Source organism: Ranitomeya variabilis, chromosome 1, assembly GCF_051348905.1.
Source record: "Ranitomeya variabilis isolate aRanVar5 chromosome 1, aRanVar5.hap1, whole genome shotgun sequence".
Classification (NCBI taxonomy): Eukaryota; Metazoa; Chordata; class Amphibia; order Anura; family Dendrobatidae; genus Ranitomeya; species Ranitomeya variabilis.
This window is the reverse complement of record NC_135232.1, coordinates 464,519,447-464,591,535: the sequence shown is the minus strand read 5'-3', so window position 1 is coordinate 464,591,535 and position 72,089 is coordinate 464,519,447.

The window sequence follows — 72,089 nt, the reverse complement described above, 5'->3', positions numbered from 1 at the left end:
AATTAAACACGAACCAGGACCAGCAAACAGGAGCAAACAGAATGTGTCTGATAACACCGATGCCAGGCACTGGACTAAGGTTCCAGGAGGTTTATCTAGCAACACCCCTGAAGTAACGACCCAGCTGGGTGCAGACAGAGGGAAGGAAATCCCAGAGTCATATCACTAGTAACCACTAGAGGGAGCCAAAAAAGTCTAATTCACAACAGTACCCCCCCCTTAAGGAGGGGTCACCGAACCCTCACCAAGACCACCAGGGCGATCAGGATGAGCAGCGTGAAAGGCACGAACAAAATCGGCCGCATGCACATCAGAGGCAACCACCCAGGAATTTTCCTCCTGACCATAACCCTTCCACTTGACCAAATACTGAAGCCTCCGCCTGGAGAGACGAGAATCCAAGATCTTCTCCACCACGTACTCCAACTCGCCCTCAACCAACACCGGAGCAGGAGGCTCAGCAGAAGGAACCACAGGCACAACGTAGCGTCGTAACAAAGACCTATGGAACACGTTGTGAATGGCAAACGAAACCGGAAGATCCAAGCGAAAGGACACAGGATTAAGGATTTCCAATATCTTGTAAGGACCGATGAAGCGAGGCTTAAATTTAGGAGAGGAGACCTTCATAGGAACAAATCGAGAAGACAGCCACACCAAATCCCCAACACGAAGTCGGGGACCCACACCGCGGCGGCGGTTGGCAAAACGCTGAGCCTTCTCCTGTGACAACTTCAAGTTGTCCACCACATGATTCCAGATCTGCTGCAACCTATCCACCACAGAATCTACTCCAGGACAGTCAGAAGGCTCCACATGTCCTGAGGAAAAACGAGGATGGAAACCAGAGTTGCAGAAAAATGGCGAAACCAAAGTAGCGGAACTAGCCCGATTATTTAGGGCAAACTCAGCCAACGGCAAGAAGGTCACCCAATCATCCTGATCTGCCGAAACAAAACACCTCAAGTAAGCTTCCAGAGTCTGATTAGTTCGCTCAGTTTGTCCATTAGTCTGAGGATGAAAGGCAGACGAGAACGATAAATCAATGCCCATCCTAGCACAAAAGGATCGCCAGAACCTGGAAACAAACTGGGATCCTCTGTCAGACACAATATTCTCAGGAATACCGTGTAAACGAACCACATTCTGAAGGAACACAGGAACCAGATCGGAAGAGGAAGGCAGCTTAGGCAAAGGCACCAAATGGACCATTTTTGAAAAGCGATCACATACCACCCAGATGACAGACATACCCCGAGACACCAGGAGATCAGAAATGAAATCCATGGAAATATGTGTCCAAGGCCTCTTCGGGACAGGCAAGGGCAAGAGCAACCCACTGGCATGGGAACAGCAAGGCTTAGCTCGAGCACAAGTCCCACAGGACTGCACAAATGACCGTACATCCCGTGACAAGGAAGGCCACCAAAATGACCTAGCCACCAGATCTCTGGTGCCAAAAATTCCCGGATGACCTGCCAACACCGAGGAATGAACCTCGGAAATGACTCTGCTGGTCCACTTATCAGGAACAAACAGTCTGTCAGGTGGACAAGAGTCAGGTCTACCAGCTTGAAATCTCTGCAACACACGTCGCAAATCAGGAGAAATGGCTGACAAAATAACTCCTTCTTTAAGAATACCAACAGGTTCTGTGACTCCAGGAGAGTCAGGCACAAAGCTCCTTGAAAGAGCATCAGCTTTCACATTCTTTGAACCTGGTAAATACGAGACCACAAAGTCAAAACGGGAGAAAAACAATGACCAGCGGGCCTGTCTAGGATTCAAGCGTTTAGCAGACTCGAGATACATCAAATTTTTGTGATCAGTCAAGACCACCACACGATGCTTAGCACCCTCGAGCCAATGATGCCACTCCTCAAATGCCCACTTCATGGCCAGTAATTCCCGATTGCCCACATCATAATTCCGCTCAGCAGGCGAAAACTTCCTAGAGAAGAAAGCACATGGTCTCATTACCGAGCAACCAGGGCCTCTCTGTGACAAAACGGCCCCTGCCCCAATCTCAGAAGCATCCACCTCGACCTGAAAGGGAAGTGAGACATCAGGCTGGCACAAAACAGGCGCCGAAGTAAACCGGCGCTTCAACTCCTGGAACGCCTCCACGGCTGCAGGAGCCCAGTTAGCAACATCAGAACCTTTCTTGGTCATATCCGTCAAAGGTTTAACAACGCTAGAAAAATTAGCGATAAAACGACGGTAGAAGTTAGCAAAACCCAAGAACTTCTGAAGACTCTTAACTGACGTGGGTTGAGTCCACTCATGAATAGCTCGGACCTTGACTGGGTCCATCTCCACAGCAGAAGGGGAAAAAATAAACCCCAAAAAGGGAACTTTCTGTACTCCAAAGAGACACTTTGAGCCTTTAACAAACAAGGCATTATCACGCAAAACCTGAAACACCATCCTGACCTGCTCCACATGTGAGTCCCAATCTTCAGAGAAAACCAGAATATCGTCCAGATAAACAATCATAAATTTATCCAGATACTTCCGGAAAATATCATGCATAAGGGTACCTTTACACAGTGCAATTTTGATCGCTACGACGGCACGATTCGTGACGTTGCAGCGTCGTATGATTATCGCTCCAGCGTTGTAGACTGCGGTCACACGTTGCAATACACAGCGCTGGAGCGATAATTTCATGACGTATTTGCGATGTAGAAGCCGTTGGTTACTGTGCGCACTTCGTATACAACCTGTGTCACACGATGCAATCATGCCGCCACAGCGGGACACTAGACGACGAAAGAAAGTTTCAAACGATCTGCTACGACGTACGATTCTCAGCGGGGATCCGGATCGCAGTAGCATGTCAGACACAACGATATCGTAAATGCATCGCTGGAACGTCACAAATCGTACCGTCGTAGCGATCAAAATTGCACTGTGTAAAGGTACCCTAAAGGACTGAAATACTGAGGGAGCATTAGAAAGCCCAAAAGGCATCACCAAGTACTCAAAATGACCTTTGGGCGTATTAAATGCAGTCTTCCATTCATCACCTTGCTTAATGCGCACAAGGTTGTATGCACCACGAAGATCTATCTTGGTGAACCACTTGGCACCCTTAATCCGGGCAAACAAGTCTGACAAGAGAGGCAAAGGATACTGAAATTTTACAGTGATTTTATTCAGTAGCCGATAGTCAATACAAGGTCTCAAAGATCCGTCCTTCTTAGCCACAAAAAAGAATCCCGCACCAAGAGGGGAAGAGGATGGACGAATATGCCCCTTCTCCAGAGACTCCTTGATATATGAATGCATTGCGGCATGCTCAGGTACTGACAGATTAAATAATCTTCCCTTAGGAAATTTACTACCTGGAATCAAATCTATGGCGCAGTCACAGTCCCTATGAGGAGGCAGAGCACTGGATCTGGACTCACTGAATACATCCTGATAATCAGACAAATACTCAGGAACTTCCGAAGGAGTAGAGGAAGCAATAGACACCGGCAGGGAATCAGCATGAATTCCCTGACAGCCCCAACTTGACACAGACATTGCCTTCCAATCCAGGACTGGATTGTGGGTCTGTAACCATGGCAGACCCAAAATGACCAAATCATGCATTTTATGCAGAACAAGAAAACGAATCACCTCCTGATGTTCAGGAGTCATGCACATGGTCACCTACGTCCAAAACTGCGGTTTATTTTCCGCCAATGGCGTAGCATCAATACCTCTAAGAGGAATAGGATTTACTAACGGTTCAAGAACAAAACCACAGCGCTTGGCAAATGACAGATCCATAAGACTCAGGGCGGCACCTGAATCCACAAACGCCATAACAGGGTAAGAAGACAAAGAGCAAATTAAAGTCACAGACAAAATAAATTTAGGTTGCAAATTACCAATGGCGACAGGACTAACAACCCTTGTTAGGCGTTTAGAGCATGCTGATATAACATGTGTAGAATCACCACAGTAAAAACACAACCCATTCTGACGTCTATGATTTTTCCGTTCATTTCTAGTCTGAATTCTATCACATTGCATTAAATCAGGTGTTTGTTCAGACAACACCATCAGAGGATTAGCGGTTTTGCGCTCCCGCAAACGCCGGTCAATTTGAATAGCAAGCGCGATAGAATCATTCAGACTTGTAGGAATGGGGAAACCCACCATCACATTCTTAATGGCTTCAGAAAGGCCATTTCTGAAATTTGCGGCCAGAGCACACTCATTCCACTGAGTAAGCACGGACCATTTCCGAAATTTTTGGCAATACACTTCAGCTTCATCCTGACCCTGAGAAATAGCCAGCAAGGCTTTTTCTGCCTGAATTTCAAGATTGGGTTCCTCGTAAAGCAATCCGAGCGCCGGAAAAAACGCATCAATATTCGCCAATGCCGGATCTCCTGGCGCTAGCGAGAAAGCCCAATCCTGAGGGTCGCCCCGTAAAAAAGAAATAACAATTTTAACTTGCTGAGCAGAATCTCCAGATGAACGTGGTCTCAGAGAAAGAAACAATTTACAATTATTCTTGAAATTCCTAAACCTAAATCGATCTCCAGAAAACAATTCCGGAATAGGTATTTTAGGTTCAGACATAGGACTACTGGTAACAAAATCTTGCATACCCTGCACACGAGCTGCCAGCTGGTCAACACTTGTAATCAAGGTCTGCACATTCATGTCTGCAGCAAGCACACGCCACTCAAAGGTAAAGGGGAGGAAGAGAAGGAAGGAAAAAAAAACTCAGAATTTCCTTTCTTATTATCCCACTTCTGCAATGCTTTAAACATTCAATATTGGCCTGGCATACTGTTATGACCCCAATGGCAGAGGGTCTCAGGAATAATGCTAAGTCAGTAAATACAGAAAACCAGCTCATAGGGCAGTGGTAACTGGGCTGACCATATAACTAATCCTAGCACCACAAATACCAGCAGCCGGGGAACGTTCCTACGTTGATCCTAGACGTCTCGCGCCAGCCGGAGAGCTAACTACCCCTAGAAGGGAAAAGAAAGACCTTTCCTGCCTCCAGAGGAAATACCCCAAAAAGTTGGATAGAAGCCCCCCACAAATAATAACAGTGAGGTAAGAGGAAAAGACAAACATAAGAATGAGCTAGGAATTTAGCAAAGAGAGGCCCACTAGCTAATAGCAGAATATAGAAAGAAAACTTATATGGTCAGCAAAAAATCCTATCAAAAATATCCACACTGGAAATTCAAGAACCCCCGAACTGTCTAACGGCCCGGGAGGAGAACACCAGCCCCCTAGAGCTTCCAACAAGGTCAGGAATCACATTTAGTACAAGCTGGACAAAAAATGATAGCAAACAAATAACCCAAAAAACAAAGAAGCAAGACTTAGCTTAATTAAACACGAACCAGGACCAGCAAACAGGAGCAAACAGAATGTGTCTGATAACACCGATGCCAGGCACTGGACTAAGGTTCCAGGAGGTTTATATAGCAACACCCCTGAAGTAACGACCCAGCTGGGTGCAGACAGAGGGAAGGAAATCCCAGAGTCATATCACTAGTAACCACTAGAGGGAGCCAAAAAAGTCTAATTCACAACACAGCTGATCCCTAATAGCATGCCACGGCCGTGACACCGCACAGTCTGAAGAAGCCGGAGGGAGGGGAGTGAGAGGCGAGGATATGCACTGCGCATGGCCACGGATCCCTGGCCCGCGGTGAGATTACATTAGACGACACTGCGAGGCGGGATCTAGGCCAGCGCGGCCGCACAGGCGCAGCCAGCCTGACACCAAATGATGTCAGAAGATGGGCAGCGCTAAGTGTGCCTGGCCAAGGGATAACATAAGAGCGCAGGCTCCAGGACAGAATCAAACAATGCTGAGGAGGCGGCGCACGGTGCCAAGGGGGTAGGAATGACGGCTGTGCTGTGTCACATTACAAAGGAAAGTCCCACCTCCGGGACGGTTTAACGGTGTGAGGGGACACATTTCATAAGTGTGTAGTTCAGCCTTTGAAAGGAGCATAATTAAAAGAGCCACCTTTGCCTTTTGTATCATTAGTGCTGTACAAGATGGCTCTTTCAGCAACAAATGCCTGAGGTGGGGGTTAAAGGTTCCCTTTCAACTTGCTCCAGTGCAGGCTTCGGCCTACACTCTACTCCTCCTGCTGACCCTGGGCTCTAACACCACTAGTTGGCACCCGGAAGTGCTAGCTGCACAGAGAAAAACACCAGCCAATGTGTCAGTGGGGTTCAGCAACGCCAGCTGTTCCCCTGCTGTGTAGCCGGCATCGTGTCCCGCAAACGCCATGCAGACACAACAGACCTAAAACTGCCTCCAGTGCAGGCTTCGGCCTACACTCTGCTCCCTCTGCTCCTCCTGCTGACCCTGGGCTCTAACACTGCCAGTTGGCACCCGGAAGTGCTAGCTGCAAGGAGAAAAACACCAGCCAATGTGTCAGTGGGGTTCAGCAACGCCAGCTGCTCCCCTGCTGTGTAGCCGGCAACGTATCCTGCAAAAGCCACACAGCACAATAACTGAAATTGAAGGGAACCTTGCCCCCCCAGGTGTTTGTATGTATAACAGCCACCTTGTACAGCAGTAATGCTGCATTTGTACAAGGTGGCTCATTCAGTTATTGTCCTTGCACACATCGAACTCAACACGTATAAAATGTGTCCTCTGAGACCATTAAACCGTCCCTGAGGTGTGACTTTCCTTTGTAATGACACGCAGCAGCCCCCTTGGTAGCGCTGCCTGTCTTCTGACATCATTGGTTGGCTGGCTGTGCCTCTGCGGCCTCCCTGCCTGACACAACGCCCCTCGGTGTCTTATTTATTTTGTCTGCGAGGGTGTGATTGATGGGCATGAGCAGTGCATATGTTCGCCTCTCACTCATCTCCTTCCTCCTTCTTCAGACTGTGCGGCTTCATGGCCGTGGCTTGCGATAAGGGATCAGCTGACGCCGCACAGTCTTAAGCAGGTGTAAGGACCCGAGTGAGAGGCGAACATATGTACTGCACAAGGCCATGAATCCAAGCCCCACAGTGTGAATTAAGGAAAAGACACTGCGAGGCTTGGATTCATGGGCATCGCGAACTGCACCGGCCGACATGAAATGATGTCAGAAGACGGGCAGCGCTAACAGCGCAAGGCCAAGGGATAACACAACAGCGCAGACTCCTTTACAGCAAAATGCGACGCTCAGGAGGCCGCGCCAAGCACCAAGGTGGTTTTTTGGATAGCTGTGCTGCGTCTCATTAAGAAGGGAACTCACGCCTCCAAGACAGTTTTGACTGTATAAGGGGCTAAATTTTATATGTGTTTCATTCAGCGTGTGCAAGGAACAAAATTAAAAGAGCAACCTTTGACTTGTGCAGCATTACTGCTGCACAAGGTGGCTCTTCTAGTTTGTAACACCTGAGGGGGGGGTTAAAGGTTACCTTTAAAATTGGTTCAATTAGGCTTCGGCCTACACTCTGCTCCCTCTCCTCCTGCTGACCCTGGGCTCTAATACCGCAAGTTGGTGCCTGGAAGTGCTTGGCTGCACAGAGAAAAAAAACCGCCAAGGTGTCAGTGGGGTTCAGCAACACCAGCTGTTCCCCTGCTGTGTAGCCGGCAATGTGTCCTGCAAACGCCACGCAGACACAAAGCTGCCGCCAGTGCAGGCTTTGGCCTACACTCTGCTCCCTCTCCTCCTGCTGACCCTGGGCTCTAACACTGCCAGTTGGCGCCCGGAAGTGCTAGCTGCACAGAGAAAAACACCCGCCAATGTGTCAGTGGGGTTAAGTAACGGCAGCTGTTCCCCTGCTGTGTAGCCGGCATCGTGTCCTGCAAACGCCACTCAGACACAAGAACTGAAATTAAAGGAACCTGTCCCCCCCAGGTGTTTGTATGTATAACAGCCACCTTGAACAGCAGTAATGCTGCATTTGTACAAGGTGGCACATTCAGTTATTGTACTTGCACACGTCGAACTCATCACGTATAAAATGTGTCCTCTGAGACCATTAAACCATCCCTGAAGTGTGACTTTCCTTTGTAATGACCCGCTGCAACCCCCTTGGTAGCGCTGCCCATCTTCTGACATCATTGTTTGGCTGGCTGCGCCTCTGCGTCCACCCTACCCCACACAACGCCCCTCGTTGTCTTACTTATTTTGACTGTGAGGGTGTGATTGACGGGCATGAGCAGTGCATATCTTCGCCTGTCACTCATCTCCTTCCGCCTTCTTCAGACTGTACGGCTTCATGGCCGTGGCATGCGATAAGGGATCAGCTGACGCCGCACAGTCTGTAACAGGTGTAAGGACACGAGTGAGAGGCGAACATATTAACTGCGCAAGGCCATGAATCCCAGCCTCATAGTGTGAATTAAGGAAAAGACACTGCAGGGCTGGGATTCATGGTCAATGCGAACCGCACCGGCCGACATGAAATGATGTCAGAAGACGGGCAGTGCTAACAGCGCATGGCCAAGGAATAACACGACAGCGCAGACTCCTGTACAGCTAATAACGATGCTCAGGAGCCTGCGCCCAGCACCAAGGTGGGATTTTTGACAGCTGTGCTGCGTCTCATTAAGAAGGAAAGTCACGCCTCCAAGACAGTTTGACTGTATAAGGGGCTAAATGTTATACTTGTTTCATTCAGCATCTGCAAGATTCAAAACTTAAAGAGCAACCTTTGACTTGTGCAGCATTACAGCTGCACAAGGTGTGGCTCTTCTACTTTGTAACACCTGAGGGGGGGTTAAAGGTTACCTTTAAAATTGGTTCAATTAGGCTTCGGCCTACACTCTGCTCCCTCTCCTCCTGCTGTCCCTGGGCTCTAATACCGTCAGTTGGTGCCCGGAAGTGCTGGCTGCACAGAGAAAAACACCAGCCAATGTGTCAGTGGGGTTAAGTAATGCCAGCTGTTCCCCTGCTGTGTAGCCGGCATCGTGTCCTGCAAATGCCATGCAGACACAACAGACCTCCAAATGCCTCCAGTGCAGGCTTCGGCCTACACTCTGCTCCCCCTGCTGACCCTTTGCTCCAACCCCACTAGTTGGGGCTCTAAGAAGACAAGTTTGAATAGGTCCCCATCCTGGTTCCAGTACCGTCAGCTGGTTCCGGGCAGAGCCTTTGGCTTAGGTGCCTCCCTCTGGGTATCCGAGTTCCACCAACGACAGGTGGTCCTTGGTAGTGCTTTCAGGCACGGGTACCTCCTGCTTAGTAACCGGGTTCCAGTAACGTCAGCTGGTCCTCGGTAGTTCCATTGGCTCTTGGACCTTCAGCTACCCATCCGGGTTCCAGTACCGTCAGCTGGTTCTCGGCAGTGTCTTTTGCTCTTGTACCTTCTGCTCCCCATCCTGGTTCCAGTACCGTCAGCTGGTTCCGGGCAGAGCCTTTGGCTTAGGTGCCTCCCTCTGGGTGTCCGAGTTCCACCAACGTCAGGTGGTCCTTGGTAGTGCTTTCATGCACGGGTACCTCCTGCTTAGTAACCGGGTTCCAGTAACGTCAGCTGGTCCTCGGTAGTTCCATTGGCTCTTGGACCTTCGGCTACCCATCCGGGTTCCAGTACCATCAGCTGGTTCTCGGCAGTGTCTTTTGCTCTTGTACCTTCTGCTCCCCATCCTGGTTCCAGTACCGTCAGCTGGTTCCGGGCAGAGCCTTTGGCTTAGGTGCCTCCCTCTGGGTGTCCGAGTTCCACCAACGTCAGGTGGTCCTTGGTAGTGCTTTCAGGCACGGGTACCTCCTGCTTAGTAACCGGGTTCCAGTAACGTCAGCTGGTCCTCGGTAGTTCCATTGGCTCTTGGACCTTCGGCTACCCATCCGGGTTCCAGTACCATCAGCTGGATCTCGGCAGTGTCTTTTGCTCTTGTACCTTCTGCTCCCCATCCTGGTTCCAGTACCGTCAGCTGGTTCCGGGCAGAGCCTTTGGCTTAGGTGTCTCCTTCTGGGTGTCCGAGTTCCACCAACGTCAGGTGGTCCTTGGTAGTGCTTTCAGGCACGGGTACCTCCTGCTTAGTAACCGGGTTCCAGTAACGTCAGCTGGTCCTCGGTAGTTCCATTGGCTCTTGGACCTTCGGCTACCCATCCGGGTTCCAGTACCATCAGCTGGATCTCGGCAGTGTCTTTTGCTCTTGTACCTTCTGCTCCCCATCCTGGTTCCAGTACCGTCAGCTGGTTCCGGGCAGAGCCTTTGGCTTAGGTGTCTCCTTCTGGGTATCCGAGTTCCACCAACGTCAGGTGGTCCTTGGTAGTGCTTTCAGGTACGGGTACCTCCTGCTTAGTAACCGGGTTCCAGTAACGTCAGCTGGTCCTCCGTAGTTCCATTGGCTCTTGGACCTTCGGGTAGCCATCCGAGTTCCAGTTCCATCAGCTGTTTCTTGGCATTTTCTCCGACTTCTTGTACCTTCTGCTACATTTCCAAGTTCAAGACCCTAAAGACGATGACCCGGAAGACCACCCCTAAGATGACGACGACACCAGAGACGACAACCACTGAGATGACGACGACCCTGGAGACGACGACGACATGGGAGACTGAGAAGCAGAAGAACAAGAGGCTGCAGAACAAAGAGCAGAAGAACATTAAGCATAACACTAAATATCAGAGCAAAAGATATTATCTAAATTATAAGCAGAAGAAGACTAAGCACTGTATGGGGGTGTCCGTTCCTCCTCGTGGTGCCCCTGGATAAAGCCTGATGCTGCAGGCCAAACTTAACGCTGACAAATCTAACTCTTTTGTGACAGGCAGAACGGAAGGTGTAATCTTCAAACTTTTATAGATAACAACTACGGGAATGCCTGTCACAAATAAGAATATGATGGAGAACTTGAATATGAAGAAGAATAATAGTTAAATAAAAAGAATATGAACAATGTAACAAAACAAAATTATAGGTAGAAGATGAAGAAGAAGATGAATAAGGTGAAGAAGAACTTGATGTCAAAGATGCTGATGGTGATGAAGAAGAAAGTGTGGGAGAAGTAAAAAAGAGGGTGAAGGGCGTGGAAGTAGTGAAACATCAATATCTGACAAAATAAAAAAAATCTTAACATAGGCAATATCTTTGTAACTCCGAACGTCTTAAAAAAATTCAAAATTCCTGCTATTCTATTTGATTGGGCTAAACCTCTATGCCTTTAATGTCTCCGCCACCTCCCCCAATACATCCTACATTATTCTTAGTTGTTTTCCTTCATGTAGAGTGAACCTACAAGGAAAGAAAGGGTTTATTTTAATTCTATTTTCGTCCCATTGACTTGCATTGGTATCGGGTATCGGTTTCGGCGAGATCCGATACTTTCTGATATCGGAAGGTATCGCTCAACACTACCAACAATTCTTAAATGGACTGTAGTGTCTGTTTTCTGAAACAATGTAACATGAATCCTGAATATAGCCATGTGCATTAGCCATTTTAGAGTTATCAGTCCTAATGGCTGAACTTTAACACTACTGTCAGATTGATATCTGACTGCAAATAGTGCATTTGCAACTTTGTGATCTGAACATTATTTTGAACAGTTGAAAAAACTGAAAACTGACTTATATTTCCTTGAGTAAGTAAGATAAGAAAAAAACTTGGCACTCAAGAAGAATTTTGGTGTAAAGAAGAAGATCCTTTAATGTGCATCCACAAAGATATAAGTTTGAACGTTTTCGGTCCACATTCGGACCTTCATCAGAACAATTTTACTGGTATGGAAAAAATTGAAAAGATATACATAAGTGAATCAGCACACAAAAACAGGAAAATAAAATATCATAACAACTATGCACATTTCAGTACATGGAAAATAAAGTAAAAAACAAAAAATAAAACACAGACGAAAACGTAGTATGTCTCATTCGAAGAGTGGAGAAAATAATTGCAAAAAAAGTTCCCAAAGGTAGTGAGGCACAAGTAGTACCCTGTGTGCTGGAGGCTAGAGCTGGATTCTCGTCAAGGAGACAAAATTGTATAAAAGTAGAATTACACAGACGGAGATAAAACAATGAGTGCTATGGTGATACAATGAACATAGAAAAAGGTAGTCCATAGAGACCTGGTATAGTAGGTAAAGCGCATATAGGGTCAGTGTTGGTTCCAACTGGATTAGTTTTTTGTTGCTTCTTTTTCATTGTTATATCTCCTTGAGTGCAGATTTAAAAAACTATATCTGACATATGAACTATTTATAATTGAGAAAAACATTTTTTACGCAAATCCTGGACTTAACAGAAGGACGTGCATTCAGTAGTGGGCACAGCAGTAAATGATGATCAATACTGAAAAACGCTATGTTCACATTTAGTACTTCCTGATATCACAGATGTGCCTTACAATTTTTTTTTTACATTTCGCTAGACTTTAAGATATTTTTGCATAAAATATTGTTTCACCTTTGGCTATGTAAAGTTCCTTAAATACTCAAAATAATAGTAATGCACTAGAATTCAGAAAAATGGACAGTCTAAACATGATCACTCTAAAAGGAACAATTGAAAATCCATTTTCTTGGCATAACAGAGCAAATACTGACACTTCATAAGTATGCTCTTGGAAAATCATTCCTGACACCTCCAAGACTTGATTTGATGGTTTGATATTGAACCTGCAATGCCTGTAGGTGAGTAATGATATTTTTCAATCATCAGAATCCTGGTAACCTGCCATTTCTTTTCGTGCTTGACCCTCAGAGATCAAATCATTTCAATGTGATGTACAACATTTTGTACAGTTTCATCTGTCATATTCTATTCTTAGAAAAACACAGACACCATCTTTCATGTCATTTTTAATTATCAACAATTCATATTTTCTAAATAGTTTGTTTAGGTCATTAAAGTATTTATTTATTTATTACTAATATGTTTAAGAAAGTTTTTCATGCATTACTTTATTTAAATATTAATTGTAAAACTAATTAACAACATAAATCAGTATTATATCTGGACAGATAATTAATTCTAATAAAACCTTTTAGTGGAAATTTGCATTTTCCTTACATTGCCGCATCCAGTTAATCTGCTTCAAACCCTCTGAAAATATTCAGAAACCTTTTCAGTTATCAAAGAAATGCAACTAGATTCAAAAGAGTAAAGCAAAGACAATTCTAGAATCACTGATGGCATAGGATAATGAAAGAGCAAATGCATTTATGCCTGTTGTTTAAGAACGTAACATGGTTATGTAAAGTTATACCTGGTTTTTAATTGAGCACTGAGTGATTATGACATTGTTTTTTCATGATACATAGTACTTAATATATGCACATCTAATCCCTTTAAAACTTTACTTTTATTTCTACTCAATATAAAACCCAGGTCTGGATTTAAAATATTGAGTAGAAATAAAAGTAAAGTTTTAAAGGGATTACATGTGCATATATTCGAGTTTTTGATTCCTAAGTATTTTGTTTTTTGAGTATTCTTTTACATAGTACTTAATATCAGTGGTACATTTATTTGTGAAAATATCAGAATTTTGGTGAACATTTAGACCAATTTGCAATTTTCAAACTTTTCATTTTTATGCCCTTAAACCAAAGAGTTATATCACGCATCAGTATCATCAGTATTATTTTTGAAAAATCATTTTTTGGGGTTTTGTTTGTTTTTCTAACAAAATTTAGGCAAAACATTTTTTAGGGACTACATCACATTTAAAGTGACTTTGAGGGGGCCAATCTCACAGTAAATGTCCAAAAATGACACCATTTTAAAACCGCTCTTCTCAAATTGCTCAAAACAACATTCAGGAAGTTTATTAACCCTTTAAGTGCTTCACAGGAAGTAAAGCAATGTGGAAGGAAAAAATTAAAATGTTACTTTTTTCATAGAAATATTGTTTTAGCCCCCAGTTTTTTTTATTACAAGGGTAACAGAATTAAATGGACCACAAAATTTGATATGTGATGGAAAATGACTATGTGGGCAAACGTTAATGCCATTATTAACTTTGAATCCCTGAAAATAATTAACCCCTTTCTGACCTCGGACAGGATAGTACGTCCGAGGTCAGATACCCCTCTTTGATGCAGGGCTCCGGCGGTGAGCCTGCATCAAAGCCGGGACATGTCAGCTGTTTTGAACAGCTGACATGTGCCCACAATAGCGACGGGTGAAATCGCGATTCACCCGCCGCTATTAACTAGTTAAATGTGGGTGGCCGGAAATGAGTGCATCACCGACCCCCGTCACATGATCGGGGGTCAGCGATGCTTCTGCAGAGTAACCATAGAGGTCCTTGAGACCTCTATGGTTACTGATCCCCGGTAGCTGTGAGCACCACCCTATGGTCGGCGCTCATAGCACACCTGCATTTCTGCTGCATAGCAGCGACCTGATGATCGCTGCTATGTAGCAGATGCGATCACGTTGTGCCAGCTTCTAGCCTCCTATGGAGGCTATTGAAGCATGGCAAAAGTAAAAAAAAGGAAAAAAAAGTGAAAAAAATAAAAAAAAATAAAAGTTTAAATCACCCCCCTTTCGCCCCATTCAAAATAAATCAATAAAAAAAATCAAACCTACACATATTTGGTATCACCGCATTCAGAATCACCCTATCTATCAATAAAAAAGCATTAACCTGATCGCTAAACAGCATAGTGAGAAAAAAATTTGAAACGCCAGAATTACGTTTTTTTGGTCGCCGCAACATTGCATTAAAATGCAATAATGGGCGATCAAAAGAATGTATCTGCACCAAAATGGTATCACTAAAAACGCCAGCTCGGCATGCAAAAAATAAGCCCTCAACTGACCCCAGATCAGGAAAAATGGAGACGCTACGGGTATCGGAAAATGGCACAATTTTTTTTTTAGCAAAGTTTGGAATTTTTTTTCACCACTTAGATAAAAAATAACATAGACATGTTAGGTGTCTATGAACTCGTACTGACCTTGAGAATCATAATGGTAGGTCAGTTTTAGCATTTAGTGAACCTAGCAAAAAAGCCAAACAAAAAACAAGTGTGGGACTGCACTTTTTTTGCAATTTCACCGCACTTTAAATTTTTTTCTTGTTTTCTAGTACACAACATGCTAAAACCAATGATGTCGTTCAAAGTACAACTTGTTTTGCAAAAAATAAGCCCTCACATGGCCATATTGATGGAAAAGTAAAAAAGTTATGGCTCTGGGAAGGAGGGGAGCGAAAAACGAACACGGAAAAATGGAAAATTCCAAGGTCATGAAAAAGTGAAAAAGAAAAAATTCCCTCAAAAAATGTTATTTTAGCCCCAAATCTTTTATCTTCACATGGATATCAAATGAAAATGGAGCCCAAAATTTGTAGTGAATTTTTTTCCTGAGCACGCTGATACCCCATATGTGGTGGGAAACTACTGTTTGTGCACATTGCTGAACTCCGAAGGGAAGGAATAACGTTTTGCACTTGGAGCCCTCCTGATGTGCTTAGTGGGAACCACTACAAGTGACGCTATTTTCTAAACAAGACCCCTGAAATAATTTATCTAGATGTGTGGAGAGCACCTTGAATCCCCATGTGCTTCTCAGAATTTTACAACGTTGAACCGTGAAAGTGAAAAAAAAAGATATTTCCCATAAAAATGTTGTTTTAGCCCCAAACATTTTTATTTTCCCAAGGGTAGCAGAAGAAAATGGACAACAAAATTTGTTGTGCAATTTCTCCTGAGTACAACTTTACCCCATATGTGGTGGAAAATTACTGCCGAGCTCCTGATGGAAGGAGTAATGTTTTGTAGCACAAACAATCATGGAATTGTTTGAGAGTGCAATGATGCATTTGCAGAGCCTTTGAGGTGCTAACATAATAGAAACCCCCTACAAATAGTGATGGGTGGACCCGTGGATGTTTGCGACCTTCGGGTTCAGCCAAACTTTTTAAAAAATGTTTGTTTCGGGTACCAGAGTGATGCCTGAACTCCAACCCAGACCCCATTTAAATGAATGGGAGGTCCAGACATCCAGCATTTCCCATGCAGCCATCTCTATGACAGCACATGATCACGAGCTCTGATCAGCGGTAACCTTACATGTTACAGCTGGTCACAGTGCTGCAGTTTCCACTTTGTCATACAGTTGACAGCATTTGAGAGAGCAGATGTGACTGGCGGTATAAAGGTTAATTGAAATAAACACTTTGCAACCGTCTTTTACCAATTTATTAATGGAAAAATAAAAATCAGAGATCAAAGGGATACTCCCCTTTCCACCAACAATGCATGTTGCTCGTGCCCTAGGAGAGCAAGAGAAAGTACCATGCATATAGAGTGCACTCCCAAAATTATATTTTGGGAGTGCACTCTATATGCATGGTTCTTTCTCTTGCTCTCCTAGTACATTTTGCTGCTGTGCATCGGGTTGCACCCATCCTCATATTTACCGCGTAGGTTGTGATTGGTTTCTTGCCCATTGGTAGTGCCCCCTGGCTCTCTTTTTTCCCTTTGTGATTACATCTTGCTCATGTCCCACGACGATGCCCAACTCAGCTACATCCAGATGGTGTGGTGAGCGGTGATATCAGTGATGCGACCGCTCACCACACCATTTGGATACAGCACAGTTGGAGCTCGTTGTCAAATATATGGATTATCAGTGGAGAGGTGAGCATAACTTTTATTTTTATTTTCATCTTAATAAATGGGTAAAATTGAGTCGGAGACTGTTTATGTCAATTAACTTTTTTATTGCAGTCACAGCTGTCAATTTGTTGTATTACTGTGCGGTTGGCTGGCACGTCAAAACAATGCATCCGCATACATCCACATACATCTGCATGTCCTCCATAACCAATGTTAAAGATAGGTATGCAGGGCACATGCAGAAGTATGCGGAAGTAGATGGGGCTTAATGGAGGACGTATGCAGCCCTCCACAAAGCCCCCGAACGCTAATGTGAACCCAACCTAGGTACTGCAAGAATTTTCCACAAAAGTTCTGAAACTACTATTATGAAAGTGAAAACAAATTACTGAGCACCCACAACTATCTTACACTAATTTTTATTATATTTTTTGTAAAAAATACTGTATCATAAGCTAGTTACTACAGTATATTTTTACTGTAGATTACACTGTTCCTAATCTAGCTCTGTTAACTACTCTAATTTAAATTATGTTTCTTTGATTCTTCTTTTTTAACACTTTACTGATGCTAATTCTGATTATATTTTAATAAAAAATACTCCAGTAGAAGTTGATTACTACAGCATTTTTACTGCCCATAACCTATAGCCCTCTCAACTAATCTAAATATGTGTTTAATTTTTTCAAACTTTACCATATGACGCTAATTCTGATTATATTTTAGTAAAAAAAAAGTCCTGTCCAAAATTGAGCACGGATGACAGTAACGTGTTTTATTGATCGGCGGCTCGACCACCACAAATATTGCTATCAAGAACTGATCAGTGCTTAACAGCAGAAGGGGGTTGGGGAATGGTTTAGGGAGAGCATGTAGAGTAGCTGCGGAGACACGATCACGTGTTTCTCAAGGCAAGCAGTGAATAGCCAGGCCTTTCCCCGGGAAGGAACAACCAAGGGTAGGGCAGCATCCGATAAAGGAAAACATCCAATAAAGGAAAACCACCTATGCCAAGCATGGTATCCATCCACAGACAGCTGTTTCGGGGTTTTTGCCCCTCATCAGTGTGGAGTAGGAATGGAGTGGAGTCCTAATAGCCAGTTTCCTACTCCACACTGATGAGGGGCAAAAACCCCGAAACAGCTGTCTGTGGATGGATACCATGCTTGGCATAGGTGGTTTTCCTTTATTGGATGTCTTCCTTTATCGGATGCTGCCCTTCCCGTGGTTGGTCCTTCCCAGGGAAAGGCCTGGCTATTCACTGCTTGCATTGAGAAACACGTGATGGTGTCTCCGCAGCTACTCTACATGCATTTGCATATTGGGGCAGTGTTCTGGATCACTGCATTGAGAAACACGTGATGGTGTCTCTGCGGTGTTGGATGTTTTGGTCTCCACGAGGTCAATCATTTGTACCTTCATAATATGGTTTAGGGAGAGGACATGAGGGTGTAAAGGGGAAAAGGTTGACGACTGGGATTGGAGTAGTCTAGAAAAAAGCAACCGACAGGAACAGGTCAGGAACAGATCTTCTTTCTTGTTTCCATCAGGTCTTTAGTCAGCTGCAGCAGAAATGGTGACACAGCCTAAATTCGTATGTGGCACCACAAGGCACAGCAGATCTGCAGCAGAATGACACGTGACCACTCTGCACACTTCTCCAAGCTGGATTGAAGTGGTGCTCCTGCTGACTGATTGGTCATCATCTGATCATGCCAGTAAGTGCTGGGGCTGCTGACCCTGCTGTTTCCCAGCACCAGCCTAAGATCGGTGCTGTTATACCACCAATCATAGCTGGATGGTAATGTTTCAGGCAATTCTATCTGCAGAAAAATTATATTGCTACATACAGTTGTGTCAGTTGAAAAGTTAAAAACAGTTATGTCAATTATACCATGTTAGGGAAAAGTTATGCCATGACATACTGTGACTGCACATACTGTGAGGCACTATAGCGAACATGCTCTGTGATACTCGGATACCACTCAAGTACCTGGGTTCTCGGATGTGCTCGGCACTTGGCCTACATTGTCATCCCTAGAGTATTGCATGCTTTGTGGTATAATTTTGTTTTATATAACACTCCCAAAAATGTTCAAACATTTTTCTGTATTGAATGACTCAGTCATATACTATTACGCGTTCTATTGTACATTTTGGTAGTAAATAACAGTAAAAAATGTGCTGAAAAATGTTTCTGTATTCAAGTACTCATCTTTATAGTATTACATGCATTCTGTTATATTTCTGCAGTATATAACACTCCAAAAAAGAGTTCAAAATTTTATAGGTATTCAATTTCTCATCCATAGAGTGTTATGTGCTCTGGGGTACAATTCTGTGATTTATAACACTCCAAAAAAAGAGTTCAAAAATGTTTCTGGATTGAATTTGTAATCCATACAGTGTAATGTGCTTAGTGGAGACAGAGATGGCAGAATCCCACAAAAGTCCAGAGGGAGCGACCAGATGAATATCGGAGCCAGACCAAGCTTGCATGACAGCAGAGGTATCAGGATCCTGTGGTCCACAACCAGCCTCTTTCCCAGAACCATCAAGGCCCAAACCCAGATGGCAGTCTTCACTGCTGGTGTTCTTGCATAGTGCAGATTGGAGAGCCAAGATCCAGCAACTAGTCAGGGGACTGTGAAGCCTAGGCTGTTCAGATGAAAGAACAAGGCGAGCCAGGAGCAGTGCTGGAGAAATGCTAGAGGGCTCACTAGCCGCAATGTATTAACAGTTTGCATCCCGGGGAAATCATTATGAACAGCAGCGGAGATGGGGATCCATAGAAGAGTTTAGGACCTGTTATCACATCTCATTCAACCAGCGAGCAGAAAGTACAGAACACGTGCCTCAAAGCCTGCAACAGCGAACAACTGGAACTAAAGTGACATACCTAAAAATGGAGAGTCAACATCGCTGGTATACGTTGGATGTGATCCGAGAAGGAAGGGAGCAGGTTAAACCCTTCTTGAATGGGCCTTCGAGTGGCTCGCCGAGGTAGCTTGACATTGGGCTACAACTCCTAAGAGATCATGCTGTCCTTGGGTTTCCCCACCTCCGATGATGGAGCAGGAAATGTTGCAGGTGACACAAGGGGATGTCGCCTATTTCTACAAGTTGAGATCTTAGTCACTTACAGTCCAGGCACCTAGGAATTGGGATTCAGAAAGCATGTGGAGATAGTCCCTCCAGCTTCCCGAGGAAGGAGAAGAAGAAGCAGACACCTGAAGATTACTGTATTACCCTTCTTATAATATTTTCCTGGCTTTGCACTTTCTGCAAAGCATTTATGGGTGTAGAAGTACATCAACTACACTTTCAAAATATTTACTTTTCAAATTTTTTCCTAGATTCAATTAGTCTTCCTTAGTTAAACACAATAATTATTACATTGCGTGCTATATAAATCTACAAAAAAAGTTAATTTTCATTCTGAATTCAATATTAGTCATCCATACAGTTTAACGTGCTCTGAAAAAATTAACTATTGTAATATATACTCTAGAATTTGGTTTATGTGAAATTTTGTTGTTATGAATTAAAAAACAAAATTGGCCTACTACAATTGTACAAGTTTGGCTGTTCAAAAATCGACAATTGTCATGTATATTGTTCACCATGGTTTGTGTGAAATTTTGTTGCTTTGAAATAAAAAAAAATATTATCTTGCTAGAGGTGTGCAAATTTGGTCCCTCAGTACTGGGCCCCCAGCCACCATTATTTCAGTTATGTGGCGTCCCAGCTTTTTACCAGCATGTATCCTAGAATATGATCCCTTAACAAAGCAGTTACTGGGATTGTCCACTTAACTACTGACTTGTGAACAAGAGCTTTTGGCCATAGATGCTACATTTCCCTGAGGTCACACTGGGTGAACATTGTGGAGGCCGGGGCAGCATATGTGCTACTGACACCGAGGATCGTTTAGCCTATTTCTGTCAGGGTTTCCTCCTCCTACATCAGATCCCGCACCCCCTACTTCTCCTCCACATCCTCCATCTCCAATGCTCTGTCTCAGAGCACGTCATTCACATCACCTGGAAGCTAGAAGCTCTCAGCACTACCTCATCAAATCTGCAATAGGCTTTGTTGAGGCTAATTTGGGTAGGAGACAAACAGCACACCATGGCAAAGTTATTGAAAGGAAGAACAGACCAGACAGATTTGTGGCTCTTACTGCTGAACCTACAACCAGGCATGGTTTTACTCAACTTGGTAGTTCAATGGTTTCTAGAAACCTACCCAGATTTGCCAAAGCTTCTGGTCAAGGTACTCCGTCATCAGCGACCATTTCCACAAGTCAGCTATAGCTACCACAGCTCTGGTGGTGCTGCAGCAGCTAGAACTCCACACTAAACATGCTGGCAAGGCTTTGTGAGCAGCAGACGCCAGTAGTGGATTACCAGTTCAAACACACCAGTCGCTACTCTGGTCAGCATCCACACATAACACCTGACCAGTGAGCATGCATGCCTGAAATTCTCCAAACTTTGGGGATTCCGCAAAGATGGTGGGCAGCGATTACTCCATCATCACCACAATGATCCTGCTTCTGTGCTTACTTATACATTCGCTGCTGACAATTAAAGCTGAAGCTTTCAATGTGGATAGGTGGAGACAGAGGAAGACATGAGACAAGGAGATACCACCCAGCCTCACCTCATCTCATTTGCTTACCGCAGATTGGGTAACAATAAGCAAGTAGAGGCTGAGGAGGTGGATGAGGAACAGTAGTTGTCTAGCCTCTTTTAGCCTTGAAAAAGAGGCTAGTACCCACACAAGATTTGTCCTGCCTTTCCTACGTGGATGGACTGAGGAAGGGAGTGAGGAGGAAGAGATGGAGGAGGAGGATATAGAGAGTAGTCATGATGTTGAAGACAGAGTATTTTTGACAAGGAGGGAAAAGTTTTTAAAGCTGGTCAAGCAAAAACTTGGTGACAAAACGTGCGTACTCTCTAATTCCACTACGACCTTCAGCTATTGGGTCTCAAAGCTGGACACCTTGCATTAGCTGTCCCTCTATGCCTTGGATGTGTTGGGCTGCACTGCCACTAGTGTCTTGTCTGAGTAGGTTTTTAGTGCATCCAAGGGGTTCTTAATAGACTGGAGATTTCACTTGTCAGCAGAAAATGCTGACAGACATTCTCTGATAACAATGAACAAAGCCTGGATTGAACCTGACTTCTCCACCCCACCAGATGACAGCAGCACATAAAGTGTTTTTAATGTTCAATATTTGAAGGAGGACCACCAGTTGTTGCCTTCTTTGTGCAATGCCTTTATGAGTAAAAAAAAAACAAACAAAAAAAACACAAGAATACGGAGAAAAAACGTCCACTTGAACATATTTAGATAAAAATATTCAAAACTTTATTAGAGTATAACAATCACATACATGCATAAATGCATAAAGTACAGAATGGGTGTGTTGTCGACACAGCCATATAGCAGGAGACACAAAAAGGAGAAACATGGCAATGACCAAGTTAGAGGGGGAATACTCAAATATACCCTTCGGGTAGCAGCATCAATCTAAATCTAGAGAATCATGTGTGACCATGTACAATCATTGTATCCAATATGCATTACAAGATCACCCTGTATACATAATCACATACTCATATGTGTTTGCTGCTTACCCATTAGTGGTCAGGGCTGGTATCCCCTCCTCGCTTGGTCCCCCCGGACGCGCGTTTCGCGTGGCTTTTTCAACAGGGTGTCAATGCCTTTATGAGTGTAGCAGTACCACAACTATACTTTCTTAAATATTTTATGAGGCACTCTAGATTTTGCCTTCAAGGGTGTATGGAGACCCTGCTTGTAATTACTGACAGGCTTTGCACTGTGTGTAGAGCTTTTCTGAGTGTAGGAGTAACACAATGCAATGAATGAGGCATACGGTGGCTCAAAGTCCCAAGGTTCCAAAAATGCAATCACACATGAGATAAACAATGAACGTGGTTTATTTGCTCATGCATTTCAAGGTTTACAAACCTCTTCATGAGGATGAAACCACAATGATTAGAAGAGCATAAAAATATCCAAAAGACATATAAACAAAGTTATAGGGGTTTTCCCATCATATAAAGATCAATAACAGGTGGGTTCTTCTAATATATGCAACTAAAGTCAAGGTAAAAAGTATCCAGAAAAACACCACTCAAAAGAGTATAAAATATATAAAAAAATTTTTATTGAAGATTAAATGTAAAAAAGACATGAACCAGAGAGTAAATAGGACATATAAGATGATTCAAAAGGGGATAAAATCAAGTAGATAAAAGGTGGGATGGGGTTTCCACAAAAGTAAAGGGTAGCAAGGTCGTCTATATCAGACAACGCAGGGAATTCTTGCTTCCTTCATAAATTACATCAAAATCTCCAATTTTTTAAAAAATACATTTTTATTTTCTTAAATTATAATTTTTTATGTATTTTGCTGTGTTCCGGGACATGGTGTGCCGGCGCATGAGCACTAATGCTTTTTGGCTTTGCCCGCAGTTGGGCAAAGCATACTGCGCATGCGCAAGGCAAGATTGCCTTGCGCAGGCGTGTTCTACGGAGGACAGCGAATCAACTTCAAGCCAATATTGCGGCCAGCGTGCAGCCAGCAGGAAAGGAAGGGGTGAACAAAACTCCACAAAACACCGCCCATCGGACCAAAAAAAGGTCCCGTCAAATTCAGGTGACAGGTTCCCTTTAACATTTTTTTCTTATGAACTCCAATTTATCATCAATTTTAACTGTTTTATTGTCAGTCCTTAAAGTGGAGTAAAAGTGTGACACCATTGTGCTCAGCAGCAATCTGGAAGTCACATATTCTTCCATGGGTCTTCCCCATGCTATTTTCATTCCATACACCATACACAAATCGGATTAGAAAAATATTTTAACACAGGTTTTAATGTAACAAAATAGTCAAACATCTACGGGGGGTTGAATACTTCCACAATCCACTGTATTTTATTATCTACATTTTGGTGTCTATTTCATTAGCAGTACTAAAGTATTGGAACACACATCTTAATTATTCAATTCAGGTTATTTATTCTGTTTGTGGAAATGTTTACGAATCACAGCAATTCAGCCACAAAGTTTCCGTCCATTTTAAGATACAGATCAGGGATACCAAATGCAGAGCCGCATACTGCAAACAAATCTCAATGCTCTGCTGGTTCAATAAAAATTGTTCCTTTGGCATGAACATCAGCACAGAAAATGTTTGCTGGGACCTTCATGACATCTTAAAGCCCATGTTACTTTTAATATATTTTTTAAAAATTTTCAAAAACTTTTTTGATGGTATTAAAATGTTGCTTTATGTATTTCATAATTTTGCTATAGTTAATTGATCTTTAGTTGTTTTATAGAATGCATTGTACTTAAAGTGAAAATTCTTTTTTTTCTTGTTATGTGAGGCTGGATGAATGTTTGTAAATGTATATTGGCATTTCAATTCTAATCTTGTTTAGTAATGATTTATACAGTATTTATAAGCTGCAAATGTATTCTCTTTTCACATGGTTACAAAATGATATTAAAATTGATCACTATTCCAGTAAATAATAAAACAAGCAAACAAAAGTGACCTCAGCAAATGTGACCTCCTTGTGAATTTTACAATTTAATTATAAATAAACAAATGAAACATTTTGGCATTGTAAATAAACAGTGTACTGCAAAGTAAATTTATGACAATTGTTGATGTTCTATTACAATTCTTATTATATTAGAGAAAATACAGATGCAGCAAGCAACAAGTTAATTGGCACATCAAGTTCCAGCATTAGCTTTACTCCAACTACTCTATTTGTATGTAATACCTAGGAAAAATGGAAGTAAATGCAACTAAACATAAATATATAAGAAGTAAATTTTATTGAGAAAGTAATTCAATGTAAAATCATAAAACGATAACAGGGAGAAAGTGCCAAAAAACACCTAACCACTACATAGAGCATATAATTATAGTTATAATATACAATACAAGTGTAATAAAATTGAGGGTTTTAACAGAAAAGAATACTTATAATGATGGTCCAATAGGATAAACACACCAAGCAGAGAAGCTAACGCAAAATGCGCATTGGGGTAACCTTTCTCACTACTGTCAGATATATTTTTCTTTGTATTTCCTGTGGCATTACTTTTTAGGGATTAAGGTCTATAGCAAAGATGACCTTTTATAGGTATTTTCTTATGTCATAATACTGTCTTTTAGTATCTTTCATGACTTTATTTCACACTATAACTCTACATGTAGTTATAAGTGTAAGGTTTTTCCTATATATCCCATTATGCTCATCTTATTTATAGTCTGTTTTTTGACCATTTTTTGTTGGAGTAATTTTTATCCTATTGGGCGGTCACAATAAGTTTCTTTTTCTGTTATAACCCTCAATCTTATTACACTTGTATTGTATATTACAACTAGTAATACTGTGTCCCAGTATATCCTATTATGCCATCTTGATCATCTGTACATTGGTATTTAATAGCGATGAGCGAGCGTTAAAATGCTTGGAGGCTCGTTTCTCGAAACGAACAAGTCTCAATGCTCGGAAAGTCATTTTGAGTAATGAGTAAAATGGGAGTCAATGGGAAATCAGATTTTTTTTTATGACAGACCCTACAAGGAGGTCTCAAAGACAGTGAAAGAGTTGAAATGGATAAAAAAAAGTGCTGGGTGGAAGGAAAACAGCATATTGAAAACCCCTGGAAGCATCTCTGACATAATATCATCACACTTTTACTCCACTTTAAAAAATGCCAAAAAAGCATACAAAATCGATGAGAAATTAGAGTTTACAAGATAAAACAAGTTAAGAAACATTCTTTCCTGTATAACGACTTGTATATAAGGCAAAATTTATAAAGGATATAAAAAAAATAATAAATGAAGAAAACTAAAATGTAATTTTTATTAAAAATATTGCACTAAAATGCTCGGGTGCTAGTTGCTCGGGTCGAGCAGATTGGAATACTTGGGTACTCGGCCAGAACAACGAGCCCAATGTAAGTCTATGGGAGACCTGAATATTTTTACCTTGATCCCCCCTGGGGGTCCTTTTCAGGTCAAAAAATGTCTGAAAATGATGGAAACACTTCTCAAATAACACAGGAACATCATAGGGATCGCCCCTGGAAGCATTCCTGACTCCAAGTTCACAGCTTTAAACCATTTTTTTCTGAGATTCATGCCATTTTTCCCGGTGCCACCAAAAACACACTAAAACGAAATCAAAACGGATTTTGCTGGGAAATATGTTAAGGTACATCCTTTGCAGGTTAATGACTTGCCTGTAAGGCCAAATTATTAACCCCAGAATGAATATTTCTTCCCCCACTTAGGCTTAGTTCAGATGCGGCGTTTTTGAAGCATTTTTCAACTTTAACATTGCTTTCAACCACTACAAATGCGTTCACTGGGAAATGTCACTGTAACATTTTACAACCCTAGCTGGCCATGTGGTGTGTGCCCAATTCCCAATTCATGCCCAATTCCCCAATGTGGGTTCCTTTTTTAACAAAATAAAAGAGTGCCATCACAGTCCCCTTGCCCAAAATGCACAGTAGAGAGCACGCTCACCCTGATGATCTAGAGGCAGTTAAAAGACACATTGCAGGAGACAGAATGAAGAAGTAGGCCTAATGTAATGTCATGCCCAATTGCTCAATGTGGGGTCCTTTTTTACAAATAAAAATAGTGCCATCACAGCCCCCTTGACCAAAATGCACCGTACAGAGCATGTTCACCCTGGTTATCTAGTGGCAGTTAAAGGACACATTGCAGGAGACAGAATGAAGAAGTTGGCCAAATGTAATGTCATGCCCAATTCCCCAATGTGGGATCCTTTTTTTACAACTAAAAATAGTGCCATCACAGCCCCCTTGCCCAAAATGCACCAGCCCAAAACAGTACAGACCATGTTCACCCTGGTCATCTAGTGGTTCTGGATGATGAGGATGAGGATAAGGAGGAGGATAACAATAAACAGACCAAATCTGGAAGTGTTTACCCATGTGTGGTTGTGAAGAGGTGCATGAGAATACACCTCCCCAAAAGAGAGAATGTATTTGAGGTTATGTTTCGCTGTTTTCAGTTGGTGGTCTACAGAAGTTTTTCCTAATCCAGCCCTTGTTCATTTTTATAAGAGTCAGCCTCTCAGCATTTTTAGTTTACAGGTGGATGCGCTTATCTGTTATAATTCCACCAGTGGCACTAAAAACCTGCTCAGACAGAACACTAGCAGCAGGGCCAGCCAGGACCTCCAAAGCATAGAGAGCAAGTTCATGCCACGTGTCCAGCTTGGATACCCAATAATTATTAGGCACAGAGGAAAAATGGAGGACGTTTGTACGATCTGAAAGGTACTCCCTCACCATTTTCCCAAACATTGCACTTCTTGTGACAGCACCCCTTGCCTCTGTGCCGTCATGATGGGAGGGTCTGAGAAAACTGTCCCAGAACTTTGCCATTGTTCCCCTGCCTGAGCTGGATTGTACCTCTGTCTCTCTCGCTTGGACTCCTTGGTTGTACAACAACTCTGACATCTGCTGCCAGCGTTCTCACATGGGAATTTTCTAAGTAATTCCACTATAAGGACCCTGTGGTACTGCAACATTTTAGTACACCTCTCTGCCTCAGGCAAAAGAGATTGAAATTTCTCCTTGTAGCATGGGTCTAGAAGTGTCACCAACCAGTAATGAGAGTCACCCAAAATATTGATAATCCGAGGGTCACGTGAAATGCAGCACAACATAAAGTCAGCCATGCATGCCAAACTGCTAACAGGCAAGACTTCCGTGTCCTCACCAACAGGACGATTGATCATGCTGTCCTCCTCCTCCTCATCCTCCTCCGTGTCCTCAGGCCATCCCTGCTGAACAGTAGCTAATACAGATGTGTTTGTAGTACCGCCTATAGCGCATGAAAGAAGCTCCTGTTCTTCCTCCTCATTGCCTACCAATCCACGTTGAGAAGATATGAGGCTAGGCTGAGTGTAATCCCCCTGCATGTTTCCTTGCTCCATGTCCTCATGCTCTGCCTGCAATGCATCCTCTTTGATTGTGAGCAGAGAGTTCTTCAGAATGCTGAGAAGCGGGATGGGGATACTAATTATGGCTTCATCGCCGCTCACCATCTTGGTGCAGTCCTCAAAGTTTTGGAGGATGTTTCGTATGTCTGACTTCCATGTCCACTCCTGAGGTCTTATGTGTGGAGTCTGACCTGAAATTCGATGACCGTTTTGATGTTGGTAATCAACAATGACCCTCTTCTGCTCACAAATCCTTTCCAACATATGCAGCGTAGAGTTCCAGTGCGTGGGGACATCACACAACAGTCAGTGAGCTGGAAGCTGAAACCGTTGCTGAATTTTCTAAGTAATTCCGCTACAAGGGCCCTCTGGTACAGCAACATTTTAGTACACCCGTGATGGATAAGCTGAGTTTCGGGAGCACGGAGCCGCTGTGTCCAGGCGAGTAGAATCCAAAAGAAAAAAATGTCCAGCTTCACTGAATCCGTGATGGTGATTCGTAATCATATGGTTTGGGCTGAAGTTTGTATCCTCCATGTTTGTGAAGTTTGTGAATAAAGAAAACTTTTTTCACTGATTAGGTGAAGCAGGACATTTTTTTCTTTAACATTTTAGTACACCTCTCTGCCTCTGGCAGAAGAGATTGAAACTTCTCCTTGTAGCGTGGGTCTAGAAGTGTCACCTACCAGTAATGAGTGCCACCCAAAATTTTTAAAATGCGAGGGTCACATGAAACACAGCGCAACATAAATTCAGCCATGTGTTAGGTGTCGAGTTCCCGCCTCTGCACAAGGGGAACTCCAGCTGTAGCGGAGCCTGCTTTGTGGAGTCCCAGTCAGTCAGTCCCAGCATCTGGCTCAGGCTGATACTGGGCGATAGGTTACTACTGTTCTTCCAGGCTCTGCCTTTGTAGCCAGTACTGGTCAGCAGCAAACAGACATCTCTGGGACTAAGTCCTGCTTTTCCCCTTCTGAGCATGCCCAGGGTAAGACATCTCATTGGAGGTCGGGGGTCACATGCTAAGATACTGCAGCAGCTCCCATTGGTCATCTAGGAAGGTCCTGAAGTTGCTTGGGTACTTTAGCAGCTCCCATTGGTCCTGTAGGAAGGTCCTGAAGTTGCTGCAGCTATAAAAGGTTCACATGGCTGCATGGCCATGCGCTAGTATCAAACCAATGTCTATGAGCTCAGCGCCAGTGTGGTCATGTCTGGATGCGGTTTGGATGTGGCTGAAATAAGCCCCTAGAATACCAGCACCTCTGGTGAGGAGTTGTTTGTCTGTTTTCTCTGACTGCATGACCACAGTTTGCTCTGGTTGGTAGCTGTGTACCTCTGTGTGGTTAACAGGGCACAGCATCTTATTCCTAGTGACTCTGTGGAGTTAACAGAGTTCGCGTATACCGCCATATAGCGCAGCCATTTCCCAGCAGCAGGTTCCTCTCATGCACGGTGGACAGGCGAACGCACCTAATAATACATATATATATACTTGGTGCGTTCCTCCAACCCTAACACCATGCGTGCCAAACTGCTAACAGGCAAGACTTACGTGTCCTCACCAACAGGATGACTGACCATGCTGTCCTCCTCATCCTCCTCCTCCTCCCTGTCCTCAGGCCTTCCCCACTGAACAGACGGTATGACAGCTGTGTTTGTAGTACCATCTGTAGTGCATGAAAGTAGCTCCTGTTCTTCCTCCACCACATTGCCTACCAATCCACGTTAAGAAGACATGAGGCTGGGCTGACTGTAATCCCCCTGTATCCCTGCATAGTTCCTTGCTCCATGTCCTCATGCTCTGCCTGTAATGCATCCTCTTTAATTGTGAGCAAAGAGGTTTTCAGAATGCTGAGGAGTGGGATGGTGATGCTAAGTATGGTGCCATCGCCGATCACCATCTTGGTGCAGTCCTCATAGTTTTGGAGGATGGTACATTTGTCGGACATCCATATCGACTCCTGGGGTCTTATGTGTGGAGTCTGAACTGAATATAGATAGCCTTGTTGATGTTGGTAGTCAACAACTACCCTCTTCTGCTCACAAATCCTTTCCAACATATGCAGCGTAGAGTTCCAGCTCGTGGGGACATCACAAACCAGCCGGTGAGCTGGAAGCTGCAAACGCTGCTGAAGCATGTCAAGGGCGGCTGAAGCTGTAGCTGACTTTCTAAACTGGGCAGAAAGACAGCGTACTTGCACTAGCAGATCCGGCAGCTCTGGGTAGCTTTTCAGAAAACGTTGAACCAGGAGGTTAAGCACATGGGCCAAGCAAGGTATGTGTGTGAGCTCACCTAGCCTCAGACCTGCCACCAGGTTATGGCCATTGCCACACAAAACCATGCCTTGCTGTAGGTTCAGCGGTTTCATCCAAACATCTAACTGCTCTTTCAGCGCTGTCCACAACTCTTCTGCATTGTGCAGTTTGTCACCTATGCAGATTAGCTTCAGCACTACCTGTTGCCACTTGGCTGAGGCAGTGCTGCAGTGCTTCCAGGTTCTGACTGATGTGTTGATTTCAGACATGGAGGATGAAGAGGAGGAGGAGGAGGTGCAGGAGCTGTAGACTGTGGGGGCAACTCTGATTGACATAGGGCCAGCAATCCTCGGCATGGGGAGGATGTGTTCCATCCCAAGGTCCGACTGGGTCCCGGCTTCCACTATGTTAACCCAGTGTGCCGTCAGCGAGATGTACCATCCTGTAACAGCATTATTGAGGGCACGGGTAATGTTGTGGGACACATGCTGGTGTAATGCCGGTACGGCACACTGGGAGAAATAGTGGTGACTGGACACTGAGTACCTTGGGATGGCCACCACCATCAGGTTGGGGAAAGCTTCCCTCTCAATGAGCCTGAAAGGCAGCATTTCTAGCGCAAGAGAAACATTAGAATTTAGGCCTGTGGCCTGTGGGCCGTTGGCTGGGTATTTCCGCTTGCGTTCCAAAGACTGGGTTATAGACAACTGAAGTCTGTGCTGGGACAAAGATTTGGACAGGCTTGATAATGGTGCTACTTGACTATAGGCCACAACAGGTGCAGGGCTAGAACCATCTTCACATGCACGGTATACTTGGGATTGGCTTCTAGCAAAACAGTGGAGAAAGCAGTGATGTGACCTGCAGACAGTGGTCCTGGAGCCTGGGGTGCAGCCCACAAAGTCGGGTGCTTTTTGCCATGTACCTCATTATGCTGGTGGTGGTCAGGCTGCTTGTTTTGCTACCCATGCTGATGCAGGCATGGCAGGTGCTGCAAATGGCCTGTTTGGGGTTTTCAGCAGAGTCTTTAAAAAATAACCAGACTCAGGAAGATCTAACAGTTGGAATGGCAACTTCCCTCATGTTAGTGTTAGCGGGAAGGATGCACGCCTTCTGTCTGTGGCCATTACACTGCTTCTTACTGCCTTTTGGGGTGATATGCCTCCTTCCCCATGTGTGCTGCTGCCCTCTCTCTGCATGTCTTCCTGCCAGGTTGGGTCAGTCACATAGTCATCCATCACCTCTTCTTCCACATCCACACCCTGCTCCTCCTCCTGACTTTCTGGCAATTGCGTCTCATCATCGTTCACCTCTTCTGACACTTTCCCACCATCGCCTTCTCATGACCGGGGCTGGTCAAAGCTTTGGGCATCTCTATATGCAATCTCATCTGTCCCCACTTCAAGTTGATCGGCTGAGAGTTCTGAATCTTGAACTGGAAAACTGAACAGCTCTTCAGAGTGTCCAAGTGTGGGATCAGTTGTCTCAGGGCACTCGGCATGGTGGGAGGAAGGAGGATCAGGGTGAGGAATATCCGGGCCACACTCTTGGCTACTCAGACTTGACAGTGTGGAAGACATGGTGGTGGTAGTGGTGGCTAAGTGACTGGATGCATTATCCGCTATCCAACCAACAACCATTTCACATAGCTCAGGCTTCAATAGTGGTGTGTTGGGTTCCGCTAGAAACTGGGACAGGAAGGTCGAGTTAGAAGATGTGGGTCTTCTTTGTTGCCCACTTTCACCTTGGCCACAGCCTCGTTCTCTGCATGAACCATCATCATCATGTCCACTTCCCCAAACCTTGCCCCTTGCCTTGCCCATTTTAAATGGACTACTGCACTATTTCAAATGCTCAACACAAATATATTTTTATTAGTAGCAAAATAATATCTGATCAGTATGCCTGCAAATCTTCTATTTTTCAAACCCAAACACCAGGCAGGCCTCAGCCTGACATAACAGACTGTATTCAATTTTGGGGGCTTTTTTGTAAAGTTAATTTATGCAAAATAGTGCTGTATATAAGTAGAGTAACAGACAGCAAAAAAAGTTGTCCACTGGCCTACAATGCCCAAACTTGGAACACTCAGATGTATGATAGCTGTCACGGAAATACCACACTGACAAATGTGTGGCCTTTTTATATTTTTTTATGCTAAATAGTGCTGTATGTAATTTGAGTAACAGACAGCAAAAAAAGTGGTACACCGGCCTACAATGCCCAAACTTGGAGCACACAGATATATGAGGGCTGTCACGGAAATACCACACTGGCAAATATATAGCCTTTTTACATTTTTTTTAAGCTAAATAGTGCTGTATATAATTAGAGTAACAGACAGCAAAAAAAGTGGTCCACCGGCCTAAAATGCCCAAACTTGGAACACACAGATATATGAGGGTTGTCACGGAAATACCACACTGGCAAATATGTGGCTTTTTTATGTTTTTATGCTAAATAGTGCTGTATATAATTACAGTAACAGACAACAAAAAAGTGGTCCACTGGCTTACAATGCCCAAACTTGGAACACAAAGACATATGAGAGCTGTCACGGAAATACCACACTGGCAAATATGTGGCTTGAATTTTTTTAAATGCAAAATAGTGCTGTATATAAGTAGAGTAACAGACAAGAAAAAACTGTACTAATGGCCTAAAATGCACAAACTTGCAGCACGCAGATATATGAGGCCTGTCACGGAAATACAACACTGCCAAATATGTGGCCTGTATTTTTTAAATGCAAAATTGTGCTGTATATAAGTAGAGTCACAGAGAGCAAAAACAGTGGAAAACTGCCCTAAAATGCCCAAACTTGGAGCATGAGATATATGAGGCCTTTTTTATTGGGGTGAATTGAAAACAAAAAAAAGAGTTGCACAAGGCTACCACACAGAACTATGCTACTGCGGAAATTTGATTTTTTCAAAAACAGATACACAAGGACTCAGTCTGACTTAACAGACTGTATTAATGTGTTTTGTTTTTTGCTTTTTGGTGAATGAAAACCAAAAAAATTTGACCAAGGCTAGCACACAGAACTATACTACATATGCCTGTGGAAATACGGTTTTTCAAAAACAGATACACCAGGACTCAGCCTGACATAACCAAATGTATCAATTTTTGGGAGGCTTTTGGAAGCATAAAAAAACAGTGGCACAAGGCTAGCACACACAACTATGCAGGTCCGGCTCCAGGTTTTTGAGGGCCCCGTGCGAAAGAGTCTCAGTGACCCCCTTAACACATACCACGATTCATGATGCACAGATACAGCTGAGAAATATAGGTATAGTACAATGCCAGATTTCACTTCTTACATGAGTGATAGCTATTGTAAATTCTACAATACTATACAGTAGAGGGGCTTTATATAAGGTAACCCCTTATATGCCAATTTTTGTGACCTACTCCCTCTTCCTTAGTTAACAGTAGGCATTTTATTGTTAGCTGAACTTGCTGCAAAGAAAAAACTCCATAGATCGAATATCACAATTTTTTAATGGAAGACTTTTTAACCCCTTTACCCCCAAGGGTGGTTAGCATGTTAGCATCACGGGGGGAGCGCGGCCGATCGCGGCCGGGTGTCAGCTGATTATCATAGCTGACATCTGGCACTATGTGCCAGGAGCAGTCACGAACCGCCCCCGGCACATTAACCCCTGGCACACCACGATCAAACATGATCGCGGTGTGCCGGCGGTACAGGGAAGCATCGCGCAGGGAGGGGGCTCCCTGCGGGCTTCCCTGAGACCCCCGGAGCAACGCGATGTGATCGCATTGCTGCGAGGGTCTCTTACCTCCTCCTCGCTGCAGGATGGCCAAGATGGCCGCGGCATCTGGGTCCTGCAGGGAGGGAGGTGGCTTACCGAGTGCCTGCTCAGAGCAGGCGCTTGGTAAGCCTGCAGTGCTGTAAGTCAGATCGGTGATCTGACAGAGTGCTGTGCAAACTGTCAGATCAGCGATCTGTGATGTCCCCCCTGGGACAAAGTAAAAAGTTAAAAACAAAAATTTCCACGTGTAAAAAAAAAAAAAAAAAAATCCTAAATAAAGAAAAATATATATATATTATTCCCATAAATACATTTCTTTATCTAAATAAAAAAAAATAAAACAATGAAAGTACACATATTTAGTATCGCTGCATCCGTAACGACCCCACCTATAAAACTATATCACTAGTTAACCCCTTCATGAACACCGTAGGAAAAAAAAATGAGGCAAAAAACAACGCTTTATTATCATACCGCCGAACAAAAAGTGGAATAACACGCGATCAAAAAGACGGATATAAATAAACATGGTACCGCTGAAAACGTCACCTTGTCCCACAAAAAACGAGCTGCCATACAGTGTCATCAAAGAAAAAATAAAAAAGTTATAGTCCTCAGAATAAAGCGATGCCAAAATAATTATTTATTCTATAAAATAGTTTTTATCGTATAAAAGCACCAAAACATAAAAAAATATAAATGAGGTATTGTTGTAATCATACTGACCCGAAGAATAAAACTGCTTTATCAATTTTACCAAACGTGGAACAGTATAAACTCCTCCCCCAAAATAAATTCATGAATAGCTGGTTTTTGGTCATTCTGCCTCACAAAAATCAGAAGAAAAAGCGATCAAAAACTGTCACATGTCCGAAAATGTTACCAATAAAAACATCAACTCGTCCCGCAAAAAACAAGACCTCACATGACTCTGTGGACCAAAATATGGAAAAATTATAGGTCTCAAAATGTGGATACGCAAAAACTTTTTTGCTATAAAAAGCGTCTTTTAGTGTGTGACGGCTGCCAATCATAAAAATCCGCTATAAAAAATGCTATAAAAGTAAATCAAACCCCCCTTCATCGCCCCCTTAGTTAGGGAAAAATAATAAAATTAAAAAAATGTATTTATTTCCTATTTTCCCATTAGGGTTAGGGTTAGGGCTAGGGCTAGGGTTAGGGTTAGGGCTAGCGTTAGGGCTAGGGTTAGGGCTAGGGTTAGGGCTAGGGTTAGGGCTAGGGTTAGGGCTACGGTTACGGCTAGGTTTAGGGCTAGGGCTGGGGTTAGGGTTGGGGCTAGGGTTGGATCTAAAGTTAGGGTTAGGGTTGGAGCTAAAGTTAGGGTTAGGGTTGGGGCTAAAGTTAGGGTTAGGGTTTGGATTACATTTACGGTTGGGATTAGGGTTGGGATTAGAGTTAGGGGTGTGTCAGGGTTAGGGGTGTGGTTAGGGTCACCGTTTGGATTTGGGTTAGAGGTGTGTTTGGATTAGGATTTCAGTTAGAATTGGGGAGTTTTCACTGTTTAGGCACATCAGGGGCTCTCCAAACGCGACATGGTGTCCGATCTCAATTCCAGCCAATTCTGCATTGAAAAAGTAAAACAGTGCTCCTTCCCTTCCGAGCTTTACCGTGCGCCCAAACAAGGGTTTACCCCAACATATGGGGCATCAGCGTATTCGGGACAAATTGGACAACAACTTTTGGGGTCCAAGTTCTCTTGTTACCCTTGGGAAAATATTAATTTGGGGGGCTAAAAATCATTTTTGTGGGAAAAAAAGATTTTTTATTAAATTAAATTAAATTTATTTTAAATTAAATTTTGGTTCCTAAATTGTGCTGATGTAAAGTAGACATGTGGGAAATGTTACCTATTAAGTATTTTGTGTGACATATCTCTGTGATTTAAGGGCATAAAAATTCAAAGTTGGAAAATTTTCTAAATTTTCGCCAAATTTCCATTTTTTTCACAAATAAACGCAAGTTATATCGAAGAAATTTTATCACTATCATGATGTACAATATGTCACGAGAAACCAGTGTCAGAATCACCAAGATGCGTTGAAGCGTTCCAGAGTTATAAACTCATAAAGGGACAGTGGTCAGAATTGTAAAAATTGGCCCGGTCATTAACGTGCAAACCACCCTTGGGGGTAAAGGGGTTAAATCACAGAGATATGTCACACAAAATACTTAATAAGTAACATTTCCCACATGTCTACTTTACATCAGCACAATTTTGGAACCAAATTATTTTTTGTTAGGGAGTTATAAGGGTTAAAATTTTAGCAGCAATTTCTTATTTTTACAACACCATTTTTTTTAGGGACCACATCACATTTGAAGTCACTTTGAGGGGTCTATATGATAGAAAATACCCAAGTGTGACACCATTCTAAAAAATGCACACCTCAAAGGTGCTCAAAACCACATTCAAGAAGTTTATTAACCCTTTAGGTGTTTCACAGAAATTTTTGGAATGTTTTAAAAAAAAAATGAACATTTACGGTAACTTTTTTCACAAGAAATTTACTTCTGATCCAATTTGTTTTATTTTACCAAGGGTAACAGGAGAAATTGAACCCCAAAAGTTGTCCAATTTGTCCTGAGTACGCTGATACCCCATATGTGGGAGTGAACCACTGTTTGGCGCACAGCAGAGCTCGGAAGGGAAGGAGCAGTGTTTTACTTTTTCAATGCAGAATTGTATGGATTGAGATCGGACCTCATGTTGCGTTTGCAGAGCCCCTGGTGTGCCTAAACAGTGTAAACCTCCCAATTCTAACTCCAACTCTAACCTCAACACACCCCTAAGCCTAATCAAAACCCTAACCACACCCCTAACCCCAACACACCCCTAACCCCAACACACCCCAAACCCTAATCTCAACCCTAACCACACCTCTAACCCAAACACACCCCTAACCCTAATCCCAACCCACCCCTAAGCCTAACATGCCCTTAACCCTAAACCCAACCCTACCACACCCCTAACCCAACTCTAAACATAATCCAAACCCTAACCCCATCTCTAGCCCCAACCCTAACTTTAGCCCCAACCCTAACTTTAGCCCCAACCCTAACTTTAGCCCTAACCCTAACTTTAGCCTCAAACCTAACCCTAACTTTAGCCCCAACCCTAACTTTATCGCAAACCCTAACCCTAATGAGAAAATGGAAATAAATACATTTTTTTATTTTATTATTTTCCCTACCTAAGGTGGTGATAATGGGTTTTTTATTATTATTTATAGTGGGTTTTTATGTTTGGCAGCTGTCTCACCGCATTCTGAGAGCTATAATTTTTCCATATTTTGGTCCACAGTAATGTAAGGTCTTGATTTTTGCGGGACAAGTTTTTATTGGTATCATTTTTGGGCACATGACATTTTTTTATTGCTTTTTATTCCGATTTTTGTTAGGCAGAAGAACAAAAAACAGCAATTCGTGAATTTCTTTTCGGGGGGCTTTTATACCATTCCACGTTTGGTAAATTTGATAAAGCAGTTTTATTCTTCGGGTTAGTATGATTACAGCAATATCTCAGTTATATCTTTTTTATGGATTGGTGCTTTTATACAATAAAAACTATTTTATAGAAAAAATAATTCTTTTTGCATCACTTTATTCTGACGGCTATAACTGTTTTATTTTTTTACTGATGATGCTGTATGGCAGCTCATTTTTTGCAGGACAAGATGACATTTTTTGGTGGTGTAATATATATTTATATCCGTCTTTTTGATTGCGCGTTATTCCACTTTTTGTTCGGCGGTATAATGAAAAAGCATTGCTTTTTTTTTTTACGGTGTTCACTGAAGAGGTTAACTAGTGGGATAGTTTTATAGGTCGGGTCATTATGGATGCGGCAATACTAAATATGTGTACTTTTATTTACATAAAGAAATATATTTATTGGAACAATATATATTTTAATTATTTATTTAGGATTTTTTTTTTTACACATGTAAATATTTTTTTTTTTACTTTTTTACTTTGTCCCAGGGGGGACATCACTATATATTGTCAGATCACTGATCTAACAATTTGCAGTGCACTGTGTCAGATCAGCGACAGTCACTGCAGGAGGCTTGCTGGCGCCTGCTCTGAGCAGGCACTTCAAGCCACCTCCCTGCAGGACCTGGAAAGAAAACCGCGGCCATTTTGGATCAGGGGCCTGCAGGGAGGAGGATGGTGGAGACCCTCGGAGCAAGGCGATCACATTGCGTTGCTCCGAGGGTCTCAGGGAAGCACGCAGGGAGCCCCCTCCCTGCGCGATGCTTCCCTATGCCACCGGAGCACAGCGATCATGTTTGATTGCAGTGTTCCTGGGGTTAATGTGCCACATAGTGCCAGATGTCAGCTGTGATAGTCAGATTTTCCCAAAAATCTTTGTCCCTGAGGCAGTGGCAGATTGCCATGAAATGCGTCTGTACAATAAAGCTTTCAAGAACATTTCCATCTTGTGTGGTCAGCGCAGATACATTGAGAAACCCAGTCTTCTCCTTCATTCTTTGTCACAAAAGTAGTCACAGAAGCAGGATTGTTGTGCTGATTATGGAATCATCGCCACTCACTGCCTCTGTGGTAAATCTTGGAGAACTGCGCAAATGTAAGACATCCATGCCCACTCTTCAATTGTAATGTGTGGAGTCTGACCAGAATGGGTGTGTTGGAGCTGGTGTTCAACAACTTGCCTCTGCTGCTCACAAAGCCTTGTTAGCATGTTTAGTGTGGAGTTCTAACATGTGGTTACGTTGCACACCAGTCGGTGAGCTGGCATTTGCATACGCTGCTGTAACACTGCCAGAGCTACAGCAGCTTTATTTCACTACAACTCATGTGCCATACCTTCACAAGATGCTCTGGTAAATCTTGATTAAGTTTTCAGACACCGCTAAACCACTAATATGAGCAATTGGGCCAATTAGGGGACATGTGTGAGCTTGCCAAGCTTCACAGCAATTACCAGATTACAGGCATTATCACACATGACCATCCCTTGCTGTAGGTTCAAGCGCTAGAGCCACAGATCCTTCTGTCTGTTATTCCTTTTTTCAACTCCACGGTGTTGTGCAGTTTATCCCCTAGAAAAATTAACTTCAGGTGAGCTTGTTGTGGCTTTTCTGAGGCAGTGCTGCAGAGATTCGAGCTTCATGCTTATGCGGATGACATGCTCTGAGATAACAAATCAGGGATGAAAGATGGGGAGGAGCAAGATGGGTGCAGGAACTGGTGTATGAGGTGGAAGAAACGCTGATAAAGGCAGGGCCAGCAATCCATGGTGTCGGAAGCACATGTGCCGGGCAAGGGTGGGACTCGGCCCCAGCCTCCACAAGGTTTACCCCATATGCTGTCAGGAAATGTAGTGTCCCTGGCCACAAACACTTGTCCACGTGTCGCTAATCAAATGGAATATCCCAGTAACTGCTTTGCTAAGGGCACCAGTGATGTTCCGGTACATGTTCTAGTACAAGGCGGGGATGCCACACTGGGAGAAATATTGTCAGTTAGAGAATGGATACCGAGGGACGGTTGCCACCATGAGTCAGCAGAAATATTCAGTGTCCACAAAACTAATTGGCAACATTTCAATGGCAAGCAGCCTGGAAATGTGACCATTTAGTGTTTTGGCCAGTGGGTGGGTGATTGGGAACTTTCTATTCCATTCCAAGGCCTGGTGTAGGAACAGCTGAACGCTTTTTTGTTACGAGGATTTGCACATGCCTGATTATGTTGCCTGAGAATTTGCAGGGACACAACTAGGGCAGAAGGCATTGGCGCCAGTGTCATCTACAGGGGATTGGCAAGCTCCAAGCATAGGGGAAGAGGTAGAGGAATTACCCACTGACACCAATTGTGGACCCAGGAATTGGGTCCACCAAGTCAGGTGCTCAGATGACATGTGCCTCATCATGCTGGTGTTGGTTTGGCTCTTAGTGGTCAGGCCCAGTTGATGTTGATGTGGTACAGGTTGTCAAAAAACATTTTTTTTGTATCAGAACTCACTTTAAAAAAGTCTCAGACTGGTGAACACCTAACTGTTTGACGGAGAAGTTAACGCTTCTGATCAGTGGTGTATCCAGGGGGGCAGCCAGGGCTTGTGCCCCGGGTGCAGCCGACAGGGGGGCGCCAGCAGGCTGCCTGATGATGCAGCGGTCCAAGGAGGCTCCTCGTCGAGTTATACCCAGGGGTCGGCAGGGGAGGGGGAGCGGGGGCTGTCTAATTATACTCACCTGCTCCTGGCATGGTCCCTGCAGGTCCCTGGCTTCCCCGGCGCCGGCAGCTTCTTCATGTACTGAGCGGTCACATGGTTCCGCTCATTACATTAATGAATATGCGGCTCCACCTCCCATAGGGGTGGATCTGCATATTCATTACTGTAATGAGTGGTAATGGTTACCGCTCAGTACAGGAAGAAGCTGCCGGCGCCAGGGAAGCAGGGACTGCACAGCGCCAGGAGCAGGTGAGTATAATGGGGTGGGGGAGCGCTGTGCAATATTCACCTGCTCCTCGTTCCAGCCGCCGCTCCGTCTTCAGCATCTTCTGCAGTGACGCTGAGGTCAAAGGGCGTGGTGACGTAGTTAGTGTGCGCCCTCTGCCTGAAAGTCAGTGCAGAAGATGCAGAAGATGGAGCGGCAGCTGGAACGAGGAGCAGGTGAATATTAAAAGTGCCGGGGCCTGAGCGACGGAGAGGTGATTTTTTTTTTTATCACAGCAACAGAAAATGGGGCAAGTGTCTGTATGGAGCATCTTATGGGGCCATAATGTTTGTGCAGCACTATATGGAGCAAGTGTCTGTATGGAGCATCTATGGGGCCATAACGTTTGTGCAGCACTATAATGGGGCAAGTGTCTGTATAGAGCATCTTATGGGGCCATAACGTTTGTGCAGCACTATATGGGGCAAGTGTCTGTATGGGGCCATAATCAACATTTGTGCAGCACTATATGGGGCAAGTGTCTGTATAGAGCATCTTATGGGGCCATAACGTTTGTGCAGCACTATATGCGTCAAGTGTCTGTATAGAGCATCTTATGGGGTCATAACGTTTCTGTAGCACTATATGGGGCAAGTGTCTGTATGGGGCCATAATCAACGTTTGTGCAGCACTATATGGGGCAAGTGTCTGTATGGAGTATCTTAAAGGGCCAAAAAATTTGTGCAGCATTATATGGGGCAAATGTCTGTATGGAGCATCTTATGGGGCCCTGATTAATGTTTGTGCAGCACTATATGGGGCAAAGGTCTCTATGGAGCATCTTATGGGGCCAAAATCAACGTTTCTGCAGCACTATATGGCGCAAATATCTTTATGGAGCATCTTATGGGGCCATAATCAATGTTTCTGCAGCACTATATTGGGCAAATGTGTCTATGGAGCATCTTATGGGGCCATTATTAACCTTTATGCAGGATTATATGGGGCTCCTGATTCAATATAGATATTCAAAAACACTTAACCTACTGATGTCTCAATTAATTTTACTTTTATTGGTAATCTATTTTAACATTATGGGGATTCAGGAATGTACCTTTGCTTGGTCATACAGTTTCAATAGAGTTAAGGTTCTGTGATATAGTGACCCCTGTAACAGGTAGGGGGCGCTGCATGGTCTACCCGGTATGTACACGGAGTCGTATTGAGGCCGTGAGAATTGACCTGCAGTAATGTCAGGATCACGTGACCAGCCCAGGTGATCCATTACTGTGGGTGTGGTTACAGGTACATAACCTGACCAGGGTGTGGGTCACAGGGTCTTCTGTGTGGTTCCTGTGTGGTTCCAGTGTTGCATCTGAATGGTCCAAGTGCAAGGTCCTGGAAGCCTGTGCTTGGGCTGTGTGCCCCCGTGTAGGAAGACCTGGGAGGAGGCTTCCTGGAAAGCACATGGCTTGGACCTGGTGGCCTGTGGTGTTGGACTGAGTCCTGAATAGCACCCAGACAGGCCACGGCTTCTGTGTTGAACGGTCCCAGGAGGGATGGACGTTCTGAAGAACACAGGGTGATCATGGTCCGGGACAGTCTGTGTGAGAAGCTCCGGTGAGTGGAGTCTTCTTGGAGCACCTGAGAGACTGTGGACCTGGATGATCGGCGTTGGGGAAGCTACCGGCCTTCGGTGGCTTTGGACTGACTGATGTGTGCCGGCCAGGCAGGTTGGTGAACCCCGTTAGGCAGTTTCCCCAGGAGAGAGGACTGACAAGGAGTCAGCAGATGGAGCAGGAGCTCCCATAAGGTACCTCTATAAGCTGTTGGTGCTTGTAACCTGAACTGTGTAGTAACCCGTGGCAACTGGTCAGTGAGGACCAGCGTGTTTAGTTGCCACAGAATGAGGATATGAAACTTGATGTGATGTCCTGGTACAGTGAATAAATGGACTGTTCGTGATGTGGTTTATGATACCTTAATAAACCAAATAGACTGTTTTGTATTAAAAACCCGTGCCCGTGTGCTGAATGTCGCGGCAAAGCGAGTGTCCCCCAATACACTCAGTAAGAATAGACTTACATTATCTTACATTTGGTGCTCGAAGCGGGCATCGATCCAGCACGCACACGTGGAGTTAATTGCTGTGGCTCGGCGGGGCCACGAAGCTGACAAGCGTCTGGCTGTAACTCGGCGGGGTTACGAAGCTGACAAGCGTCTGGCTGTAACTCGGCGGGGTTACGAAGCTGACAAGCGTCTGGCTGTAACTCGGTGGGGTTACGAAGGGGACAAGCGGCATCCTGTGGACCGGCGGGTCCACGAAGTCGGCGGTAGAGCGTTGTGGAGCGTAGCTGCAGTGGCAGCAAGAGGTTCCACAGCAGGCAGAGCAGCAGTGGCTTGAGGTTGGCGGCCGGAGGTGCCGGTTGTATGTGACTGCAGCGGGAGCTGTGGCAGTACCAGCAGGAGCTGGGGAAGTGTCGTATAAAAGAAAAAAAATATATATTTTTTTTTCTCTCCCTTTTTCTGCCAAGTTGTGCTGACTCTTAAAGGGCCAGCACAAGCCCAGAGACAAAGGGGTGTACTGTGCGAACTGGGGCCTGAGTGCCATGGGGAAGTCCACGGGGTGTATGAAGTACTCTGAAGTCCCAGGGAAAAGGGACGAACCTGATGATGTCACCGCTGAGACCCAAGAGAGGGCCGACCCTGACAGTGCAGAGTCGGAGGGTGCAGAAGTGGAGGAGGCCACCGAGGAGGTGGTGCCTGAAGTAAATACCTCCTCAAGTAATGGATGTTCCACCAGTCCAAAGGATGGGAGGAGCGAGATAGAACTGATTAAAGAGACGGTGAACGACCATGTCGAACGAGAAAGGGTCCTGAGAGAAGCGGCTGAGCGCAGAGTGGATGAGCTGGAGAAGGAAGTCTCTGAGCTCAGAGGTCACCTGTTCAGATGGCAAAGTGTGTATCAGACCCTAAAGGAAGACATTGACGTGCTCAGAGAAGCACTGAAAGGCCCTCTACAAGGAAAAGAGGTGTTGTTCGCAGACTTCTCGTGTCAGTACCAGAGTGGTAACGAGATGAAGTTGCTAATGCCCATCTTGACCCGGGGTCTGGAAGAGGGTAAAGCTGAAGAGGAGTTGGCGCTAAAAGCAGAACAAGATGGTCACCCGGTTGTGACAGGTGTCTTGATGGAAAGGTCCATGGCAAGGCAGGAGCCATCTGTTCTTGAAGGAAGTGAGACTCCGCTCTTCAAGTGCGTGATAGATGTACCCGTAGAGGCGCAAGATGCATGTACCCGTGAGGGTGTGCATGAGGCCTTTAAAAAGGCAGTAGAAGCGTGTAGTGTGCACTGGGCACTGGAGACGAGACAGTTGGTGATACTGTCTAATAAGGAAGTCACAGTGAAGAAGGTGGCTGTCCTGAGGGACATGCACCTACAGTGCCTCCGCACGAAATAGATGATCCTGTTGAGGAATAATGAAGCCACTCGATGTTTGGAGCAAGCCAGGAAAGCTCAAAGTCGTCTGGGCTTGGTAGAGGACACGGTCCAAGTACCCAAAGCTATGGTAGCGAAGCTCATTGGCAGATTTGGGAAAGTGATGCAGGAGATGGTGAATATATCCGGTGTGAAGAGACTGAGGATTCCGGCTGATGACGAGGCCCAGGTGGGTGAAGATGGAATGGTGTCATTCCTGGTTGTCGGGTCCAAGGAGAGTCTAGCGAATATCCGGATGCTCCTGAGGTATCGCGTGGCCTACCTGAGAGAAATAGAGCAGCTAAGACTGTACAGACGGCAGGTCAATAAACAGCTGCAGAACATAAGGTGGCGGACGCCTTCTTCCCAAGGAAAAGGAAACAAAAGGGACATGTACAGTAGTAGGCGTAGTGATGGAGGGTCAGACTCTGATCAGTTGCTAGTCTCGACTGTATGTGGGACCAATGACCGCACCAACCGTGGGTGGCGACCCTGGAGAGAAAGGTCGAGTAAAGAGACAAACTTGACTAAACGTTTGGTGACACAGACAGACTATAACTTAAAGGCCAAAGCTCAAGGCCTACATGTTGACCGCTGGGGGCGGGGTAAACTCAACAATTGGATGGTTGTGTGTGATGCTCAAAACCGACTGAGATGATTCTCTCGACAGGTAGGGCAAGGCAACGTGCGTGACATATCCCGTGACCCCACGTGTATGACAGGTGTTCAACCCCACAAGCTTGAACAGAGGGGGGGGAAATGTGATATAGTGACCCCTGTAACAGGTAGGGGGCACTGCATGGTCTCCCCGGTATGTACACGGAGTCGTATTGAGGCCGTGAGAATTGACCTGCAGTAATGTCAGGATCACGTGACCAGCCCAGGTGATCCATTACTGTGGGTGTGGTTACAGGTACATAACCTGACCAGGGTGTGGGTCACAGGGTCTTCTGTGTGGTTCCTGCGTGGTTCCAGTGTTGCATCTGAATGGTCCAAGTGCAAGGTCCTGGAAGCCTGTGCTTGGGCTGTGTGCCCCCGTGTAGGAAGACCTGGGAGGAGGCTTCCTGGAAAGCACATGGCTTGGACCTGGTGGCCTGTGGTGTTGGACTGAGTCCTGAATAGCACCCAGACAGGCCACGGCTTCTGTGTTGAACGGTCCCAGGAGGGATGGACGTTCTGAAGAACACAGTGTGATCATGGTCCGGGACAGTCTGTGTGAGAAGCTCCGGTGAGTGGAATCTTCTTGGAGCACCTGAGAGACTGTGGACCTGGATGATCGGCGTTGGGGAAGCTACCGGCCTTCGGTGGCTCTGGACTGACTGATGTGTGCCGGCCAGGCAGGTTGGTGAACCCCGTTAGGCAGTTTCCCCAGGAGAGAGGACTGACAAGGAGTCAGCAGATGGAGCAGGAGCTCCCATAAGGTACCTCTATAAGCTGTTGGTGCTTGTAAGCTGAACTATGTAGTAACCCGTGGCAACTGGTCAGTGAGGACCAGCGTGTTTAGTTGCCACAGAATGAGGATATGAAACTTGATGTGATGTCCTGGTACAGTGTATAAATGGACTGTTCGTGATGTGGTTTATGATACCTTAATAAACCAAATAGACTGTTTTGTTTTAAAAACCCGTGCCCGTGTGCTGAATGTCGCGGCAAAGCGAGTGTCCCCCAATACACTCAGTAAGAATAGTCTTACATTATCTTACAGTTCAAATGGGGGAGGGGTTGGGGAGGCCAAACTGATCCTTTGCCCCGGGGGCAGGAAAGGCTAGATACACCTCTGCTTCTGATAGACCAAAATTCTGTTCTGGACTGGATCTTAGCCCCTCACAAAAAATACATCACAGCTTGCCTCAACGGCATTGTGATATTCAACCCAGATTGGGGAAATCATTAAAGTTTATAATGCAAAGAAGTGAAAAGAAAAAAATCCTATTTTTTCCCACAAAAATTATATTTTAGTCCCCAATTTCTAAATTTTCTAAGGGTATCAGGAGAAATTGGACCCCAAAATTTGTTGTCCAATTTGTCCTGAGAGAAAACTACTGTTTGGGCACACGTCGTGGTTTGAAAAGGAAGTAGTGACGTTTTGTAATTCAGACTTTGATGGAATGGTCTGGGGGATTCATGTTCCATTTGCAGAGCCCCTGATGTGCCTAAACAGTAAAATAAACCACAAGTGACAAAATTTGGGAAATTAGACCCCCAAGGAACTTATCTAGATGTGCCCCTTTTTTGGAACTAATCTACTGTTTTCTGTAAATCTAAGTAAATTAGTAACACATGAAGGTGTGGTACAATTTGAAACAATCTTTCATACACAGGGCAGCAGGACAGTTTTTTTCAGGGCAGGTGTCGCATTGATAAATGGCGTCCTTGCGTATTTCCCTTTTGTAACAGTTGGCACCTTTTTTGCGGCTTACTTATTTTTTCAGTTGGCGGGACCACCCTCGGGAAATGCTGACCTGGTACGATACGAGCACCTTCAGTTCTGGAAATACTGGGGCCCGCTCCTTCCTGAGTGCCAAATATCAGGGACTTAACCACTACCTCCTGGAACTGAAGGTATGACTTATCAGTGTGGCGTGCACATTGTGACAGCAGGAAAGTGTTGAGCATTGCCATTTGTATGATGTGCATGGCCAGCTTTTTGTACCACACCTTGGTCTTTCTCAAAGCACCGTACGGTTGGAGGAGTTGATCAGAGAGATCAACGCCCCCCATATTTTTTTATACCCCAGTACACAGGTCGGTTTGCTGACCTGTGCAGAGGTACCTTGTGCAGTACTGAGGGCGTTGCCATCACCGTGTATGGTGGTCAAGAGTAGGACATGCCTCTTGTCCTTGTACTTGAACACCAGCAGGTGGTCGCTTCATTGGGCTCTGCTTTCACCCCTTTTGAGCATCTGCCCAAGGAGCATTTTCGGGAGGCCTCTATGATTTTTGCAGACAAAACCGCAGACTGCAGTACCTCATGCAGAGAGGCATTTGAAGAGTGGGATGCCTGAATAAAAGTTATCGATGTAGAGGTGATAACCTTTATCCAGCACTGGGTGCCCCAAATCTCACTGAATTTTCCAATTCACTCCCAGGACAAGGGGATATTCAGGGAGTTCAATCCTTGTGTCCATTCCTTCGTATACTTTAAACCTGTGGGTGTACCCTGAGGTACTCTCACACAGCTAGAGTTTGATTCCATACATGGCCCTCTTGCTGGGCAGGTACTGATGAAATCTGAGCCTTCCCTTAAAATGAACTAAGGACTCATTCACACAGATGTCACTTTGGAGCATGTACACTTCCACAAACTTTTGGTTGAAGTGTTCGATGACCAGCCAAACTTTGAACAGATGGTCAAAGTTGGGGTCATCTCATGGGGGACACTGTGCATTATCGTTATAATGCAGTAATTTGTGGATGGCCTCAAAACATGTCTGGGCCATGACCATTCGGAAAACTGGAGTGTTGAAGAAAATATCAACACTGCAATATTGCCAAATTTCTGGCTTCTTCAGCATCCCCATGTGAAGGACCAGGCCCCAAAACTGCATCATTTCAACTGTGTCTACAGGAGACCAGTAAAAAAATAATGAACTGAGGTTTAGTGCCAAAAATTGCGAGCATATAAATTAGTTTGGTCTACCAAAGGTAATAAAATCATCCAGAGAAAAATACTTTTAAAAAGTCTATTCCTGCTAGACCGGTGGTGTCAAACTTAACTTTTGATTCTGTCACAAAATCAGGAATCAGTGACTCGTAATTGTTTTTGGGTGAAGTCCATATAGGGTCTGCAGTGGGGTGCGCTGGTTCATCTTCAGGAGTGGGTGCTGCCTCATCTTCTGTCATGGGACGTCTGCGTGGCAGTTCCACAGGACCCAAGGAGGAAGATGAGGAGGAGGAAGAGGATGAGGATGAAGAAACTGAGAAATAAAGAAATTATTTGTGGGATCCTCTCCCTCACTATCAGTGTCAGAAGCAAGGAAAGCAAATGCCTTCTCCACTGAATAGTACTGTTGGGACGAACTTGACGGGCGGGACATTTTTTTATGTGTATGGTTCTTGTGTCAAGTACTTTATTTTTAACTGTTTGTGTATGTGTGGGGGGATAGTACTTGGTGCAAACTTGTCTGAAAAGAAAAAGCTAAAAGAAAATAAGAACCAGGGAGAAAAAATGCCCTTGAAAAGAAAAGTGTAAAACAGCAGGCACGAGCTCTGATGAAAGAAATGCATCACTTATGAAAGTTCGGCGGGTGCTGGATGTGCGCATGAAGGTGTAAGGGGGGTAAAAAAAAGGAAAAAAGCAGGCATGAGCTCTGACAAGTGAACTGCATCACTTATAAAAGTTTGGCAGCTACTGGATGTGCGCACGAAGGTGGCGCAAAGGGGGTGAAAAAAAAGGAAAACGGCAGGCACAAGCAATTAAGCAATCAAAGCACCAATCCTATGCAGGTCCTGGCAGGGCACAGCGTGGTAACACAGCTGCTGTGCCCTGCGATTGGCCCAATTGATGTGATAGTCAATCGTGCCAATCTGAGTAGTTTTACATCGGTACTCGATCCTATCCTGGGACCTCACTGTTTCAGCCAATCTGGTTGGCTGAAACAATGAGAGAGGCTGCGATTGACTGTTCAGAATTGAACAGCCAATCACAGCGATCGGGAGGCCGGGTGGGTGGTGACAGCCCCCAGGATGCCGACACCATCTTCCTACAGGTAAGATGGTATCGGAATTTTAATGTGATCATTGCAACTTAAGTCGCAGTGTCACATTAAAGAGCATGATGTACTCTCCCGTCCATGGTCAGACAGGCCCAGGTCACATGGACGGGATAGTATGTCGGATGTCAGAGAGGGGTTAAATGGTTAACCAACATTCTCAATCCTATGAGACCAAAATTCACTTTCTCAAACAAGAAATAAATAAATAAACAAAATTCTTTGCACATAATGCTTTTCTTTCTAAGTTTAAGTAAAAAAAAAAATATAAAGTGTTTTTATATTTGTTATAAAATGAATTTCATCAGTAATGAATCTTGGCGTGTGCTACACATTTTTACTTAGAGATTTCCTTCAATTTCTGTTTTAAAAAGGGTTCTGTTTCTATTATGTCTTGTAAGTGCACATGTAAAAACAATTGCTGTATCCTTGAAACCATCACTTCTCATAGTTCAGCAAGCAGATCTTAATGAAAATGACAAAAGAAGAGAAATGACCATGAAACTAGAATAAGCTTTATAAAGTCTGTTCAAATAACCATCATAATGGAACTGTCATCTCTACTTAACTATGATTTTTCCTAACTAGAAAATGATGGTCACTGACTTTAACATTGTTTTATGTCCCAATGCAAACAGCCATCTGAGCTGTACAAACCTTTTATACACTAGTAAAAATAATAGCTGGATCTAAAATGATGAAAGTAAATGATGCCATTTTACTTATATACTTACATTGCTTTTTGGAGATATGGCTGAGTAGCATCATAAAAGAAAATATACACAAACAATATTATTTATGAATCTTATAATATAATTAAAATTAGTTTGAAAAAATATTATATAACAAAATATGAGCATAATGATATGGTGAAATATGTCATAAAAGTATAACAAGTATGTATCTCAACATTGGACCCCCCATTAAAACCATGATGTAGCTGCTAAAATCATTAGATAGAGTGCATGGTTGGGCATGCATGTGTGCTCCTTTATCATTACACTTTGGGGGATTTACAGAAACATATGGACATACAGCTGTTTTATGGCTCTGCGTTATAGACTGGAAGTGCATGAAGAGACACATGTTGCAAATCTTTATTGCCACGCACTTTAATGTAAAAAAATATATATTAACTCCATAACCCCCAAGGGTGGTTTGCATGTTAATGACCGGGCCAATTTTTGCAATTCTGACCACTGTCCCTTTACGAGGTTATAACTCTGGAACGCTTCAATGGATCCTGATGATTCTGACACTGTTTTCTTGTGACATATTGTACTTCATGATAGTTTATTTGTGAGAAAAATTGAAATTTTTAGTAAAAATTTTGAAAATTTTGCAATTTTCCAACTTTGAATTTGTATGCCCTTAAATCACAGAGATATGTCACACAAAATACTTAACAAGTAACATTTCCATTTGTCTAATTTACATCAACACAATTTTGGAACCAAAATTTTTTGTTGTTAGGGAGTTATAAGGGTTAAAAGTTGACCAGCAATTTCTCATTTTTACAACACCATTTTTTTTAGGGACCACATAACATTTGAAGTCACTTTGAGGGGTCTATATGATAGAAAATACAAAAGTGTGACACCATTCTAAAAACTGCACCCCTCATGGTGCTCAAAACAACATTCAATAAGTTTATTAACCCTTCAGGTGTTTCACAGGCATTTTTGGAATAATTTTTAAAAAATGAACATTTAACTTTTTTTTCACAAAAAATTTATTTCAGCTCCAATTTGTTTTATTTTACCAAGGGTAAGAGGAGAAATTGGACCCCAAAAGGTGTTGTACAATTCCTGAGTACGCTGATACCCCATATGTGGGGATAAACCACAGTTTGGGTGCATGGCAGAGCTCGGAAGGGAAGGAGTGCCATTTGACTTGTCAATGCAAAATTGACTGGAATTGAGATAGGATGCTATGTCGCGTTTGGAGAGCCCCTGATGTGCCTAAACATTGAAACCCAACACAAGTGACACCATTTTGGAAAGTAGACCCCCTACGGAACTTATCTAGAAGTGTTGTGAGCACTTTTACTCACCAAGTGCTTCACAGAAGTTTATAATGTAGAGCCGTAAAAAAAATCATATTTTTTCACAAAAACGATGTTTCCGCCCAATTTTTTATTTTCCCAAGGGTAGCAGAAGAAATTGGCCCACAATATTTGTTGTGCAATTTGTCCGCAGTACGCTGATACCCCATATGTGAGGGTAAACCACTGTTTGGGCGCATGGCAGAGCTCAGAAGGGATAGAGCGCTGTTTGACTTTTCAATGCAAAATTGACTGGATTTGAGATAGGACGCCATGTAGCATTTGGAGAGCCCCTCATGTGCCTAAACAGTGGAAACCCCCCACAATTGACTCCATTTTGGAAAGTAGATCCGCAGAGCCGTGAAAATAAAGAATCCTTTTTTTTCCTCAAAAATTATTTTTTAGCCCCCAGTTTTGTATTTTCTCAAGGGTAACAGGAGAAATTGGACCCCAAAAGTTGTTATCCAATTTGTCCTGAGTACGCTGATACCCCATTTGTGGGGGAACCACCGTTTGGGTGCATGGCAGAGCTCAAAAGGGAAGGAGTGCATTTTGGAATGCCGACTTAGATGGATTGGTCTGCAGGCGTCACATTGCATTTGCAGAGCCCCTGATGTACCTCAACAGTAGAAACCCCCCACAAGTCACCCCATATTGGAAACTAGACCCCCATGGAACTTATCTAGATGTGTTGTGAGAACTTTGAACCCCCAAGTGTTTCACTGCAGTTTATAAAGCAGAACCGTGAAAATAAAAAGTCATCTTTTTTCCCACAAAAATGATTTTTTAGCCCCCAAATTTTTATTTTCCCAAGGGTAACAAGACAAATTGGACCCCAAGAGTTGTTGTTCAATTTGTCCTGAGTATGCTGATACCCCATATGTTGGGCGCATGGGAGAGCTCGGAAGGGAAGGAGCACTGTTTTACTTTTTCAACTCAGAATAGGCTGGAATTGAGATTGGATGCCAGGTCGCATTTGGAGAGCACCTGATGTGCCTAAACAGTGGAAACCCCCCAATTATAACTGAAACCCTAACCCAAACACACCCCTAATCCTAATCCCAACCATAACCCTAACCAATCCTTTAACCTGAACATGCCCCTAACCTTAATCCCAACCACACCCCTAACTCCAACACACCCCTAAATCTAATCCCAACCCTAACCACACCCCTAACTCTAACACACCCCAAACCCAAATTCCAACCATAACCCTAACAACACCCCTAACCCTGAAACACCCCTAACCCTAATCCTAACCTTAATCACAATCGTAAATGTAATCCAAGCCCTAACCCTAACTTTAGCCCCAAGCCTAACCCTAACTTTAGCTCCAACCCTAACTTTAGCACTAACCCTAACTTTAGCCCCCACCCTAACTTTAGCCCTAACCTTAACTTTAGCCCCAACCGATTTTTGATCGCTTTTTATTCCAATTTTGTGAGGCAGAATGACCAAAAACCAACTATTCATTAATTTCTTTTGGGGGGGCATTTATACCATTCCACGTTTGGTAAAATTGATAAAGCAGTTTTATTCTTCGGGTTAGTATGATTACAGCGTTACCTCATTTATATAATTTTTTTATGTTTTAGCGCTTTTATAAGATAAAAACTATTTCATATAAAAAATATTTATTTTTGCATCACTTTATTCTGAGGGCTATAACTTTTTTTTTTTTTTGCTGATGACGCTGTATGGCAGCTCGTTTTTGTGGGACAAGATAATGTTTTCAGTGGTACCATGATTATTTATATCCGTCTTTTTGATTGTGTGTTATTCCACTTTTTGTTCGGCGGTATGATAATAAAGCGTTGTTTTTTGCCTCTTTTTTTGCGATGTTCATTGAAGAAGTTAACTAGTAGGACAGTTTTATAGGTTGGGTTGTTACGGATGCGGTGATACTAAGTATGTGTGCTTTTATTGTTTTTTTATTATTATTTTGATAAAGAAATGTATTTATTGGAACAATATTTTTTTTTTACACATGATAATATATATGTATATATTTTTTTACTTCTTTACTTTGTCCCAGGGTGGGACATCACGCTATAGTGTCAGATCGTTTATCTGACTATTTGCACAGCTCTGTGTCAGATCAGCGATCTGACCGGCAGTGCTGCAGGTTTGCAGGCGCCTGCTCTCAGCAGGCGCTTGCAAGCCACCTCCCTACAGGACCCAGAAGGAGCCCCACAGCCATTTTGGATCCAGGGTCTGTAGGGAGGAGATGCTCGGAACAGCGCGATCACATCGCTTTGTTCCGAGGGTCTCAGGGAAGCACGCAGGGAGCCCCCTCACTGCGCGATGCTTCCCTATGCTGCTGGAATGCTGCGATCATGTTTGATTGCAGTGTTCCGGGGGTTAATGTGCCGGTGCAGTGTGCACATAGTGCTGGATGTCAGCTGTAATAATCAGCTGACACCCGGCAGCGATCGGCCGCTCTGCCCCCATGAGCGCGGCTGATCACCCATGATGTACTATCCCATCCCTGGGAAGTAAGTCCCAGGTCACCTCGAAGGGATAGTACATCAGATGGCAGAAAGGGGTTAAATCCACCAAACCTAAGATAAAATAAAATAATTGATCAATTACCCTGCAGTAAGCAAATCAGTAAATAGTAAGAATGCATGTAAATATTATGGTGTACTTAGATGACACTATTTTGATCAAAAGAGGGTAAAAGCCATCCCACCACAGCAAGGTGTATCAGGATGGTCCCTAACTCTTGTAATTCACCTTGATACATGCCAGCTGTTCTCTAAATAGACAGGGATGCAACTGCACCCATATCTGACTGTTTCAACACTTGCTCTTACAAAGCTATTTAGACGGAATGCAAAGACCAAAAAAGGGAACCATGCTAGTTCAGCTCACTCAGCGGTACACAGAGGAAAACAGGAATGCTGTCTTTGTAAATCTTCTGTTGGTTTATTATATAGATGGCATAAACCAACATGTAGGGAAAAATAAACACAGCCCTTCGGGCAAAGCAGAAAAACGAAATGCTGTAAGACAGTCCATACATCTGCGGAGAGCCTCCCACTCTGGAGCAACCCAGGGATCGTACAGGTTCAGTCTTTCCTCCTCAGGACATAAACTGCTGGAGTTCTTCCCTCCATCCCTACTCAACAATGATTGCCTCTGGAAGCCAGGTATTTGAGCCCCAGACCACACCCTGGGATGGAGATAAGATGGCCAGCCTCCCACCCGCTCTATGGTTGTCCTCAAAAAGCTCAGCCCTTTAAACAAGTTGGCTGTTAACCCCTTTCAACACTTAAGGTGCTGGAGGAAAACTTCTAGGTTTTATATCGACAAAGCCATTAACCACAGCAATACATATCTCCCCTCCAGCACCTTACCAGTGACTTTGTCACACCCTGTATGTACAAGGAGCAAAGCCTATATTAAAAATAAAGATATGGGAGAGCAAAAATGTCTATGAAAATCAATGTGCATGATGTAAGCTTACTAATGCTACAGCGGCTTAATGAATGGTATAAGATGCTGTGCACTGAATATGAACAGTTTTTAAAGTACATAGTGATGAGCGAACGTGCTCGCCACTACTCTTTACTCGGCCGAGTATAGTTATGCTCAGCGTACTCAGTGAGCAGCGAGTATTTCCGGGATTATTCGGCGGTAACTGCAGTCTCCACCCAGCAGTTTTGGCGGACTTTAGAGACCTAATCGTGGTGCAGGGATTGTCTGCCAGGCCATGAAATGCCGCAGCCATCTTTGTTGTGGTCATGCAGTGTTTGGCTGGGCTGTACAGCATCATCCCGAGTATAAGAGACCTGGCGCCACCCTGCTCGCCGCATTCTGTTCCTGTTTCAGCAAGAGTAGGGAGAGCTGCTGCCAAAATAGGGTCAGAATCGTGGTTTTTAGAGTTAGTGTAGTTCGGCAACTCTTACATCCACAACTCCTGAGAAACCAACAGTCCTTTTTAGGGCTAATTCATGGGTCCCGATATTGCAGCGCTAGGTAGGCAGGGCACAGCATATCCACACCAGTGCAAGGCCTGCAGGCACTGTATGTGTGTCCATTGCTCCTAATGCATCCTTCCCAAAGCTCCATAACTGCCTGCTGCTGCAGCATTTACTGTCTATATACCAATTTTTTTTTTCCAAAAATCCCCCCCCCCAAAAAAAAATGTACAGTCTGTTCTGTCAGACTGAGGCCTGTTGAAAAGTGATAGTTTGTCAGGCATAAGTAGCATAGTTGTGTGTGCTACCGTTGTGCCCCTTTTTTTTTTTGGTGTTTCAAATTCAGCGAAAAAGGCCTCATATATCTCTGTGCTCCAAGTTTGGTCATTGGAGGCCGGTGTACTTATTTTGTGGCTGTGTGATACTCAAATTCTATACAGTGCTATTTAGCCTCCCAAAAAATTCAAAGGCCACAGATTTTCCAGTGTGGTATTTCCCTTACAGCAGTCATGTATCTCTGTGCTCCAAGTTAGGTCATTGGAGGCCGGTGTACTTATTTTGTGGCTGTGTGATACTCAAATTCTATACAGTGCTATTTAGCCTCCCAAAAAATTCAAAGGCCACAGATTTTCCAGTGTGGTATTTCCCTTACAGCAGTCATGTATCTCTGTGCTCCAAGTTAGGTCATTGGAGGCCGGTGTACTTATTTTGTGGCTGTGTGATACTCAAATTCTATACAGAGCTATTTAGCCTCCCAAAAAATTAAAAAGCTACAGATTTGCCAGTGTGGTATTTCCGTTGCAGCCATCATATATCTCTGTGCTCCAAGTTAGGGCATTGGAGGCCAGTGTACTTATTTTGTGGCTGTGTGATACTCAAATTCTATACAATGAAAACAGCCCAACATGGACCAAGACACAAGCAATCTCACACACATGCATATAGCCATGTGTTCAGGCAATGAACACCAGAGATCGCATACCCATCAATACTGAGGACACTCCAAATACCATAGATGAATACTAAGAGAAAAAATAGGAGTACACGTCCAAGATTTTAGTAAAAAAATCAATACAAATTTTATTATACAATAGTCATCATATATATAGACATAACGTCACAAAAACAATAACACATTGTAACAGTGAGAAAAACTGGGAAAACAACACTGAAAAAAGGAAAAGCCACCCCTAATAAAGTCCGCGTATCAAGTATAAAGCCAAAAGTGCATATCACTGGGCAGATAAGGGATATACAGCGAAAAATATGTCAATATTAAACTGCGTATCCTGCATCCCAGAAGTCAGAACAAGTCCGATAAAGTGCATAAAGTGCGACATATCGTTCACTAAATCTTACCCATTCTGCAGACCACCAGGGGTAACAACCGGAGCACCAACGCGCGTCTGCCCCCTGACGAAGCCGACGCGAAACGCGCGTTGGGGCTCAGGTGGTTACCCCTGGTGGTCTGCAGAATGGGTAAGATTTAGGGAACGATATGCGGCACTTTATGCACTTTATCGGACTTGTTCTGACTTCTGGGATGCACAATACGCAGTTTAATATTGACATATTTTTTGCTGTATATCCCTTATCTGCCCAGTGATATGCACTTTTGGCTTTATACTTGATACGCGGACTTTATTAGGGGTGGCTTTTCCATTTTTCAGTGTTGTTTTCCCAGTTTTTCTCACTGTTACAATGTGTTATTGTTTTTGTGACGTTATGTCTATATACACTCACCGGCCACTTTATTAGGTACACCATGCTAGTAACGGGTTGGACCCCCTTTTGCCTTCAGAACTGCCTCAATTCTTCGTGGCATAGATTCAACAAGGTGCTGGAAGCATTCCTCAGAGATTTTGGTCCATATTGACATGATGGCATCACACAGTTGCCGCAGATTTGTCGGCTGCACAACCCAAAGATGCTCCATAAAAGGCAGGATGGATCCATGCTTTCATGTTGTTTACGCCAAATTCTGACCCTACCATCCGAATGTCGCAGCAGAAATCGAGACTCATCAGACCAAGCAACGTTTTTCCAATCTTCTACTGTCCAATTTCGATGAGCTTGTACAAATTGTAGCCTCAGTTTCCTGTTCTTAGCTGAAAGGAGTGGTACCCGGTGTGGTCTTCTGCTGCTGTAGCCCATCTGCCTCAAAGTTCGACGCACTGTGCGTTCAGAGATGCTCTTAGGCCTACCTTGGTTGTAACGGGTGGCGATTTGAGTCACTGTTGCCTTTCTATCAGCTCGAACCAGTCTGCCCATTCTCCTCTGACCTCTGGCATCAACAAGGCATTTCCGCCCACAGAACTGCCGCTCACTGGATTTTTTTTCTTTTTCGGACCATTCTCTGTAAACCCTAGAGATGGTTGTGCATGAAAATCCCAGTAGATCAGCAGTTTCTGAAATACTCAGACCAGCCCTTCTGGCACCAACAACCATGCCACGTTCAAAGGCACTCAAATCACCTTTCTTCCCCATACTGATGCTCGGTTTGAACTGCAGGAGATTGTCTTGACCATGTCTACATGCCTAAATGCACTGAGTTGCCGCCATGTGATTGGCTGATTAGAAATTAAGTGTTAACAAGAAGTTGGACAGGTGTACCTAATAAAGTGGCCGGTGAGTGTATATGATGACTATTGTATAATAAAATTTGTATTGATTTTTTTTTATAAAATCTTGGACGTGTACTCCTATTTTTTCTTAGTATTCATCAAATTCTATACAGCGCTATTTAGCATAAATTAACTTAAAAAAAATAAAAATGTGAATACAGTCTGTTAGGTCTGTCTGAGGCCTGCCTGGTGTTTAGGTTTGTAAAATCATAGATTTGCAGGCATACTGATCACATATTATTTTGCTAGTAATAAAGACATTTGTGTTGAGCATTTGAAATAGTGCAGTAGTCCATTTAAAATGGTTAAGGCAAGGGGTAAGGGATGGGGAAGTGGAAGTGATGCTGATGGTGCATCCAGAGGACGAGGCCGTGAGCAAGCTGAAAGTGGGCAACAACAAAGACCAACATCTTCTCGCTCGACCTTCCTGCCCCAGTTTCAGGGGGACCGCAGCACATCACTATTGATTCCACAGCAGTGTGAAACGGTTGTTGGTTGGATAGCGGATAATGCTTCCAGTCACTTAGCCACCACCACCACCTTGTCTTCCACATGGTCAGGTCTGAGTAGCCATGAGTGCGGCCAGGATATTCCTCACCCTGATCCTCCTTCCTCCCACCATGCTGAGTGCCCTGAGACAACTGATACCACACTTGGACACTCTGAAGAGCTGTTCAGTTTTCCATTTGAAGATTCAGAAATTTCTGCTGGTCAACTTGAAGTGGGGAAAGATGAGATCACATGTAGAGCTGCCCAAAGCTTTGACCTGTCCCGGTCACACGAAGGCGATGGTGGGAAAGTGTCACAAGAGGTGGACGATGATGAGACACAATTGCCAGAAAGTCAGGAGGAGGAGCAGGGTGCAGATGTGGAAGTCGAGGTGGTGGATGACATGCATAGCGAGGACAGCAGCACAAATAGGGAAGGAAGCGTATCCCCTGAACAGGCAGGAAGAAGCAGTGTGGTGGCCACAGACAGAAGGTGTGCATCCATTCCCCGTAACACCAACATGAGTGAAGTTGCCATTCCACCTGTGAGATCTTCCCGAGTCTGGCTATTTTTTAAAGACTCGGCCAAAAACCCCAAACAGGCCATTTGCAGCGCTTGCCGTGCCTGCATCAGCAGGGGTAGCAAAACAACCAGCCTGACCACCACCATCATGATCAGACACATGCAAGCAAAGCACCCGACTTTTTGGGCCGAACCCCAGGCTCCAGGACCACTGCCTGCTGGTCACACCACTGCTTCTTCCACTGTTTTGCATAGAAGCCAATCCCCAGTACACCGTGCATGTGAAGATGCCTTTAACCCTGCATCTGTTGTGGCCTACAGTCAAGCATAACCGTTAGCAAGTGCGTCCACGTCCTTGTCCCAGCACAACATTCAGTTGTCTATAACCCAGTCTTTGGAACGCAAGTGGAAATACCCAGCCAATGTCCCACAGGCCACAGTCCTCAATTCTAATATTTCTCTTCTGCTTGTGCTAGAAATGCTGCCTTTTAGGCTTGTTGAGATGGAAGCTTTCCACAACCTGATGGCAGTGGCCGTCCCAAGGTACTCGGTCCCAGTCGCCACTGTTTCTCCCGGTGTGCCGTGCCATCACCATCGACACCATCTAGTGTTCCACAACATTATCCATGCCCTCAATAATGCTGTTACTGGGAAAGTCCACCTAACCACAGACATGTGTACAAGTGCTTGTGGGCAGGGATGGTACATCTCAATGAGGGCACAATGGGTTAACATAGTGGAAGCCGGGACCCAGTTGGACCTTGAGATGGAACACATCCTCCCCATGCTGAGGATTGCTGGCCCTATGTCAATCAGGGTTGTCCACACAGTCTACAGCTCCTGCACCTCCTCCTCTTCATCCTCCATGTCTGAAATCAACACATCAGTCAGAAGCTGGAAGCACTGCAGCACTGCCTCAGCCAATTGGCAACAGGCTGTGCTAAAGCTAATCTGCATAGATGACAACCCGCACAATGCAGAATAGTTGTGAAGAGTGCTGAAAGAGCAGTCAGATGTTTGGATGACACCGCTGAACCTACAGCCAGGCATGGTTGTGTGAGACAATGGCTGTTACCTGGTGGCTGCTCTGAGGCAAGGTGAGCTCACACACGTACCTTACTTGGCCCATGTGCTTAACCTCGTGGTTCAACATTTTCTGAAAAGCTACCCAGAGCTGCCGGATCTGCTAGTGAAAGTATGCCGTCTGTCAGCCCATTTCAGAAAGTCAGCTACAGCTTCAGCTGCCCTTGCTGTGCTTCAGCAGTGGTTTCAGCTTCCAGCTCACCGACTGTTGTGTGATGTCCCCACGCACTGGAACTCTTTGCTGCAAATGTTGGAAAGGATTTGAGAGCAGAAGAGGGCCATTGTTGACTACCAGCATCAACAAGGCTGTCGAATTTCAGGTCAGACTCCACACATAACACCTCAGGAGTGGACATGGATGTCAGACATATGCAACATCCTCCAAAACTTTGAGGACTGCACCAAGATGGTGAGCGGTGATGATGCCATAATTAGCATCCCCATCCCGCTTCTCAGCATTCTGAAAAACTCTCTGCTCACAATCAAAGAGGATGCATTGCAGGCGGAGCATGAGGACATGGAGCAAGGAAACATGCAGGGGGATTACACTCAGTCCAGCCTCATGTCTTCTCAAATTGGATTGGTAGGCAATGAGGAGGAGGAGGAGGAAGAACAGGAGCTTCTTTCATGCGCTATAGGCGGTACTACAAACACATCTGTATTAGCTTCTGTTTAGCAGGGATGGCCTGAGGACTTGGAGGAGGAGGAAGAGGAGGAGGACAGCATGGTCAGTCGTCCTGTTGGTGAGGACACGGAAGTCTTGTCTGTTAGCAGTCTGGCACGCATGGCTGACTTTATGTTGCGCTACATTTCACGTGACCCTCGGATTATCAAAATTTTGGGTGACACTCATTCCTGGTTGGTGACACTTCTAGACCCACACTACAAGGAGAACTTTCAATCTCTTCTGCCTGAGGCAGAGAGGTGTACTAAAATGTTGCAGTATCACAGGGCCCTTGTAGTGGAATTGCTTAGAAAATTTCCATGTGAGAACTCTGGCAGCAGACGTCAGAGTTTGTTGTACAACCAAGGACTCCAAGCGAGAGAGACAGAAGTACAATCCAGCTCAGGCAGGGGAACAATGGCCTAGTTCTGGGACAGTTTTCTCAGACCCTCCCATCATGGCGGCACAGAGGCAAAGGGTGCTGTCACAAGAAGTGCAATGTTTGGGAAGATGGTGAGGGAGTACCTTGCAGATCATACAAACATCCTCCGTGATTCCTCTGTGCCTTTTAATTATTGGGTATCCAAGCTGGACACGTGGCATGAACTGGCTGTCCACACCTTGGAGGTCCTGGCCTTCCCTGCTGCTAGTGTTCTGTCAGAGCGGGTTTAGTGCCAGTGATGTTACTCTTTTATTTTTTTAAAAATGGACCCAACATTGGGGAATTGGGTAGGACATTACTTTAGGCCTACTTCTTAACTCGTTCTCCTGCAATCTAAAATGTACCTGCCACTAGATCACCAGGGTGAACATGCTCTGTATGGTGCATTTTGGCCAAAGGGGCTGTGATGGCACTCCTTTATGTTTTTAAAAATGGACCCCACATTGGGGAATTGGACATGACATTACATTTGGCCGACTTCTTAACTCGGTCTCCTGCAATCTAAAATGTACCTGCCACTAGATCACCAGAGTGAACATGCTCAGTACTGTTATAGACCGTTGAGGTTTGGGCTAGGGGCATGCAATGGCACTAATGTATTTTTTAAAAAGGTACCCCCATTGGGGAATTGTTTGGCAGATCATGCACTGCATTAAAAGTCTCAGAGACCCACACCACTACATTGGCCCTAATTCTTACCTCTGTCTCCTGCAATGTCTCTTCCTTATCTCCGACAACATCACAAGGGTTCACATGCTCAGTTCTGTTATAGGCTGGTGAATATTGGGCAAGTGGGCAGTGATGGCACTATATTTTCCAAATATATATATATATATATTATAAGTCCAAAAAGTTCAACACATTTGGGAATTGGGCATGACATTTCTTTGGGCCTACTTCTTAACTCGGTCTCCTGCAATCTGTCCTGTACCTGCCAGTAGATCACCAGGGTGAACGTGGTTGGTACGGGTCATTTAGATCTAGGGGGTTGTGATAGCACTATTTTAATCAGTCCAAAAAGGACCCCACATTGGGGAATTGGGCATGGCATTCCATTGGGTCTACTTCCTGCAATGTCTCTTGAATAACTGCCACTAGATCACCAGGGTGAATGTGCTTTGTACTGTTATAGGCCGGTGAAGTTTGGGAAAGGGGGGCTGTGATGGCACTAGTCTATTTTTAGAAAAGGTACCCCCCATTTTTGAAACCATATCCTTGTTAGCAAACACTTCAAAACATTTGTGTACCTGAAAGAGCTTACTTGAAAAGTTCCTTTTTGTGTTGCCTGGTTGCTAACATTGGACACAATTCACTTCATATAAAGTTGATAAAGCAATGCTGTTACTTTGCCTCAGTAGTTGATTAAAAATACAGCTTTGTACAGTTCATTTGTTTCTCTCCTTGTGAGCCTTAACTTTGTCTGCCTCAAATGTACAAATGGAGAATATACAAATGGTGATTTGTATACAAGATTGAAATACTGAAATACTGTCTGCATTCAGACAATCACATAGCTGCATTGGTTGCAAAACATTTAGAGATGTGACAGACAATGCTCATAGTGACACAATTTTGATAAATGTTTGTTTATTCACTTCACAAACAGTTCTAACCCTCTATATGTTTGCTGCTTGTCATTGTAAAACATTAAGGTTTACTGAAACTATGCCGGTGGTGGATTGATCTAAATTCTTGTGGCTTTTATTTTCTAGAGGTATATGGCCCCTCGCCTGATGACTCCATGATATCTCAGTTTCATCCAACCTTGAAAAGTGGCCACTTGAAGGTGTGGGTGAAACTAGAGTTACTACATAGTGTTATTTACTATAGAAGAATAGAGAAACATGACTAAGACAGATGCCAAAACTTGGGTACCTGTACATGTACAGTGTGCTGATACCTGCATAATTGGGGACACCCATGCAGTGTAGGTAATCTCCCAGGGTTCTCTGTCTTGGTGTTGTTTCTCTGATATTCCAGACGGATGATGTTTAAAAGCCTCTTGGTGATGATCGAACTATACTGTATGTAGTTAATCTTCATATATATGTAATCACTATATTTATTTAATCCTTATATGTACTTATTAACCTGTGTATGTTAACACATACAAAAGTGTACGCACTCACACTATTCAATCATACTATTCCTTGAATTTTGTAGTTTGCAATGGCATTGCCTTGTATTGCAAGTATTTGCTTTTTTAAAGCCATATCTGATTCTTAGTGTTAAAACATGTCAAATAAAATTGCCAAATTCTCCTGTAAATAATTCTGCAAAGAGGGAACCATCATACCATTAAAAAAATATGAGTGGATTTTCATGGGCCCATCCAGTATGTGGGTTCCAAGGCCAAATGGGGTGCATATGACTGACTATGCAGCAGGGCTGGCCTTGCCGCCAATGTATAAAACAAAGGAGTATGGAGCACAAAATGCATATTGTGAAGTGGTTTTTCCTGGGCCCATTCAGCATGTGGGTTCAAAGGCTTATTGGGGTGCATATGAATTGACAGCAGAGCAAGCCTTGAATTCAATGCAACACTCTTTCAGGAGTCCCCCCTGGACATCTTATGAAAAGGGTATTGTGGTGCGTTTTAATTCTTGGCAGCCCATCCACTCACAGCATAGGCTGCAAAAGCTTAGGAGACCCACTGTTTCATAATGACCCTTTAAGAAGATTAATGTCACCTGATGCACGAGGAGAAATAGGCTCTGTGACTTTAAGAGTCCCTCCATTGTAAATGAAACAAGATGGGTCTGCATTTGTAGTGGTTGAAAACAATGGTAAAGTTGAAAAACACTTCAAAAATGCAGGGTCTGAACTAAGCCTAAGTGGGAGAGGAAATTTTCAGTCTGGGGTTAAATATTTGGCCTTACAGGCAAGTCATTAACCTGCAAAGGATGTACCTTGATATATTTCCAAGCAAAACCCGTTTTGGTTTAGTTTTCATGTGTTTTTTGTGGCACCTGGAAAAATGGCATGAATCTCGGAAAAAAATGATTAAGGCTGTGAACTAGGAGTCAGGAATGCTTCCAGGGGCGATCCCCATGATGTGCCTGTGTAATTTGAGCAGTGTTTCCATCATTTTCATACATTTTTAGACCTTAAAACGACCCCCGGGGGGATCACAGTAAAAATACTTGGGTCTCCCATAGACTTACATTGGGCTCATTGTTCTAGCCGAGAATCCGAGTATTCAAATTTGCTCAACCCGAGCAACGAGCACTCGAGCATTTTAGTGCTCGCCCATCACTAAAAGTACATATAAGAACATATGCGGCTGTCACCAATTCGTAAAATGTGCTAGTCCTTTATTCCATAACTTGAGATCTGGACATAAAAACGACTTGCAGATTACAGAGGCATGTATCTTGTAACCTGCATATCTTTTTTATGTTCAGATCTCAAGCTATGGAATAAAGGACTAGCACATTTTCCTAATTGATGAGTGCCGCATATGTTCTTATATTTACTATACATAGCTAGCAGTTTAATGGAAAGGCTGGAAAATTACAACAACCACAATTAAGGTGTGATCAGATTATATACAGTAAACAACAGGGTCATCAGACATACTATTAGTGCAGCTGGGCCTGCTGCACTAGGGACCAAAAGGCAAGGGGGGCCACTTCCACCTTCAAAGCAGGTGCATTTTGATGAGCTTTTGATCTGCAAAGGTCCAAATATTGGTCCTGCACAGGGGCCTTATTTTGCCATGATTGTTTGTGTTTGATCCTAGTAGACAATACAGTAGAATCGCACTCATGCATGCTATGGAGCATTATGGCCATTATTAATAGCGGTGCTTATTACTGTTTGTTTTTAATACCACTGTTTTTCAATGCATGCATGCTAAGAACACTCACAATAATATTAATCACCCTAAAATGCTGGGTCTTGATTACAAACATATATTCATTTATATGCACTATTGCTTTTTACTTATGGCAGGGTATATGTTCATTTTGTTTCTATCTTCGGTTTTGTTCGTTTAACCCCTTCATGACCTTGGGATTTTCCGTTTTTACGTGTTCGTTTTTCGCTCCCCTCCTTCCCAGAGCCATAACTTTTTTATTTTTCCATCAATATGGCCATGTGAGGGCTTATTTTTTGTGAAACAAGTTGTACTTTTGAACGACATCATTGTTTTTAGCATGTCGTGTACTAGAAAACAGGAAAAAAATTCCAAGTGCAGTGAAATTGCAAAAAAAAGTGCAATCCCACACTTGTTTTTTGTTTGGCTTTTTTACTAGGTTCACTAAATGCTAAAACTAACCTGCAATTATGATTCTCCAGGTCATTACGAGTTCATAGACACCAAACATGTCTAGGTTCTCTTTTATCTAAGTGGTGAAAAAAAATTCCAAACTTTGCTAAAAAAAAAAATTGCGCAATTTTCTGTTACCCGTAGCGTCTTCATTTTTCATTATCTGGAGTCAGATGAGGGCCTATTTTTTGAGAGCCGAGCTGGCGTTTTTAATGATACCATTTTGGTGCAGATATGCTCTTTTGATCGCCCGTTATTGCATTTTAATGCAATGTTGCGGCAACCAAAAAAACGTAATTCTGGTGCTTCGATTTTTTTCTCGCTACGCCGTTTAGCGATCAGGTTAATCCTTTTTTTATTGTTAGATCGGGCGATTCTGAATGCGGCGATACCAAATATGTGTATTTTTTTTTTTTTATTGATTTATTTTGAATGGGGCGAAAGGGGGATGATTTAAACTTTTATATTTTTTTCACATTTTTTAACTTTTTTTTTCACTTTTGCCATGCTTCAATAGCCTCCATGGGAGGCTAGAAGCTGGCACAACTCGATCGCCTCTGCTACATAGCAGCGATCATCAGATCGCTGCTATGTAGCTTAATAACAGGCTTGCTATGAGCGCCGACCACAGGGTGGCGAACACAGCTAGCCAGGATCAGTAACCAGTAAGGTCTCAAGGACCTCTATGGTTACCATTCTGATGCATCGCTGACCCCCGAACATGTGATGGGGGTCAGCGATACGCTCATTTCCGGCCGGATGGCCGGAAGCGCCGGTTAAATGCCGCTGTCAGCGTTTGACAGCGGCATTTAACTAGTTAATAGCAGCAGGTCAATCGTGATTTCACCCCCAGCTATTGCGGGCACATGTCAGCTGTTCAAAACTGACATATCCCGGCTTTGATGCTCACCGCCGGAGCCCTGCATCAAAGGGGGGGATCTGACCTCGGACGTACTATCCCATCCGAGGTCAGAAAGGGGTTAAAGGGAATCTGTCAGCACGTTTTTGCTACCTTATCTGAGAGCAGCCTGATGTAGGCAAAGTGAACCTGAATCCAACAATATATTACTTGATTCACTGGGTGCAGCCGTTCTGACACAATCAGTGCTTTTACACCATGTTCCAAATTATTATGCAAATTACATTTTTCTCGGAGTTTCCTAAATGGTCGGTACAAATGACAGTCAGTCTAATAAAAGTCATCACCCATTAGAGTATACATTTTTTTTTTTTTAAGGAACCTCCCAATGATAACAGTATAATCCCAAAAATTAATAAAAACTCAAAATGCGCTGTTCCAAATTATTAGGCACAGTAGAATATCTAAACATTTGATATGTTTTGAAGAAAATCACAGAGAAAAAAGAAGAGATGGTTACCTGCTGAAGCCTCCAAACAAATGCACCAGCAGGGCGCATCGGACCCGATTAATGATGGCAACAACACAGGTGCAAAAAATACCGATGAAACAACCACTTTCAATCCAGTATTGGTTGTTTGGCATTAGTGCACAAAAAGATGGCTTTGTAAACTGTAGGCCTCTAATCACACAGCATGCATTTTGTAGCACTGGGCAGCCCGCCTGTATGTGCGTTAGTAATAGGCTGTAGACCAGATGCTCTGCATTGCTTGTGTGAACAATGCCACATACAGACTATTATCACTTATCTTTTTGTGCACTAATGCCAAACAACCAATACTGGATTGAAAGTGGCACGTTTCTGCTTTTTATACCATTGAATAAAGTTGTCAGTAAGAAACTCTATATACTTTGCAGAGGTCATTTTCACACCTTCAGGAACCTTAAAGTGACCTAACAGCTGTTTCCTCATGATTCTGGCCCAAAACATTACTCCTCCACCTCCTTGCTGACATCGCAGCCTTGTTGGGACATGGTGGCCATCCACCAACTATCCACTACTCCATCCATCTGGACTATCCAGGGTTGCTCGACACTCATCAGCAAACAAGACTGTTTGAAAATTAGTCTTCATGTATGTCTGGGCTCACTGCAACCATGTCTGCTTGTGAACACTATTAAGGGGTGGCCGAATAGTAGGTTTATGCACCACAGCAAGCTTTTAAAAGATCCTACACCTTGAGGTTCGTGGGACTCCAGAGGCACCAGCAGCTTCAAATAACTGTTTGCTGCTTTGTAATGGTATTTTGGCAGCTGCTCTCTTAATCCAATGAATTTGTCTGGCCTTCCTCATTATGCTTTTATCTGCATGAACTCTGTCTGTGCTCTGTTTCAGTCACAAAGTCATTAAGAATGAAGCAAACTGAAGTCCTCTGGTAGAGAAGGGACATGACAGCCTGTGTCGGCAGCAGGAAATAAAGACAACTTGTTAGAGGAGATGTCCAGCAACAGATCCAAAGTGTAAAGTATTAAGAACAACTATTTAATTTAAAAAATGACCAAAAAATTATTGTGTTCCTAAGGTCGTTCAGTAGGCTATTTGACATTAAAATAGTTTTTTGCATCTAGTATGTTATAGAGGCCTTATCCAGAGGCCACAAAAAAATATTCTGTTTGTAATGACACACAGTAGGTGACCTGACTTTAAAATAGTTTGCATCATTTAGTGTGTTATAGAGGCCTGATCCAGAGGCCACAAACAATTATTCTATTCCTAGTGTCATACAGTAGGGGCCCTGACTTTAGAATAGTTTCCAGCATGTAGTGTGTTATAGATGCCTGATTCATACCTGTACCCGCCCCCGGAAGAAGCATTTAAGCAAAACGGCGCTCGTCGGGCGAGGGGGAAGTATCGCCAGCAACTACTACTTTTGTGCATAGCTCCACAGCACTTGCCTTTATCTCCATCATGGTGCATGACAGGTATTTTTACACATTTAACCGCTTGGATCCTTGTTATTTCTATCCTCCTCTATTAGCTATACCTTGGCAAGTATAGGACTTTCCTTTTCAGCTTAACAAGCTAAATTTAGCATTAGCTGTTTTTGCCTTGTATCTTGGCTCTTATTAATTGTCTTTCTGAGGTTTGGAAATTTTAGCATACCAATGTCCACCACTTTGGAGGAGAATTTATTATGTACATTTACTATTTCTAGAATAACTACTAATAACAATTGACCATTATTTTTGTCATAAATTATTATTTTTGCTGGCCTTTTTTCTTTCCCCTATATACTTTGGAGGTCCCATTGTACTGTCTGTTTTACTGTGCCAACTATTGAGACACAGATCTTCGACCGCAGAACCTCAGGTTATTTACCAGATCCAGTCACGCTGAGTGAGAGCCCATCGCTGAGTGAGAGCTGTGGCGGAAGTGGATATGCCTGCTGTTTTTGACTGATCTCAGAGAACGAGCATGCCGCAACTTTCTCAATTCACTGTAACATATCCGCCTACACCCCTCTCACGGTTCAATAGTTTGTCCGGTTCACCGTACTCTTCTTTCAGCACTGCAGCCAGCCCACAGTATCGCAGTATATACAGACGGTTTCCGAAAACTGATGGCAGTCAAAGTGCCCCAGTAACAATTACCCAGTCAAAATTACTTTTCTAAAAAAGCTGTGACTGCACTACACCAGCATATCTCAAACAACATTAGCCGTTCCTTGACTAAATCTATGTCTGCCAGGGTGCATTTCACCACAGACACTTGGATGAGTAAGCATGATCAAGGGCATTGCAAATCACTGACTGGGCACTTGATGTCTCTGGTGGCTGTGGAGGTAGGTGATGCTCCACAAGTTTTGGAATCCCCAAGGCTTGCAGGACAAACCTCTACATTTAAAACTTCCTTCACTGCTTCTGGCTTTTCCTCTTTCTCCTCTAGTTTCTTCACATGAGCCCTCAACCTCTGCCTTAATGAGACACGCATTCCAACAGTGCAGAGTGAATCCTTACCACATCCGTACTGAGCAGCCAGAGCTCACTGCATTCAGACCGTGTTAAAATTGATATGCCTTGGAGATCGCAGTCATACAGCTGAAGTGTTATGGACAGCTTTCCAGGCTGAGTTTGATCAATGGCTGTCTCCACTGAACCTGCATCCAGGGAAGGCCGTGTCCGATAAAGGTGTGATCATGGTGGTGGCCCTATAGCGAGGCAAGCTCACACACATGCCTTGCATGGCTCACATCCACACCCCAACCTGCTGGTACAGCGTTATCTCTGCCACTATCCTGGCCTGGGTGAGCTGCTCCAGAAAGCACGGAAGCTGTGTGCTCATTTCTGCCATTTGCACCCCTCAGATCATCAACTTGCCAGTCAACAGGTTATTATGAGATGTACCGACACGGTGGAATACCACTCTGGGCATGTTGCAGTGACTGTGGCAGCAGCAATGATCCCAGTATGCTATGTCATATAGTCTGGACCAACGCAGTACGGAGTTGGCACATATCACATTTACAGAGTTCGCACAGATTAAGGACCTTTGCACCCTTCTGTACAATTTCAAAATGGCTACTAAAATGGTTAGCACAGATGTCATCAACATCATTATTCCAGTCATTTATATGCTGGAGTAGACTTTAAACAGACTGTGGAAGGAGATGATGGTCACAGAAGAAGGAGGAAGCAGAGGAGGATGCGGAAGGGATAAGATTGTCTCTAAGCTCCAGACTGTCATCACTCAGGCAGGTGCCAAGGGAGGGTGGATTACTGCGATCGAGGGGTGCTAGTTATAACAAACTGTTATCGAAGGTGCAAGATCTGAGGAACAAATGGAGGAGGAAGAGATCATGTGCGAGTAACTGTCAGATGAAGAGAGTAATCCTCCCCTCTCTGTTGTTCGTGGTTGGTTGGAGGGGATGGAGGAAACAGACATGATTGTGACTCAGCCATCAACACAGCATGGGCTTGGACAAGAGCCAGACATATGAGTGCCTTCTTGTTGCACTATCTGCAACATGATCCCCATATAGTTATGATTAGGAATACTGCTGACTACTGGGTTGCCACTCTGTTAGATCCACATTTTAAAACTAAACTTTGCCAGATGCTTCCCACCCTGAAAAGGGACCCACGAATGCTGGAGTATTAAAACACGCTTTTACACAACCTTAAGAAAGTTTTTTTCAAAACATCAGTGAAGCACACAGTTTGCATTACAGCTCTAGACTTCCAACCTCAGGCACATCAATTCTTCAATGCCAAAACATTAGCAGCAGCATTAGTGTAAGTGGAAGAAGCAATTTCTGTGAGTTATTTTCCACTTTTTTTAGGCCAGCTCATGCACCAGCATAACAGAGTCCAAGACTTACAAGTGGTGAACAAATGGAAAGGATGGTGAAAGAGTATCTAAAACTGAATATGAATACCATCAGGGAGAGTTTGGACTCTTTCACACTTTGGTCTTCCAAAATGGATGAGTGGCCTGAGTTTGCCTCACATGCCTTGAAGGTTTAATCATGCCCGGACAGCCAGCGTTCTCACAGAATGTGTTTTCAGTGCTGCTGGCGATGTCCTGATGGATAAGCACACCCGACTGTCCCCTGAAAGTGTAGACCGCCTAACTTTCATCAAGATGAGCAAGTCATGGATCTCCAAGGACTTTTGCATCCCAATCGCAGACTGTACAGACTAGGTGATATTGCATTTTTTAGTGTTCTTCATTAATGTAATGTAACTGCACTCTGTGATTTCTTTAATGTGGCTTCTGTGCCTGCTGTGGCTGCTGCAGCTGCTGATGTTAACACAAACTTGTGGAAATGTGATCAGTCATGGTTGGTGTACGTCTGCTGGGTTGGCTGTAGTGGAAGACGTGTCATTCCCAATTATACTATTTCTATTTTCATAATATATATTCCACTTCGGTGGTGTCAGGGCCTCATTTGTAAAATGTGAAAACACCAGGTTGGGTGTCCAGCTACTGGATTTGGTTTGGTGGAAGACCTGTCGGTCCCTATTATACTTTTTCCACTGTGGTGAAAATGATACCACTTTTGTATTGTTTGCAAATAATTTTTGGAAATGTGAACACACCTGATTGGGGCATCCATCTGCTGCATTGGGTGTAGTGGAATACCTGTCGGTCCCTATTATGTTATTTCCCCTGCGGTGAAATAGATGCCACTCTGGTACTGTCTGCCTTAAATTTTTGCAAATGTGAACACTACTTGTTGGATGTCCATCTGCTGGACTGGGTGTAGTGGAGGACCTTTCGGTCCCTATTATACTATTTCTACCGTGGTGAAATTGATGCCACTTTTGTGGTGTCTGCCAATAATTTTTGGAAATGTGAACACTCTTGATTGGGTGTCCATCTGCTGTATTGGGCGCACTGGAAGACCTTTCAGTCCCTATTATACTACTTCTGCTGTAGTGAAATTGATGCCACTTTGGTAGTGTCTGCCACTAATTTTTGAAAATATATAGATTCCTGGTTGCGTTTACTTCATGCATGTTGCCTGTAGCAGTAGGCATCTGAGACCGTCAGGCCTCCTCCTCCTCTTTCTTAGACTCAACTACCTGTGTTTCTACCTGTGTTACTATCCTTAAATTTTTCTGACAATTGTAGCCTATGAAACTGATATTTGTGCCACCTGCGTGTGGCTCAGCATGAAAGCAGGTAGAGGTGTTGAATGTGGTATCAGCGCTCCCAGCGAAGGAGGCCTACACTGATCCCTCACCCACCTCGTCTTACTGTGACGTTCAATTGAAAGCTGCAAATGCTGTCCCAGACCCGATACCTCATGCCTGGCTGATTGTGGCAGTGCCGTGCTACAGTTTGTACTGTGGGTGAATTGGGGCCACTTTCATGGTCTCTGTCACTCATTTGATGTGTTTTGGCTGCATTTGGGTCCGTTTTAAGGCGTTGTGCGTGCATGCTTTTGTTATTGTCTCCCATTGACACAAATGGCGTTCGGTTATGTTCGACCAATATTCGTCAAATTAATCGGCGAATATTGCAAATTTGGTGATCGTAATCTGAAACAAATATTTGAATATTCGCTCATCTCTAAATAAGACTACCAGCAGTTTGTCAGGTGCTTCTCAACATTTTTTAAATTGCCACAATGTTGTATTTACCACCCTTAGGTTTATGCAGTGGAAAGGGTTCCTGCACCCTTTCCGCTTTGCTTTAGGTTTTTCCACTCAGTGCACACAAGGGTGTTTATTTAGCTGCTCACTGCTTGCCATCTATAGTTGGGTCCCGACACTGGTCGACCCTTATTCATATTTAGGTCATTTTGACACTTGGCAAGGTTTTAATACTACAGATTAAGACAATCCCGACTGGGTACACCTTGCACTGGTGGGATGGATCCTACGCTTTTTTAAATCAATAACAAGGCTTTGTTTACTAAGTATCCTATGTTATTTATAGACACAATTGCTTTTTACTGGCTTACAGCAGTGTATATGTTAATTTTTTTTATCTTCAGATTTGTTTTTAACATCCAGTGGGTACATGTTCCTACATGGTACATGTATAACAACTTAAACGCCTGTTAATTTAATTAGGAAGACTTATGACTTTTATTTAAAAAAGTAGCTATAATAGTTATTGATATTTTTTAAAATGGTTTTCATTTTGTTGCATAATAATTCTGCACACTAGTAGTTGCCCCATAATTATGCACTCCTAGATATTCTCCAAAGGAAAGCCAAAAATCAGTTTTACTTTCTTAAATATTCAAGTTTCAGGTGTATTAACCTTTTCAATTAACCTACAGTACTGTAGTTAATATTCAAGTTAATCATAAAAAATACATACTGCCTAATAATTGTGCACACAGTGTACATATAAGCATAGATATCTGTAGTGCTAAATTTCATTTTGGCTTATACACTTGTCACAGGTGATGCAAGGATAGGTGAATAAATTCTAGAAACATATTAGAACCCTAACACAAAAATACA